This window comes from Emys orbicularis, chromosome 1 (genome assembly GCF_028017835.1).
Source record: "Emys orbicularis isolate rEmyOrb1 chromosome 1, rEmyOrb1.hap1, whole genome shotgun sequence".
Lineage (NCBI taxonomy): Eukaryota > Metazoa > Chordata > Testudines > Emydidae > Emys > Emys orbicularis.
The window spans coordinates 148,165,192-148,237,280 of NC_088683.1; the positions used below are offsets into that span (position 1 = coordinate 148,165,192).

The 72,089-nt window shown below is 42.5% G+C and overlaps 1 protein-coding gene across 1 annotated transcript; it reads right to left on the reverse strand.

Annotated features, from left to right (window-relative positions):
• Window positions 1–3,916: 3,916 nt before the first annotated feature.
• Window positions 3,917–21,326, reverse strand: LOC135895268 (natural killer cells antigen CD94-like). Its single transcript, XM_065423344.1, is given in 7 exon segments — window positions 3,917–4,034; window positions 4,650–4,753; window positions 5,540–5,691; window positions 6,693–6,899; window positions 10,084–10,176; window positions 10,573–10,692; window positions 21,233–21,326. Coding segments are annotated over 7 exon segments (888 nt in total).
• Between the last annotated feature and the right edge of the window lie 50,763 nt (window positions 21,327–72,089).

A 72,089-nucleotide genomic window follows, 5' to 3' on the forward strand; every position in this document is an offset into this window, starting at 1 on the left:
CTTAATTCAGTAAAGTTTAAATCGTATTGAATTAGGTTTAATACCTTTTGGGCACATTGTATTAAAAATGATGTTGTGTACATGCTATTTTGGAATTGTGTGTAACTGCACCAGGAGCATGTGGGTGCTAATATAATTCCGCAGGTCATGAGCCCTTTGTAGCCACGTGGAGAGGTTGCCACATACTAGTTCAAACTGCATTCTCTACAGACCAACAGACAAAGAAAGGATTTATGGATGAATAGCCTGGCTCAGGGCGTTCTTCCTGATCCAGCAAAAAGACAGGATCCCTGATCTATGGAGGGCCCAAGCTTTAGGGAAGCACTGGAAGGACTTGGTCTGCTGAGGCCCCAAAAGACTGGGTGCTGGTGGTGAGATGAAGCTGTAATGAAATTGAAACCACAAGGAAGCCCCTTGGGTGGGGTTTTGAAGGACTGCTCCTGCCAGAGCCCATGTTGGGGTTAGGGTGATCTCTGGTAAGCTGCTTAACAGGAGGTCAGATTCTTTTATTGTTTTAAGAGGTTTTTCTCTGTAGTGTTTTTACCTTAAGAATAAAATATGCTTTCATAGGATGTGTTAGTTCTGGTACCTTATAACTATGACAATTGCACTGTTATCAGTATCAGAAGAGAAAAGCAAGCAAGGTGTGTTTAGGCAGACTGGGAATAACACAGTGGAGCAGAGAACTGTTTGGCCTAGAAATATCCCTGTCAGGATTGAGAGAGAGAAGTGGGCCTCCACCCAAGGAAGGCGATAGCTAGACGTCTGGAAAGCTTAGAGTTGGTGCCCTTTCTGGACCAGAGAAGGTGGATACAGATGCAGTTGCCCTGAACTGCAACAAAGCACTCCCCAAAATCATACTTCTGCTCAATTCAGTATATGCCTGCCCTTCTGTACCAGGACCCCAGGTCTAAGTCCACATACAGGTATGTAAGGGGGAGTTTTGTAAGGTATTTCCCTAATTATTTCTGGTTTGTGCAGAGTCTAAGTCCAAAAGTTGCAAACATGCTTAGCCAGTGTTCTCTATGTTCAGAAACTGATGATAAGTCCTGCATTTTCCAGGAACTGAAGGCTTTTCAAATGTCATTAAACAAGGAAATGTTTAATTGTAACTGATACTGAATTAATGCCAAATGAATTGATGTGTAGAGTTTTCTTCAATAGAAGGATTTGCCATTAAGTCGCTAGGTCTTCAGTAAGCTGTATAGTATGTATTCATGTTGCAAAGAGTTTTCACAAGCATAAAGATAGTTATGAAATTAAAAGAATTAAAGTTAGCTTACATTTGGTTAAGAAAATAATGTATTTCCTTTCCAGTTTGTGGCTAGTAGGGAAAAAGCCCTAAGCAGCAAATAAAAGAAGGCCATGAAAATAAAGTTAAGACCAGAATGTAGTGTGGAAACAATGTATGGTTCAAAAAATAACTTATAAAATGAAGGGCTGTAGTAACAAGAAAAAGAAACAAGCGCAAACCTTCCCATGATTCCACTGGTAAGTAAGGAAGGGGGGAAGAGAGAGGAAAGGAAGACGTTGGCAGAAGGAAAGCAGTCAGAATAAACTGCTTCAGACAGGGTTTTTGTTAAGGGTAGCAAGTTAGCTGAAGGGTATAAAGAGAGCCATGAATCTGATGGTACTGTACCTTGTAAGACCCTACTTGAGCATGCTGAATCACGCCAGGATGACACTGAGTTCCTTAGGTCTGGCCTAGTTGTAAGAATACTGATCAGATGTTTATGAATGCTTTGATACTGTATTGGGTGCAGTGACAACTTATTTTTAGGCTGTTAGGCATGTTTGAAACAATTGTATAAAATAATGTTTGGCCTTTGGACTTAATATAGGAATTTAAGGTGAAATTAGTGTCTGATGGTCTCGCATATTAATTTCAAATATTATTAATAATTCCAACAAGAAGGTAATCAATGTATTAAGTTCTTCATCCTGCCAAACAGAAAAATTGCTCCTGTGAAACCACAACAGCAGCTCAGCTTCTCACAGATGCAGACGTCCACCTCAACATGGTAAATTCAGCACTTTGCAGGGATCATTTAAATATTACAAACATTAAACCACAGTTTCTACAAAACAAGTCCAGGCACTTTCACTAAATACCAGCTCTAAGCCTAATTCTCCCTGATCCTGGGTCTGGGAGGGGCTAACCTGGCCCTGTGCAACGAAGACCAACTTGGGCAAGATCTGCAGCTGGTATGATTTGGTGATGTTTCTTTGACTTCAGTGGCTCTATAGCAAGTTACACCAGTTATGAACCCAGCCCTTCATCTCTTATTGCCATTTCAATTCTTGTTAAAAAATTCTGAACAAATAGGTTGTTAAAGGAGACTGTGAACATTCCAGAGAATAGCTTCAAACACATTTAGACTGGGACTCTAAACGAGCATTCGTAAAGTGCGCAAACAGGAGGGGAGGAGGGACACCTCTGTTTTCCCAACACTCAGCACAAAGCTCCCAAAAGCCCTGATACAAAGCTCACTGCATTCTGGGAGAAGGAAATAAAAATAGCTGACAAGAAAATGTTTCCTCTTTTGCTTTTTGGATTCTCACAGGGTTGTACCTATGGAACAGAAGCAGAGATATCCAGGGTCAACCTGTGTTCGCTCTAAAAGACATTCAGAGCTGACAGATTACTACAACTCTATCACCTTTTGAAATCATAGACTGTAATTCATGTGTCTCATAAGTAACTCATAAGTCTGCCTGCTTTAACCTTGCAAACACTCATTTCTTTTTTTAGTTAATAAATCCTTACTTAGTTGACTATAGGATTGGCTACAGGCGTTGTCTTTGGTGTGAGATCTAAGGTACAAACCGACTTGGGGTATGTTATTGGTCCTTTGGTAGTGGGAGTAACCTGAATATTGTTGTGGTTTTGATAAAGAAACCAATTATCACATATTCTAGTTGCCTGGGTGCCAAGATAGACTGGAATGCCCCATGGGACTATCTGTGACTCCACAGTAAGCTGTTATAGTGCTTTAGGAGTTCACATTTGGGTTTGTGAAATCTAATTATAGAACACACAGCCAGTTTGGGGTCTCTGCCCTGCTTCCTGACAATCTGCCCTAAGGCTGACACTCACGGTCATGAGCCACTCCAGGCAGGGTGACAGTGCCAAATTTAAGCACTTAATTCGTTTATCTCAAGCTGTAGAGACTCATGATGTTAGCTCTGGAGGCCTCCAGTTCAATCCGTGGTCATAACCAAGAATGCAGTTGCTATAAAATGGAAGCTGATCTGGGATTCAAACTGCTGTGAGCCTGAGACACATGAGACCAGCTTTCTCTGTTCAGGGAAAGTATGTAACCCACTGTTCAGTGTGAGTGACACATACCCCTGTGTGCCCAACCCACAGAGCATGTGAGTGTGTTACAGCTGCCAGCTGGGGAGTTATTTCTCTGACTCAGGCTTTTAGCTCTAGACATCCCCAGCTCAATCCCCAGTCACCAAGATGGAGATTCTCACTTTTATGAATGCTTGTCTTCCTCTCCCATTCCTCTTTTGTCTCTGTATGAGCCTCATTGATTGTATTTTGTTTGAATTTACACTGTAAGCTCTTTGGGGCAAATTGTATTTTTCCGTAAAACACTCAGTGCACAAACAACACTCTATATGTTTTTACAAAGTATTTATTAATATTTGCACTAATGGCCTCTAAAATCAACTCTTATCAACCCAGATGGGAATGACAGTCATTCAGTATGGTGGGAGTGCTCTGGTTGGCTGGAGAAGATTCCAGTTTGGGGTCTCTGCCCTGCTTCTTGACAGTCTGCTGTGTGTTTTATCACCTGAAACTGCAGCCCTCAGTCTGAATGGTAACACAGCAAATTGAAGTGATTTCTCTTTGTCTTTGGAGCATCCCAGGAAATGTGTCTCGGATGCTGTGATCCTCAGGCTTCAGCTAAGCAGCTCTCTTCACACAAATACAGCGATATCGTTGTGTACAATTACAGGAGGTGGCTTCTCCTGCATTCAAAAGTACACAGGACGCTCCAGGCTCTTTCTTCTTTACTTGGAACCTGGGGTGGAAAGCTACATTTAACGCTCAGCCATGCCATTTTTTAAAAATCACAAACAGTGTCATTGCATTTGGCTGCCTAAATATTGGGGTTAACTTGTCTTACCTATTAATTTCACTTCTCAGAATAACATGTCCTCCAAGATGAGCTATGAAAAGCATTTCTTTGCGATTTGGAATTTTTTTAGTGTGAGATTGTTAATTTAGCTGAGATGGCCTCTTGTTCTATTTACTGCAGTTGTTGTACAATTTAATGTTCAGGGGTAGGAGGGTATTCTCTTCTTTTTCTCATTAAGTGTAATGGTGGCATCGCCCTAAGTCAGTGTTTCAGCTTTGAAATGTCCCATTTTAGAATATTTGTGAATGTCTATATTCATATGTAGCTCTGACAGAGTTACACCTACCACTGTTAATGTTATTCAATTGTTTAATTGTGTTTATTCGCTTAGATTTAAACAATCCAAATAGCACCACTCCTTCCTGTGAGAATTTGTAAAAGTAAAAAATGCACAATAATTCTATACGTTCAGTAGCAATGCCAGACTGCAAATTCTGTAAGAAATGCACAAGGATGTAAAACACAAGTGAACAACTTTTAGATTGGCCAGAGACTTACAGGTCAGTGGAATAAGCTGTGCCATCCTCCCACATCCAGCTTGTAGCAGCTCCCTTACGGAATAGTCCAATCCAGTGAAAACACGCCCGTCTTGTTATGAAATCCTGTTTGGGAACAAGACTAAATCATTTACATCAATCCCCTTTGGTAGGTGTACGGATATCAGGGATGAGAATGAGGTTGATGTGTCCCAAACAGGACCAGTGTTTCGTAATGCCCATACGTTGGCCAATCACACCCCATTTTTTCCAAAATAGTTAACCATAGATTTTATGAGATTTTTGCCCAATTTGATCTGCACCTGTCCCTCCAGGGAGGCATCACAGCTACTGTCCTGGCTGAGAAGAACTGCTAGGATACCCTGGAGAACAAGTCAACACAATTGTCCCATCAGCCAGGGGTATCACTAATGAGAGAGATGAGGAGTTCTCTTCCAAGCAGCACAGACACTAACCCAATAGCATTTCCAGCCTCTGTTAAAAAGAGACAAAGCTTGATTTTATTCTCAGATGGATTTCATTTCATTGACTTCAGTGGAGGAAATCCTGATTCACGATGGAGTGAGAGGAGACTCAGACCCTAGGAAAGGACTCTGTGCCTTCCTCGTGCTATGCAGAGCGCTAATCCCTAGGCTAGGACATCACACTCCCTTTAATCAGTCCTGAAGCCAGTGATAAAATTTGGATTCACTCCTTCTCTGGTGCCCAAAATCTGCCCAGTGTCTCTTGGGGACACAGCTCTGAATACAACACAAGCAGTTTAGAGGGTCATTTTACCCTGCCAGTGTTATTTTTCATTTAATACCCATATCCCACTTCCCCAGCAGATGAATATTGGGCAAGTTTAGTTTGGAAAATACAGGAAAATAAGGCAAAAGGTAAATTCCCTACCAGTTCTTCTTTGTTCTCTATCCTCAGCAGTCTGGAGCGATGAGACGAGCAGTATACTTTACTCTCCTGCCAGGAACTCCTTTCATATGTAAAATGGTAACACTTCTCTCTATGCTGTATCCAGCCCTCAGGGCAAGAGCTGCATTTATCGACTTGAAAAAGAGAGCAATATAGACCTGTCATATATCTGCATTGATGGGTTTGATACTGAATGTCACCGTGTACTAGCTAGTGTGTATATTTCTCACTGGGAATGTAGAGTTTGTCTTGCCAGCTAGGATGAAGCTGATGTTGGGGCCCCAAAAATAACCTGGGATATGGGATACTTGGGTCAAGGCCCTTTTCTGATTCAGGCAGAGCAGGGACTTAACCCTGGTTCTCCCTCATCCCACGTGAGTCCCCTCAACTCCAGGCTATTGGCTGCTCTGGGGTTTCTCTGTTTTTTCATGGAAAACTTTGAAAGGTCTCGGTTTTATCCCAACATGAAATGGGAAAATTTTGAATTCTCAAAAGTGCTCATGGGACAGGAAACCTGTTTCCCATCCAGCTCCATTCAGATCACAATGAACAAGAAAGGTAATGAGAGCACTAAAGGAGAGAGGGAGAAATCCTCACATAGGAACAACCAGCAGAGCACAGCATTGTCCTCCTCAAAAAAAGCAATTGTGCAGGACCTAGCAACAGTGAGATGCCTTTCTAAACAACTTGCTGCTGCTGCAGATGAGTCATCACCATCATGGCCTGGTTTTCAAAGTGACAGCAATGATGATGTTGACTAGGATGAAAACCTGATATCCAAGCTAACGCAGTGTCAGCGCTTTGGGAGGGAATGAGGGTCTCTCTGTGCAGCAGCCTATTTGTCTCTTGCATTTGTCAAAATCCCTCTGTTTATCAGTGTCTTTCCCTTGTACCATTGAGAGATGTAAGTTGGGAAGGAGCTACCCAGGTTTCTCTACTTTGAAGCTAGTGAGCCAGGGATCATCGATCATGTCCACTATTACGGACACCATATTTTTGCTAAGATTTGTTTGTGGCTTTCCATGTAATTAATACTTAGATGAGGCCCTTGTACATTTTGTGCAGAGGGACAGAAGTACCTTTTGTTGTTAATAAGGACAAGGAGAACTGGATTCTGATTAAGCAACAATATTACCATAAAGGATATAACAGAAGAGTGAGCTCTGATCGATACCTTCCCTATTCACAACATTTGAGAGTTCTATGTTATTGGCTTGGAGATCATCTCTTTGCTGCATGCAGTTTTTCAAGATTTCCTGCAGTTCGGTGAAGTTTTTCAGAATAGCATGTTTCTGGATAAGTTCCTCATTCTGTCTTCCCACTTGATGTGAAGCCTGGAGAACTTAAATCCGTAAAACAATAAAACAATTATAACAAAATTAAATACACTTTTATAAATTGGTTTCCTTTTGCAGTCTAAGGATGCTAACAGCAATTGTGACAGTTGTCATCATGGCTTACACATTGGGGATTGAACTGGAGACCTTCTGAGCTAAAAAGCACAAGCTCCTACAACTTGAGTTAAAGGCTTGGTCTACATTTGAAAGATAGATCAACATAGCTACAGTAGTCAGGGGTGTGAAAACAACATTCCACTAAATGATGTAGTTATGACAAGCTAACCCCCAGCACATATACAGCTATGTAAATCGAAGAAAGCTATGTAGCTACCATCATTTGGGGAGGTAGTGTTCCTATTCCAATGGAAAAACTCCTTCCTTCAGAGTAGATCACATCTATATTTTTGGGTTATGCCAGCATAGCTAAAGCAATGTAGCTGTTCTGGTATAGTCTCCATAGCATAGACATACCCAAAGACAGAAAGTTTTTCAGAGTATTCTCATTTTTCCTTCTCACTTGATGGGAAGCCTGGTGAACTCAAATCCTTAACGCAAGAAATGAGTTAAAACAAAATTAAATACACTTGTATAAATCATTTGCTTTTTGCATTCTCAGGATGCCAATAAGAATTGTGACAGTTGCCCTCATAGCTTACACACTGGAGATTGAACTGGAGACCTCCAGAGCTAAAAGCATGAGCTGATATAACTTCAGGTAAATGCTTGGTCTATACTAGAAAGATAGGTCAACAGAGCTACATCGGTTAGGAGTGTGAAAAAAAAACATGCCTAACTGACATAGCTATGCCGACCTAACCCGCAGCACAGACACAGCTATGTAAATGAAAGAATGCTATGTAGGTACCACCATTTGGAGAGATGGCGTTCCTATTCCAATGGTAAAACTCCTTCCATTGGAGTAGGTCATGTCTACACTTTGGGGTTATGCTGACATAGCTACAGGAGTGTAGCTATTCTGGTACAGTCTTCATAGCATAGACATACCCAAAGACAGAAATGTCAGTAGCCATGGGCTGTAACAACTCATATCCTCTGTGGATTAGCACACAGGGGGGACCAATAATCCCAACTATACATATACAATGATAGGATCTAAAATAGCTGTTACCACTCAAGAGAGAGATCTTAGAGTCATTGTGGATAGTTCTCTGAAAACACCCACTCAATGTGCAGCGGCAGTCAAAAAAGTGAACAGAATGTTGGGAATCATTAAGAAAGGAATAGATAATAAGACAGAAAATATCATGTTGCCTCTGTATAAATCCATGGTACGCCCACATCTTGAATACTGCGTGCAGATGTGATCGCCCCATCTCAAAAAAGATATATTGGAATTGGAAAAGGTATAGAAAAGGGCAACAAAAATGTTTAGGGGTATGGAAGAGCTTTTGTGCAAGGAGAGATTAATAAAATTGGGATTTTTCAGCTTGGAAAAGAAACGACTAAGGAGGGATATGATAGAGGTCTGTAAAATCATGACAGGTGTGGAGAAAGTAAATAAGGAAGTGTTATTTACTCCTTCTCATAACACAAGAACTAGGGGTCACCAAATGAAATTAATAGGCAGCAGGTTTAGAACAAATAAAAGGAAGTATTTCTTCACACAACACAGTCAACCTGCAGAACTCTGCCAGAGGATATTGTGAAGGCCAAGACTATAACAGGGTTCAAAAAAGAACTAGATAAATTCATGGAGGATAGGTCCATCAGTGGTTATTAGCCAAGATAGGTAGGGATGGTGTCCCTAATCTGTTTGCCAGAAGCTGGGAATGGGCGACAGGGGATGGATCACTTGATGATTACCTGTTCTGTTCATTCCCTCTGTGGCACGTGACATTGACCACTGTTGGAAGACAGGATACTGGGCTAAATGGACCTTTGGTCTGACCCAGTATGGCCGTTCTTATGTTCTTATGAGATTTATACAATGTGGAGTTTTCAGTTTTATTTTGATGTTAAAGTAATTAAGGAATTGGTAACACTGCTTTGCTATTTACAAAACAGTCTCTATGGTCTTAAAAGCTGATTAACAGAATATGTGCCAAAGATGTTTTTGTCAAAATGTCCTTTATTTTTTAATTTCCTGGTCTCATCATTTTCATGATTAACACTGATGTAAATAAGAACAAAATCAGGCCCCACTCCCTTTTGGACTGGTAAACTGAGCAAACTTGAAAGACCACAAAACCATTCAGAAGCAAGAAATGTGGAGCCAAACAGCTCTGTATCATGATTAGAGCTGAATGAATAATTAATGTTTTGGTTTGCAGATGAAAAATCTGGAACAAAAATTGGTTAATTTTGAACCTGAACTGATATTTTCCAGTTTTTCTCCTGGAACAAAACCCAAAAACAACAAAATTAATTTCAGATCTATAGGCAGCCAAAATGAAATGGAAAAAAAAATCAACAAAAAGGGAGAGGGGGTCTTTTCATTTCCTTTTAGGGTTGTTTTTCAATCCAAAGCATTTTTTTTCAGTTCTTCCTAGAGTTTTGTTTTGAAGTAGTTTTCAAGCTTTTTATTCTGAAATCACTGAAACAAACCATTTCTCTTTCTTAAATAAAAAATCAAATTTTTGGCCAAAAGTATTCATTGAATTCTACCTGAGTTCACGAATAGTTTCAGTGCCCTGAATAATGCATTTTTTGGCTAATAAAATATTCACTGACAAAAATTCACCCAGTCCTAGTCAAGATGCCATTTCTAACCACATTTAAACTGTAGATAGTTTAAGTCTCAAATCAACTCAAGTGTTCACTCAGAAGGACTCTTAGGACCACCCCTCTCCCTAGGCTTCAGAGCTGGAGCTGCACCACAAAACGTAACTTCAAAGTGCTGTCTGTACAGCGATTTGTAGAGCATTAGTGGAAGCCCCACTAGCCTGAGTCTGTTGACCTGGGCTTGAAGGCTTGCTCCTGCTTGCTCCAAAATGTTGTGTAGACAGAACCTTAAAAGTATCTCAGCTTCTCACGTGTTTTACAGGTAACATTCAGATCACAGCTCGGCGGGCAACAGGCTCTGAATACCAAATGAAAGTTGTTTTTCACAAAGTAATGCAAACTATGACAGTGTCTCACACATGCATTTACACACCGCATTCAAAGCCCTTCTAAAAGTTATAATGGTTCAGATCATGTTTTGTTGCCATCTTGGCAAATACTTACCCATGGCAACCCAAATCCTTGCCGTTACTAGCAAAGCCAGACAGAGGAGCCCCAGAATCACTGTAAGTAGCCATGGTGAAGATGGAGGAAATTCTAACAGAAATAAGAGAGAGAAAATGAAAGAAAACATGGCTAGAATGTGCCCCTGTCCTGAGACTCTGGGATCAGATCAGAGCTCTCAGCCACACCAGTCTACCAAAGCCAGAACCCACCACTGGAGCTAAACCAATCCAATAATAATAACTATTGAATGTGTGCTCAATAAATCTGGCATGAATTGAGACGACTTGGAGAAAACAGTTGCTCCTGGTGAAGGCCAGAGCTGTCACATCCCAATTTCTGCCCAGGCCCTGGCCCAATGTGGACCTAAGCAAGTTCCCAGTAATGTGCCATTTCCTGCCACAGTAGACAAAATTCTAATTTTATTGTTTCTGAAATATGAGGCCATGGACAGTAGCTACAGCAGGAGGAGGATGTTTTGCTATGAACACTTTGATAAAAGAAAGTAAGGAGCCAGCAGCTCATAATGCATAATATTTTGCTGCCTCTTCTGCTTTGAAAGAGTGTGAAACTCCAGATCAGAGTAGGCCATTTCCTGCTCACTGATTTCTGATAGGAAAGGAAAGACATCTGGAATGGATGGAAGGATGGAAAGGATGGAAAGACAGCTCTATGAAATTGTCATTACAGTAGGCGGGAATATAAGTTCATAGATGTTAAGGCTAGAAGGCAACGTTATGATCATCAGGTCTGAGTTCCTGCATAATAAAACACAGGCCATAGAACCACACACAGTAATGCATACGACGAAGTGGGTATTCACCCACAAAAGCTCATGCTGTAATACGTCTGTTAGTCTATAAGGTGCCACAGGACTCTTTGCTGCTTTTACAGATCCAGACTAACATGGCTACCCCTCTGATACTTGACAGTAATTCCTGTTTCTAAAACCAATAACTTATGGCTGAACTAGGTCATATCTTATAGAAAGAGAGTCAATCTTCATTTAAAGACTCCAAATGGTGGAGAATTATCACTCTTAAGAGGAAGGTGATATGGAAGCGATCAGCTGTTGTAACCTGCACAGGTTGTGCCATGTTTGTCTTTCTTCCACAGGACAGAAGCGACTTTGTCTGTACAAAGTGCAAGCTGGTCTTCATATTGGAAGAGAAGGTTCGAGGTCTGGAGAAACGAGTATCGACTCTGCATTGCATAAGGGAAAATGAAGATTTCCTGGACAGACGTCAGGAGATGCTTCTACGACCACAATGTTCTGAAGATTCAGAGCAGGCGCAGCAGGGACAGATGGATGATGAAGAAGTTTGGCAGCATGTGACCTCCAGAAGGAGTAAGAGGAGCGTCCATGTACCAGCAATGGAGATACAGGTGAGCAATCGTTTCCATGTTCTCTCTACAAGTACTAATGCGGAGAGTGGAGTAGATGACCCATCTGAGGTAAGGGAGCAGAAGGAGACTCCACCGATTGGAAGGCAAAAGATGCACTGTCCTAGGGATGGGGGTTCCACGACCACCACTCCCAAGAGGAGGAGGAGGGTGGTGGTGGTCGGGGACTCCCTCCTCAGGGGGACTGAGTCATCTATCTGCCGCCCCGACCGGGAAAACCGAGAGGTCTGCTGCTTGCCAGGAGCTAGGATACATGATGTGACGGAGAGACTGCCGAGACTCATCAAGCCCTCGGATCGCTACCCCTTCCTGCTTCTCCACGTGGGCACCAATGATACTGCCAAGAATGACCTTGAGCGGATCACTGCAGACTACATGGCTCTGGGAAGAAGGATAAAGGAGTTTGAGGCGCAAGTGGTGTTCTCGTCCATCCTCCCTGTGCAAGGAAAAGGCCTTGGTAGAGACCGTCGAATCGTGGAAGTCAACGAATGGCTACGCAGGTGGTGTTGGAGAGAAGGCTTTGGATTCTTCGACCATGGGATGGTGTTCCAAGAAGGAGGAGTGCTGGGCAGGGACGGGCTCCACCTAACGAAGAGAGGGAAGAGCATCTTCGCCAGCAGGCTGGCTAACCTAGTGAGGAGGGCTTTAAACTAGGTTCACCGGGGGAAGGAGACCAAAGCCCTGAGGTAAGTGGGGAAATGGGATCCTGGGAGGAAGCACAAGCAGGAGAGTGCAAGAGGGGAGGACTCGTGTCTCATACTGAGAAAGAGGGACGATCAGTGAGTTATCTTAAGTGCCTATACACAAATGCAAGAAGCCTCGGAAACAAGCAGGGAGAACTGGAAGTCCTGGCACAGTCAGGGAACTATGATGTAATTGGAATAACAGAGACTTGGTGGGATAACTCACATGACTGGAGTACTATCATGGATGGATATAAACTGTTCAGGAAGGACAGGCAGGGCAGAAAAGGTGGGGGAGTTGCGTTGTATGTAAGAGAGGAGTATGACTGCTCAGAGCTCCGGTATGAAACTGCAGAAAAACCTGAGTGTCTCTGGATAAAGTTGAGAAGTGTGAGCAACAAGGGTGATGTCGTGGTCGGAGTCTGCTATAGACCACCAGACCAGGGGGATGAAGTGAATGAGGCTTTCTTCTGGCAACTAGCAGAAGTTGCTAGATCGCAGCCCTGGTTCTCATGGGAGACTTTAATCACCCTGATATCTGCTGGGAGAGCAATACAGCGGTGCACAGACAATCCAGGAAGTTTTTGGAAAGTGTAGGGGACAATTTCCTGGTGCAAGTGCTGGAGGAACCAACTAGGGGCAGAGCTTTTCTTGACCTGCTGCTCACAAACAGGGAAGAATTAGTAGGGGAAGCAAAAGTGGATGGGAACCTGGGAGGCAGTGACCATGAGATGGTCGAGTTCAGGATCCTGACACAAGGAAGAAAGGAGAGCAGCAGAATATGGACCCTGGACTTCAGAAAAGTAGACTTTGACTCCCTCAGGGAACAGATGGGCAGGATCCCCTGGGAGAATAACATGAAGGGCAAAGGGGTCCTTTGCTGTATTTTAAAGAATCCTTATTGCGGTTGCAGGAACAAACCATCCCGATGTGTAGAAAGAATAGTAAATATGGCAGGCGACCTGCTTGGCTAAACAGTGAAATCCTTGCTGATCTTAAACGCAAAAAAGAAGCTTACAAGAAGTGGAAGATTGGACAAATGACCAGGGAGGAGTATAAAAATATTGCTCAGGCATGCAGGAGTGTAATCAGGAAGGCCAAATCACACTTGGAGTTGCAGCTAGCAAGGGATGTTAAGAGTAAAAAGAAGGGTTTCTTCAGGTATGTTAGCAACAAGAAGAAAGTCAAGGAAAGTGTGGGCCCCTTACTGAATGAGGGAGGCAACCTAGTGACAGAGGATGTGGAAAAAGCTAATGTACTCAATGATTTTTTTGCCTCTGTTTTCACAAACAAGGTCAGCTCCCAGACTGCTGCACTGGGCAGCACAATATGGGGAAAAGGTGACCAGCCCTCTGTGGAGAAAGAAGTGGTTCGGGACTATTTAGAAAAACTGGCTGAGCACAAATCCATGGGGCCGGATGCGCTGCATCCGAGGGTGCTAAAGGAGTTGGCGGATGAGATTGAGAGCCATTAGCCATTATTTTTGAAAACTCATGGCGATCGGGGGAGGTCCCAGATGACTGGAAAAAGGCTAATGTAGTGCCCATCTTTAAAAAAGGGAAGAAGGAGGATCCGGGGAACTACAGGCCAGTCAGCCTCACCTCAGTCCCTGGAAAAATCATGGAGCAGGTCCTCAAGGACTCAATTATGAAACACTTAGAGGAGAGGAAAGTGATCAGGAACAGTCAGCATGGATTCACCAAGGGGAAGTCGTGCCTGACTAACCTAATTGCCTTCTATGATGAGATAACTGGCTCTGTGGATGAGGGGAAAGCAGTGGATGTGTTATTCCTTGACTTTAGCAAAGCTTTTGATACGGTCTCCCACAGTATTCTTGCTGCCAATTTAAAGAAGTATGGGCTGGATAAATGGACTGTAAGGTGGATAGAAAGCTGGCTAGATCGTCGGGCTCAACGGGTAGTGATCAATGGCTCCATGTCTAGTTGGCAGCCAGTTTCAAGCGGAGTGCCCCAAGGGTCGGTCCTGGGGCCGGTTTTGTTTAATATCTTTATTAATGATCTGGAGGATGGTGTGGACTGCACTCTCAGCAAGTTTGCAGATGACACTAAACTAGGAGGCGTGGTAGATACACTAGAGGGTAGGGATCGGATACAGAGGGACCTAGACAAATTAGAGGATTGGGCCAAAAGAAACCTGATGAGGTTCAACAAGGACAAGTGCAGAGTCCTGCACTTAGGACGGAAGAATCCCATGCACAGCTACAGACTAGGGACCGAATGGCTAGGTAGCAGTTCTGCAGAAAGGGACCTAGGGGTCACAGTGGACGAGAAGCTGGATATGAGTCAACAGTGTGCTCTTGTTGCCAAGAAGGCTAACGGCATTTTGGGCTGTATAAGTAGGGGCATTGCCAGCAGATCAAGGGACGTGATCGTTCCCCTTTATTCGACATTGGTGAGGCCTCATCTGGAGTACTGTGTCCAGTTTTGGGCCCCACACTACAAGAAGGATGTGGAAAAATTGGAAAGAGTCCAGCGGAGGGCAACAAAAATGATTAGGGGTCTGGAGCGCATGACTTATGAGGAGAGGCTGAAGGAACTGGGATTGTTTAGTCTCCAGAAGAGAAGAATGAGGGGGGATTTGATAGCAGCCTTCAACTACCTGAAGGGGGGTTCCAAAGAGGATGGAGCTCGGCTGTTCTCAGTGGTGGCAGATGACAGAACAAGAAGCAATGGTCTCAAGTTGCAGTGGGGGAGGTCTAGGTTGGATATTAGGAAACACTATTTCACTAGGAGGGTGGTGAAGCACTGGAATGCGTTACCTAGGGAGGTGGTGGAGTCTCCTTCCTTGGAGGTTTTTAAGGCCCGGCTTGACAAAGCCCTGGCTGGGATGATTTAGTTGGGAATTGGTCCTGCTTTGAGCAGGGGGTTGGACTAGATGACCTCCTGAGGTCCCTTCCAACCCTGATATTCTATGATTCTATGATTCTATGATTCCTTTGTCATCTGTTCCACTAGTCAATTACACACACTGCTCAAAATTTGTGCCAGATTTCCAATTTGACCTTTATCAGAGTCATCCAATTAGGAAGCAAAAACAATACCATGTGACTTAGGTGACAACTCATATAGCTCAAATAGTGAAGTATGAACAGTGAATTCTTGAAGCAGTAGCCACTGCAAATTAAGTTAACAACCAACTCAAAGATTGGAACATAAACCACATACTGAATGATTTCAAATAGAAAACTTTTTTTTTAAAATTTAAGCCTGTTCTCAGATAAGTGATGAACAGGGAAAGGGGCTGAATTCTCTGAGGACCAGATTCTGCGATCCTTACTCATGTTGAGTCGTACCTTATTCTGTGGGGTAAGATATTACTCCCCATAAGGAAAGGAATTAGAATCTGGCCCTGTAAAAAATGTTCCCTGCAGTAGTGGCCTAGTAAGAACTGAGTGAAATTGTGTAAGGATATCAGGATTTGACCCAATGCGGGTTGTAACTGTTAGATTATGCAGATGAACAGAAAGCATATAGTGAGATGGTGAGTTCAATATTAGTTTCTTATTTTCTGCTATCTGTAAACTATATATAAACCATTGTAAAAATATTTCTGTTTCTTATGAGGCTTTCAAATAAGACAGTTATTACAAGAAACCTTGCAGGGCACCAGTAAACTGATGCCTTAGCTTGCAGCAACTAGAACTCTGGCCTATCTAGAAGCTGTTCTGGAGAATAGCCAAGAGATTCAGGTTGAATCATCTAAGAGAACTCAGCTTCCTTTTTTGTATCATCTTCCCCAAAGCCCCCTATATATAGTATGCAGAGCTTGTGCAGCATTATTGTTGTAGATGGGAGACCTGGCAAGTATAAGGAGTCCAAATGACTATAATGAAATGTGCCAGACAGGTATGGACTTTTGGAACAATAAGTGTTAAGTTTCAGAGTAGCAGCCGTGTTAGTCTGTATCCGCAAAAAGAACAGGAGTACTTGTGGCATCTTAGAGACTAACAAATTTATTAGAGCATAAGCTTTTGTGGGCTACAGCCCACTTCTTCGGATGCATATAGAGTGAAACATATATTGAGGAGATATATATACACACACATACAGAGAGCATGAACAGGTGGGAGTTGTCTTACCAACTCTGAGAGGCCAATTAAGTAAGAGAAAAAAAACTTTTGAAGTGATAATCAAGATGGCTCAGTACAGACAGTTTGATAAGAAGCAAGTGTGAAAATACTTACAAGGGGAGATAGATTCAATGTTTGTAATGGCTCAGCCATTCCCAGTTTTTATTTAATCCTGTGTTGATTGTGTCTAGTTTGCATATCAATTCCAGCTCAGCAGTCTCTCGTTGGAGTCTGTTTTTGAAGTTTTTCTGTTTTAAGATAGCCACCCGCAGGTCTGTCATAGAATGGCCAGACAGGTTAAAGTGTTCTCCCACTGGTTTTTGAGTATTATGATTCCTGATGTCCGATTTGTGTCCATTAATTCTTTTGCGTAGAGACTGTCCGGTTTGGCCAATGTACATGGCAGAGGGGCATTGCTGGCACATGATGGCATATATCACATTGGTAGATGTGCAGGTGAACGAGCCCCTGATGGTATGGCTGATGTGATTAGGCCCTATGATGATGTCACTTGAATAGATATGTGGACAGAGTTGGCATCGGGCTTTGTTACAAGGATAGGTTCCTGGGTCAGTGTTTTTGTTCAGTGATGTGTGGTTGCTGGTGAGTATTTGCTTTAGGTTGGGGGGTTGTCTGTAAGCGAGGACAGGTCTGTCTCCCAAGATCTGTGAGAGTAAAGGATCATCTTTCAGGATAGGTTGTAGATCTCTGATGATGCGCTGGAGAGGTTTTAGTTGGGGGCTGAAGGTGACAGCTAGTGGTGTTCTGTTATTTTCTTTGTTGGCCCTGTCTTGTAGGAGGTGACTTCTGGATACTCGTCTGGCTCTGTCAATCTGTTTTTTCACTTCAGCAGGTGGGTATTGTAGTTTTAAGAATGCTTGATAGAGATCTTGTAGGTGCTTGTCTCTATCTGAGGGATTGGAGCAAATGAAATATATCTTAGAGCTTGGCTGTAGACAATGGATCGTGTGGTGTGTCCTGGATGGAAGCTAGAGGCATGTAGGTAAGTGTAGCAGTCAGTAGGTTTCCGGTATAGGGTGGTATTTATGTGACCATCGCTTATTAGCACAGTAGTGTCCAGGAAATGGACCGCTTGTGTGGATTGATCTAGGCTGAGGTTGATGGTGGGATGGAAATTATTGAAATCATGGTGGAATTCCTCAAGGGCTTCTTTTCCATGGGTCCAGATGATGAAGATGTCATCAATGTAGCGCAAGTAGAGTAGGGGCGTTAGGGGACGAGAGCTAAGGAAGCGTTGTTCTAAGTCAGCCATAAAAATGTTGGCATACTGTGGGGCCATGCGGGTACCCATAGCAGTGCCGCTGACTTGAAGGTATATATTGTCCCCAAATGTGAAATAGTTGTGGGTGAGGACAAAGTCACAGAGTTCAGCCACCAGGTTAGCTGTGACATTATCGGGGATACTGTTCCTGATAGCTTGTAGTCCATCTTTGTGTGGAATATTGGTGTAGAGGGCTTCTACGTCCATAGTGGCCAGGATGGTGTTTTCTGGAAGATCACCGATGGATTGTAGTTTCCTCAGGAAGTCAGTGGTGTCTCGAAGATAGCTAGGAGTGCTGGTAGCGTAGGGTCTGAGGAGAGAGTCCACATAACCAGACAAGCCTGATGTTAGGGTGCCAATGCCTGAGATGATGGGGCGTCCAGGATTTCCAGGTTTATGGATCTTGGGTAGCAAATAGAATGTCCCTGGTCGGGGTTCTAGGCATGTGTCTGTACAGATTTGTTCCTGTGCTTTGTCAGGGAGTTTTTTTAGCAGATGGTGTAGTTTCTTTAGGTAATCCTCAGTGGGATCAGAGGATAATGGCCTGTAGAATGTGGTGTTAGAGAGCTGTCTAGCAGCCTCTTGGTCATATTCCAATTTATTCATGATGACGACAGCACCTCCTTTGTCAGCCTTTTTGATAATGATGTCAGGGTTGTTTCTGAGGCTGTAGATGGCGTTGTGTTCAGCATGGCTGAGGTTATGGGGTAAGTGATGTTGCTTTTCCACAATTTCAGCCTTTGCACGTTGACGGAAGCAATCTATGTAGAAATCCAGTCTGTTGTTTCGACCGTCCGGAGGAGTCCACGCAGAATCCTTTTTTTTGTAGTGCTGGTAGGGGGGATTCTGTGGGTTAGTATGCTGTTCAGAGGTATGTTGGAAATATTCTTTGAGTCGGAGACGTTGAAAGTAGGATTCTAGGTCACCGCAGAACTGTATCATGTTCGTGGGTCTGGAGGGACAAAAGGAGAGGCCCCGAGATAGGACAGACTCTTCTGCTGGGCTAAGAGTATAGCTGGAAAGATTAACAATATTGCTGGGTGGGTTAAGGGAACTACTGTTGTGGCTCCTTGTGGCATGTAGCAGTTTAGATAGTTTAGTGTCCTTTTTCCTTTGTAGAGAGACAAAGTTTGTCTTCAGAGTAGCAGCCGTGTTAGTCTGTATCCGCAAAAATAACAGGAGTACTTGTGGCACCTTAGAGACTAACAAATTTATTAGAGCATAAGCTTTCGTGGGCTACAACCCACTTCTTCGGATGCATATAGAGTGAACCATATATTGAGGAGATATATATACACACACATGTATATATATGTATATATATGTATATACATGTGTGTGTATATATATCTCCTCAATATATGGTTCACTCTATATGCATCCGAAGAAGTGGGTTGTAGCCCACGAAAGCTTATGCTCTAATAAATTTGTTAGTCTCTAAGGTGCCACAAGTACTCCTGTTAAAGTTTGTCTTGTAAATGGCTTGTCTAGTTTTTGTAAAGTCTATCCATGAGGAAGTTTGTGTGGAAGGTTGGTTTCTTATGAGAGTATCCAGTTTTGAGAGCTCATTCTTAATCTTTCCCTGTTTGCTGTATAGGATGCTGATCAGGTGGTTTCGCAGTTTCTTTGAGAGTGTGTGACACAGTCTCTCAGCATAGTCTGTGTGATATGTAGATTGTAATGGATTTTTTACCTTTAGTCCTTTTGGTATGATGTCCATCTGCTTGCATTTGGAAAGGAAGATGATGTCTGTCTGTATCTGTACGAGTTTTTTCATGAAGTGCCGATGCCAACTCTGTCCACATATCTATTCAAGTGACATCATCATAGGGCCTAATCACATCAGCCATACCATCAGGGGCTCGTTCACCTGCACATCTACCAATGTGATATATGCCATCATGTGCCAGCAATGCCCCTCTGCCATGTACATTGGCCAAACCGGACAGTCTCTACGCAAAAGAATTAATGGACACAAATCGGACATCAGGAATCATAATACTCAAAAACCAGTGGGAGAACACTTTAACCTGTCTGGCCATTCTATGACAGACCTGCGGGTGGCTATCTTAAAACAGAAAAACTTCAAAAACAGACTCCAACGAGAGACTGCTGAGCTGGAATTGATATGCAAACTAGACACAATCAACTCGGGATTAAATAAAGACTGGGAATGGCTGAGCCATTACAAACATTGAATCTATCTCCCCTTGTAAGTATTTTCACACTTGCTTCTTATCAAACTGTCTGTACAGAGCCATCTTGATTATCACTTCAAAAGTTTTTTTTCTCTTACTTAATTGGCCTCTCAGAGTTGGTAAGACAACTCCCACCTGTTCATGCTCTCTGTATGTGTGTGTATATATATCTCCTCAATATATGTTTCACTCTATATGCATCCGAAGAAGTGGGTTGTAGCCCACGAAAGCTTATGCTCTAATAAATTTGTTAGTCTCTAAGGTGCCAGAAGTACTCCTGTTCTTAATAAGTGTTAAGTAGATTTCCTGGGGAATCTCTGGGGAGGGGTTCATGCAAATTCCACAATGCTGGTTATGCCACAACAACAACAACAAAAACACCTTTTTGAAGCTACACCCGGGGGAGTGGGCCATTGACTGGGGTTTACCTGTTCTTGGAAACTGAAAATCAAAGGCCAGAGCAGTATAAAGAAACAGTTGTACTATACAATTGGGGTATGGTTTCTGATCTTAAATGCTGACATGAACTTGGGAGCAAATGGGCAAACCCAGTTGTGGGGGTCTGAAAATTGACATCTACCAGAGCCTGGTGTTGGAGCTCAGGGTGACCTCAGGTAAGCTTTTAGCATGCATACAGGTCATTTTATTGTTTTTTAATATGTTTTCTCTTTAATGCTTTTGTCCTAAGAATAAATGCAGTTTGCTTTGTGAAGATTGGTTGGTAACTGGAATACACTCTTATAGCCCTTGGAGAAAGAGTTAACTGCCGGCGGTGGTCCCTGATCAGATCTGCTGGGAAATTGCAGTCAGGTGCAGAGGGACTGCAAGCATAAACTCCCAGTCTGAGGGCGAGTGACAGCTGGAAAGTCTAAAATCTCAGGTAGGTGCCCACAAGGAAGAGCAGGAGGGAGGGTCATATATGTAGCTAAGTCTGGAACCGTGTCAGTGGTTATCCTCAGGTCCAAAAGACCTTTCTCATGAGTGATGGCTCCAAAGCTTTGTCGACTGGCAGAAAGATTCCATGGTGAGGCTTCAGGGCACCGGAAGTTCTGGAAAACCCGAACAGGGCACTCAAAACGGTAAATATTTGCTCACAGAGCAATCCACCCAGATGCCTTCTCTGATAGCCCACCTGGGGGTCAGCCAACCAATCACAGGTGCACTAGCCTCTTCCCTCTTAAAAGGCGAGTACCACCCAGTGACAGAAGGGTTTATTACTTCATAATCAAATTGCTGCATTCTGGGGCTTTGTAGGCACAAAGCCACCTCCTTCCCATATCTGGAAAACTATTCATTTCTGGGGGTACCTTCATATCACACAGACTGGCACAAAACTAACAACATAGTTTTACTGACATTTGAGAAAAATCTCTAACACAGATTCTTGCTATATAATGTTAGGGTTTGTAGGATAAAGTTCAAGAAGGAGATTTGAGTAGGGCTAAAAGAATAATGTTAGACATAGATTCAGGAGATTATAAATATACAGTACCTGTGACCCTGTCATGCTTTGGTCTTCGTTTTCTCTTCTGCTCTGCAGGAGTATGAAATCTGAGGTCCACAAAGCTCACTGACTGCTCACTCATTTCTGGTGGGTTATGGGATAGAAATTCCAGAGATGGGGTTAGTGAACTGAGATGAACATTGGGATTTGTACTGCAGTGAAATGGCTGTTAAAGCCAGTAATAGCATAAACATGAACAGGAGCAATGTAACAGGCCAGCCTGCTCAGTGGATCAGTACGAGTGCTCCTGCATTCCTCACAGACACTTAACTCCCACATAGCAAAGGCCACAAGAAACATTGTGATGGTTTGGGTCACAGAAACCCCTTTGGGACTGCCACCTGATGCGTCTAGACTACCTCTGAGCCCATTTTCCCTGCCAGCTTGGGACTTTAGTACCTTGTCTTGTTCAAGCCAGACACATTTGCCTGCTGCAAACACAGATCGAAGTCTGAACCACGTCCCCCAAAAGCTGCAGGCTTAACTGAAAACGGCTTAACAAGTGCTCCTGTCTCCAGCACTCAGATACCCAGCTCCAAATGAGGACCAAACCCCAAATAAATTCATTTTACCCTGTATAAAACTTATACAGGTTAAACTCAAATTGTTCACCCTCTATAACACTGATAGAGAGATCTGCACAGCTGTTTGCCCCTCCCCCCCGGGTATTAATACTTACTCTGGGTTAATTAAGAAGTAAAAAATTGATTTTATTAAATACAAAAAGTAGGATTTAATTGGTTCCAAGTAATAACAGACAGAACAAAGTAAATTACCAAACAAAATAAAATAAAACATGCAAGTCTAAGCCTAATACAGTAGGAAACTAAATGCAGGTAAATCTCATCCTTAGAGATGTTTCAATAAGCTTCTTTGACAGACTAGCCTCCTTCTAGTCTGGGTCCAGAAATCACTCATACCCCTTTAATTACTGTCCTTTATTCCAGTTTCTTTCAGGCATCCTCTTGAGCCAGCTGAAGACAAAATGGAGGGGTTTCCCAGGGGCTTATATAATCTCTCCCTAGTGGGTGGAAACCCCTCTCCCCCTATGTAGAATTACAGCTACAAGGTGGAGTTTTGGAGTCACATGGGCAAGTCACATGTCCATGCATGACTCAGTTCTTTACAGGCCAATGCCATTGTCCATATGCTAGTTTGAATGTTCCCAGGAAAGCTCAGATGTGGATTGGTGTTTATCAAGGTCCATTGTTAGCCAAGTACTCCCAATTACTTGAATAACCCCTTCAGACTATGTTGACCAGATTTGCCTTAGGTGCTTCCTACAGCAAACACTGTAAATACAAGCATAGAGCCAATGCTCATAACTTCAGATAGAATCATAGAATATCAGGGTTGGAAGGGACCTCAGCAGGTCATTTGGTCCAACCCCCTGCTCAAAGCAGGACCAATCCCCAACAAAATTATCCCAGCCAGGGCTTTGTCAAGCCTGACCTTAAAAACCTCTAAGGAAGGAGATTCCACCACCTCCCTAGGTAACCCATTCCAGTACTTCACCACCCTCCTAGTGAAAAAGATTTTCCTAATATCCAACCTAAACCTCCCCCACTGCAACTTGAGACCATTACTCCTTGTTCTGTCAAGATATAAAAATGATACATGCATACAAATAAGATGAATACATTCAATAGAACATAACCTTTGCAAAGATATGTTACATGGCATATGTAACATAAAACATATTCAATTTATGTCATATTTACATTCATAAGCATATTTCTATAAAGCATTATGGGGTGCAACATCACAAACATATTCTACTTTTTATGGCTGGCTAGGCCACTCCATCCCATCCCAGTGGATGATGATTTGGCCTCAGTTATACACACCTTTGTCACCTCCTGGCTGGGCTAGCAATGCTTTTTAGCTGGACATGAAGCCATCAGCCGCAGGACATTCCAACTACTACAGAAAGATGCAGCATGTCTCCTCAGCAACACAGGCTGCCACATGAATATAACTCCAGTCCTCTACTCACTGGACTAGCTCCCTATAGAATACCAGGTCAAATTAAAGATATTAGTTTCTAGCCTCATGGTGCTCAGATTCCTAAAAGATTGCTTAAAGCTCCAGGATCAGGCCATGGGACCAACAACTCCACTTCTTTGGCACAATGGTACTTTGTACCACAAGGACAAAGCTGGTCTATACAGGAGACAGAAATTTCTCAGGAGCAAACTTCCACAGGAACTAAACCATCACAGACATCACCTTCTGCTCCAAGCGCAAGGCGCACTTCTTAAACTTTGCCTTTGATAGCATAATCATATAACATAGAGTACATATAATTTATTTTAAAGGAAAACACACTCACACACCCTCCAAACTACACTGTTCACATAATTTCCTCTAGGCCAGAGGAGAAGAAAAGAACAAAGTGTATGTGACAGATGTTAGTCACCTCCCTTAGTGTACTACTGAAAGGTACTCAGATAGATAGTGATGAAGGTGGCATAAGAAAATGTGAAGAATAGAGCAGCCACACTTTATCTCCTTCTGATACTAGTAACTGCCTGTATTTATAAAAAATAATGTAAATATAATGGAATGATGCAGGCCCTACCTAGTTACAGCTGCAATTTAGTTTCTATTATAAACTCAATTTTGGGGCTCCACATAAATCACCAAAAGGGCAGATTTGTATTAAAATTAGTAGGTGAGAACTTGGCCCAAGGTAAAAATTTGCTGCAAAATTTAAAGTGAGTTGGGAGAAGATGTTTGCCAGATTGCTACCCTCAAAATACAGTTGGCCACTCCCAGTCCCTATTCAAGCCCAAATTAATGCTGTGTAAATTTGCAAATGAATTTTAGTTCTGCAGTGGCTGGCTCATTACAAAAGCAGCTTTGCCTCTCCTGGAATTGACACCTCCTCATCAGTTATTGGGAGTGGACTATATCCACCCTGATCGAATTGGCCCTGTCAACACTAGTTCTCCACTTGTGAGGTAACTCCCTTCTCTTTTACTTTAATGAAGTAAAAATCTTAAGCGAATCCACAGGTTCCATAGAGTCTCTATGGATAGAAATTTCATGCTCTAGTAAAAATATAACATTAGGGATCTATTATCGACCACCTGACCAGGACAGTAATAGTGATGATGAAATGCTAAGGGAAATTAGAGAGGCTATCAAAATTAAGAACCCAATAATAGTGGGGGATTTCAATTATCCCCATATTGACTGGGAACATTTCACTTCAGGACGAAATGCAGAGATAAAATTTCTCGATACTTTAAATGACTGCTTCATGGAGCAGCTGGTACGGGAACCCACAAGGGGAGAGGCGACTCTAGATTTAATCCTGAGTGGAGCGCAGGAGCTGGTCCAAGAGGTAACTATAGCGGGACCGCTTGGAAATAGTGACCATAATACAATAGCATTCAACATCCCTGTGGTGGGAAGAACACCTCAACTGCCCAACACTGTGGCCTTTAATTTCAAAAGGGGGAACTATACAAAAATGAGGGGGTTAGTTAGACAAAAGTTAAAAGGTTCAGTGACTAAAGTGAAATCCCTGCAAGTTGCGTGGGCCCTTTTTAAAGACACCATAATAGAGGCTCAACTTCAATGTATACCCCAAATTAAGAAAAACAGTAAAAGAACTAAAAAAGAGCCACCGTGGCTTAACAACCATGTAAAAGAAGCAGTGAGAGATAAAAAGACTTCCTTTAAAAAGTGGAAGTCAAATCCTAGTGAGGCAAATAGAAAGGAGCACAAACACTGCCAACTTAAGTGCAAGAGTGAAATAAGAAAAGCCAAAGAGGAGTTTGAAGAACGGCTAGCCAAAAACTCCAAAGGTAATAACAAAATGTTTTTTAAGTACATCAGAAGCAGGAAGCCTGCTAAACAACCAGTGGGGCCCCTTGACGATGAAAATACAAAAGGAGCGCTTAAAGATGATAAAGTCATTGCGGAGAAACTAAATGGATTCTTTGCTTCAGTCTTCACGGCTGAGGATGTTAGGGAGATTCCCAAACCTGAGCTGGCTTTTGTAGGTGACAAATCTGAGGAACTGTCACAGATTGAAGTATCACTAGAGGAGGTTTTGGAATTAATTGATAAACTCAACATTAACAAGTCACCGGGACCAGATGGCATTCACCCAAGAGTTCTGAAAGAACTCAAATGTGAAGTTGCGGAACTATTAACTAAGGTTTGTAACCTGTCCTTTAAATCGGCTTCGGTACCCAATGACTGGAAGTTAGCTAATGTAACGCCAATATTTAAAAAGGGCTCTAGGGGTGATCCCGGCAATTACAGACCGGTAAGTCTAACGTCGGTACCGGGCAAATTAGTTGAAACAATAGTAAAGAACAAAATTGTCAGACACATAGAAAAACATAAACTCTTGAGCAATAGTCAACATGGTTTCTGTAAAGGGAAATCGTGTCTTACTAATCTATTAGAGTTCTTTGAAGGGGTCAACAAACATGTGGACAAGGGGGATCCGGTGGACATAGTGTACTTAGATTTCCAGAAAGCCTTTGACAAGGTCCCTCACCAAAGGCTCTTACGTAAATTAAGCTGTCATGGGATAAAAGGGAAGGTCCTTTCATGGATTGAGAACTGGTTAAAGGACAGGGAACAAAGGGTAGGAATTAATGGTAAATTCTCAGAATGGAGAGGGGTAACTAGTGGTGTTCCCCAAGGGTCAGTCCTAGGACCTATCCTATTCAATTTATTCATAAATGATCTGGAGAAAAGGGTAAACAGTGAGGTGGCAAAGTTTGCAGATGATACTAAACTACTCAAGATAGTTAAGACCAAAGCAGATTGTGAAGAACTTCAAAAAGATCTCACAAAACTAAGTGATTGGGCAACAAAATGGCAAATGAAATTTAATGTGGATAAATGTAAAGTAATGCACATTGGAAAAAATAACCCCAACTATACATACAACATGATGGGGGCTAATTTAGCTACAACGAGTCAGGAAAAAGATCTTGGCGTCATCGTGGATAGTTCTCTAAAGATGTCCACGCAGTGTGCAGAGGCGGTCAAAAAAGCAAACAGGATGTTAGGAATCATTAAAAAGGGGATAGAGAATAAGACTGAGAATATATTATTGCCCTTATATAAATCCATGGTTCGCCCACATCTCGAATACTGTGTACAGATGTGGTCTCCTCACCTCAAAAAAGATATTCTAGCACTAGAAAAGGTTCAGAAAAGAGCAACTAAAATGATTAAGGGTTTAGAGAGGGTCCCATATGAGGAAAGATTAAAGAGGCTAGGACTCTTCAGTTTGGAAAAGAGAAGACTAAGGGGGGACATGATAGAGGTATATAAAATCATGAGTGATGTTGAGAAAGTGGATAAGGAAAAGTTATTTACTTATTCCCATAATACAAGAACTAGGGGTCACCAAAAGAAATTAATAGGCAGCAGGTTTAAAACAAATAAAAGGAAGTTCTTCTTCACGCAGCGCACAGTCAACTTGTGGAACTCCTTACCTGAGGAGGTTGTGAAGGCTAGGACTATAACAATGTTTAAAAGGGGACTGGATAAATTCATGGTGGCTAAGTCCATAAATGGCTATTAGCCAGGATGGGTAAGAATGGTGTCCCTAGCCTCTGTTCGTCAGAGGATGGAGATGGATGGCAGGAGAGAGATCACTTGATCATTGCCTGTTAGGTTCACTCCCTATGGGGCACCTGGCATTGGCCACTGTCGGTAGACAGATACTGGGCTAGATGGACCTTTGGTCTGACCCAGTACGGCCTTTCTTATGTTCTTATGTTCTTATGTTCGTATGTCAGTATATAATGCCTGCATCTGTAATTTTCACTCCATGCATCTGAAGAAGTGTTTTCTTACCCACAAAAGCTTATGCTCAAGTAAATCTGTTAGTCTTTAAGGTGCCACAGGACTCCTTGTTGTTTTTGTAGATACAGACTAACACGGCTACCTCCTGATACTTGTAGAATCAGAGACAGCCTTCTAGCACTCTAGAAGTGCTGTGTCTTCTCCTTAAAATACTTTGTGTAAATTTGAGGTCCTCTAAGAACCATAAATATATCCACTAATTAAAGGAAATTCAGAGAAAATACAACAAAAGACATCTGTAATCTAATGAAACCTTATCTGACATATCTACAGTATTTAACTTTCCTTCATCGTGGTATGGTTAAGGGGTGGAAGACTCGATAGATGAAGAAAAATTAAGAGCTTGATGTAAGAAGTGCAGAGAAGCCCTATGTTCCATGGAAGTCAATGAAAGTTGTGTGTGGTTTTAACAATCAATAAGGGGGTCTTGAAAAAACAAATGAAGTAAACTCCCTAGAGGTGGCATGGATGCTACTTAAACCATAATAAAATTTCAGAAAATTCATGTACCAATGAATGAAAAAAGAACCAGAAAGGCAAGGAATAAGCCAATATGGCTACATGGTGGGTTTTGAGAAACTATTCAAGCCAAAGAGAGTTCCTTCAAAATTTGGAAATCTGACCCCACTGAGGCCAATAAAAAGGATCATAAATTACAACCGGTAAGAGGGAAATTAGAAGAATCAAAATGAATTTTGTAGAGCAAATAGGTATAAAAACAAACAAAGAGATTGTTTAAGTTTAGCAGAAGCAGAAACCCTGAAAAAAAAATATCAGTGGGTCTTCTGAATCACCAGAGCTTATAAGGAGCAATTAAGGATGAGAAACTGCTGAGAAGCTAGATGATTTCTTTGCATCACACAGGATATTGGCAAGAGTCCTACCCTGACCTGCTATTTTCTGGTAACAGAGATTGGGTTGCAGAGATTGATCTGTCAGAAGAAGCAGTGCGTGAGCAACCAAATAATTTATAAATCAGTAAGTCACCAGGCCCAGATGGTACATCTCAGTATTTTGAAGGTTCTTAAGTACGAATTAGCTGAACAGCTCCTAACAAAAATATGTCATCTCTCATTAAAAACAGACATTGTTCCCGAGGACTGGAGGGTAACAAGTGTTGTACCTGTATTTGAAAAAGGCTTTATGGGTGATCTGGGGAAATATAGATCAGCAAGCCTTATAACTGTACTTGGTAAATTGGTTGTAAAGATAATTTAAAACAACAACAAAACACCTGGAAGATCATGATCTGATAGGGTCTAACCAGAACAGATTCTGCAAAGGAAAATCATGTCTCATGAATCCTTTAGAATTCTTTAAATATGGCAATAAGGTAGTAGATAAATTAGAGAAGGTTCCGCACAAAAGGCTACTGAAGAAGTTAAGTTGTCATGGGGTGTGACGCACAGTGTAGTCATGGATCAAAAACTGGCTCTAAGGCAGAAAGCAGAGTTGTAGTAAATGGTCAGTTTTCATCAAGGAAAAAGGTTAACATTGGAGGCCTCAAGGTTCTGTATGAGATCCCATGTTCTATAATGTGTTTATTAATAGCATGGAAAGGCGGGGCGTAAATAATGAGGCAGCAAAACGACACAATGCTATTTAGGTCAATCAGAACCAGCGAGGATTGTGAAGAACTTCAGAGAGACCTAAACAAGCTAGGAAAATGGGCAACATGATTGAAAATGAAACCCAATGTCAATAAATGCAATGTAATACACATTAGAAGGGAAAATTTAAACAACTTGTACACCTTACAGAGATCTAAATTAATGTATCAACTCAGGAAAGGGACCCAGACCTCACTGTAGATAGATTAATGAAAACCTCTGCTCTGTGTGTCAACAAAGCAAACAAAATGTTAGTATGCATAAGTAATAGAGAATTATACAAAAATATTATGCCTTTATATAAATCACTGGCCTGGCCTCATCTAGGTACTGCATGCGGCATTGGTCATCCCATCTCCAAAAAGGCTATTGTGAAACTCAGCAGAGTTCACAAAAAAACAAGAATGATCAAGGTAATGGGAAAACCCACATATGAAGACAGATTGAAAAGACTGGAATTATTTATTGTAGAAAGAAGATGAAGAAGAAGAATCATGATAACAGTATATAAAGTAATACATAATCTAGAGAAGGCAGAGCAGGAAATTCTGTTCTCTCAGTCTCTGAAAAGGGACATTCAATTAAATCAAAAGGTGGGAAATTCCAAACTGATAAAAGTAAATAGTTTTTCACATATTATGTAAATAAACTGTGGAACTCACTGCCACAGGAAGTCACTGAGGCCAAGAACTTATAAGGATTCATAAAGGGACATTTATATGGATATCAGAATATGCAGAATTGTAATTAATGGCAACAACAATTTTAGAGAGTCCTGACAGGGGACGTAATACCTTTTATTGAACCAACTTCTGCTGGTGAGAGAGACAAGCTTTCACATGGCTACAACAACACTGCATACAACAAAAGTTAGGGAAGGGATATTAAACCTCATGAATCAGTGTTTAAGCCAACCTCTGTTAGAACTCAGAATGAAGCCTAGTGTTGGGGGCAGATTATTCCACATATGACTAATGTGAGGGTTTAAAACTTCATTGGGAAGCATCTGATGCTAGCCATTGTCAGGGGCTGGATATTGGGCTAGAACTAGTCTGATCCAGTGTGAAAATTTCTATGTCCCTTCATATGACAAGTATTTGAAGGGTGAATGCAAGAAAGCTGAAGAGAAATTCTCTAGCATTTTCTTAGGTATTATTAACAATAATGAGAAGAAATTGCGTAAAGGGAAAATTAATGCTGAATATCATAAAGTGTTCCTCTGTAGCATGGCGAGCCCTGTTAAAACCTGAGTAATTTAAAACTGGACTGGACAAAGCCTTGTAAAGTAGACTGTAGAGTACAGTTCTTCATTGCTATGTCTTTTCCATCTCTCCTTTCTATATTTCATTAAAGAATAATAATTCAGAATGATTATTTACAGAGATCCTTTGGTCTTAGTCCCTAAGAGGCACAAGCTGGAGGGTATGAAACAAAAATCTGCATCCCCAGTTTTCCATTGCATATAATTGCAGCTTTAATAGCCAGTCCGATGAATTGCAGATCTCCTTCAACTCCTGCTGACTTCATAGGCATTTCAGAGTAGATTAAGGGGCATTCAGCACCTCACAGGATCCAATCACTAGTATTCACAGTTCTGTAATCTTTTAGAATTTGATTTAATGCACATTTCATGGCTATGCTAGAGTTCAGCAAATCATTGACTCAGACATTTGAGGTGTAACAGACTGCAATCTAATTGTAATTCATTTAGGGTAACATTTTAAAGAGTGAGTTTGGCATTGAAAATCAATGAGATTTAGGTTCCTAAGTGCCTAAGTCACTTTGAAAATGGGCACCTAATAGGATTTTGACAAGCACCTAATTCCCATGGGACTTAGGTACCTTCAAAATCTCACTGGGCAACTATCTGCATCTTTAGATGTCTAAACACTTTTGAAAATCTGGTCCTTAGGGACTTTTGAAAATATTACCCCTAGTCCAATCCTCTGGCCAAGATAAGATTGTTCTCTATGGTATGTGAGGTAGGATTAAAATAAAATTAATAGAAAGAAAGAAAGAAAGAAAGAAAGAAAGAAAGAAAGAAAGAAAGAAAGAAAGAAAGAAAGAAAGAAAGAAAGCTGCAAGGGCAAAAGAGCAATCTATTAAAAAGAAAGCAGGGTAAACGGAGACCAAAACCATGCAAATAGTTAAGGCTTACAAACCCATTGAAAATACAGAAATAAATAGGAAAATCTTAGAAATAAATAGTACACAGGAAAGGAATGAAGGCAAAGAAGAAACATCTCATATGAACACTTCCCTCTTTTTCTCCTGTGTGTTCTCTAATTAGACTGTATGGACTAAAGGGAAGCAAACTCTTTTTCTCTCTGTAAACTTTCCTACACATTTCCCCCTCTCCCATTTTCCAATCAACTATAAAGAAAGTTACAGTTTTACATTTTGAAGTTTTAATTATATTAAAAAATGTTCAAAACAAGAAAAAACAAAATCTTTTCACAAAAATATTTTACACCCCCTCCCCGTCCCATTTTGGGGACCAGCTCTAGTAGCTATATCTATATGGCCTTATCCTACAATGTACAGCGCACAGGTGAACCACTATGCTCGCATGGCGCACCATTAAATTCAGCTTCGCTGTGTGAGTGTTCTGCAGTCCACCCAGGCATTGTACGTCGCTGTATCAGAACCACAGAGTCCAATTCTGCAATGTGCTGAGTACTGTCAACTCCCATTCACCTCATCACCTCACAATACTTGGTTTTCTTTCCAAGTGCTTTGTCCAGTGCTGTTTGATACTAGCTAGCCTCCATCCATAAGGGAGGGAAAATGTCACCTCAGACATTAAATAAATATTAGACTACAATTGCAAGACTTCCCAAAATGCAGTTTGTATTAAACTTTATCCAAGCAAATAAAAAATGTACAAACACACACAAGGGATGTAATCTATAGCAATTACCTTAGTAAAAAGGAAAGTCCCTGGAGAAAAACTGGTATTAGCTTTGTTTGTGTCCGAGGGTCCACAGCCTCGGCCTCAAGTCCTGGACTACAACTTTAAATCCTGTACTTCCCTTGTCTTTGCCCACAGGGAGAGAGATGGGCAGTATGATATCACCGTTCGAGTGTCCTGTTATAAGTGGAACAGCACAAGCCAAGAGAGGGATGATTATTTATTCTGCAATGTTCCGGCTGAAACCGCAGAGGAAGCGCTCATATTGCTGATTAGAGAGGCACGGCCCTTGTCCAAAAGAGAACAAAGAGACTTTCCTCTTCAGAGGACTGAACCAGCACTGACAACACCTGTTGTTTTAACTTCAAAAGCTACTTGGTGTTACTTAAATTCTGAAGCTAAGTAACTGTCAGAAACAAATACTCAACTGAAGTCCAAGCACATACCCTCCTTGCTTTAGTTCTTGGATGGGACTTTTCATGTTTACTCTCCAATGGCCATAGAAGTCAACAAAAAGATTCCCACTGATTTCAATGGTATTTGGGCTGGGGCCCAAACAGGACTCCCCACTACCAGCAGCACTGGCGGAATGAGCATCATCATCAACATCAGCACTTGTGGCTTCAGCATCTTCAACCCCATAAGCACCTTCATTCCTATTTGGCAGTCAAGTGTGGAAAGTGAGAAGATGGAGAAAGCATTTAGCTTGGCTGAATGGGTAGATTCTGGGATGTGCTGTCTATGAGTGACATTGCATCAAAGTCAGGAATCCAGCCTTCTCCGTATACAACCCTTAGAATGGGAAAGACACAAGAAGAACTTTGGATGAAGCCTTTCATTGATGACATTTCTGGATCTCTAGCGGTATGGATTGTGGTCTCTGCTACATCTCTCAGCTCTGAGAATGTGCAAGAAAATGCAAAACAGCTGTTCACATCTGGAATAGGGGCAGTGATAGATGATGATTTATTAAGTGCTGACAGTGTGCACAGCTGAGTACAAGACCTGCCCCAAGGTGCTCACAATCTAAAGAGAGCGAGAACTCAAATCAGACATAGCATGCACAGGGAGGCCTAGAGGAAAGTTTTATCTTGGAGATTTAGAGAATCTTTCTGGAGGGAAAAACACTGGGCCAAATTCTGCCCTCATTTACACTGGTGCAAATCAGTAGTATCTCCACCTGTCTCCGTGAAGTTACTCCTTATTTACATTATGACTGAGAGCAGAATTTGGCCCTGCATTTTTCCTGATATTGGTTAGAGTCTGTAGAATCCATGGAGGAGTGAATTTCCAGATCCCAGGGACAAAGCATCATGAAAACAACATCACTGAAACTGGGCCCAGGACAAACCAGTTTGGGTACAATACATACATGAACTTTCACCCAGATTTGATCCAAAACACAAATGTTTTACTGAGGTTCATAAAAATCGGTGTGACTTTGTGTTTAATTTTTGCATTTCTTAGTTTCAGCTGGGACAAGAAATGGAAATGCCTGAGCAGCAAACTTTCATAGATTCATAGATTCTAGGACTGGAAGGTACCTCGAGAGGTCATCGAGTCCAGTCCCCTGCCCGCATGGCAGGACCAAATACTGTCTAGACCATCCCTGATAGACATTTATCTAACCTACTATTAAATATCTCCAGAGATGGAGATTCCACAACCTCCCTAGGCAACTTATTCCAGTGTTTAACCACCCTGACAGTTAGGAACTTTTTTCTAATGTCCAACCTAAACCTCCCTTGCTGCAGTTTAAGCCCATTGCTTCTTGTTTTATCCTTAGAGGCTAAGGTGAACAAGTTTTCTCCCTCCTCCTTCTGACACCCTTTTAGATACCTGAAAACTGCTATCATTTCCCCTCTCAGTCTTCTCTTTTCCAAACTAAACAAACCCAATTCTTTCAGCCTTCCTTCATAGGTCATGTTCTCAAGACCTTTAATCGTTCTTGTTGCTCTTCTCTGGACCCTTTCCAATTTCTCCACATCTTTCTTGAAATGTGGTGCCCAGAACTGGACACAATACTTCAGTTGAGGCCTAACCAGCACAGAGTAGAGCGGAAGAATGACTTCTCGTGTCTTGCTCACAACACACCTGTTAATACATCCCAGAATCATGTTTGCTTTTTTTGCAACAGCATCACACTGTTGACTCATATTTAGCTTGTGGTCCACTATAACCCCTAGATCCCTTTCTGCCGTACTCCTTCCTAGACAGTCTCTTCCCATTCTGTATGTGTGAAACTGATTTTTTCTTCCTAAGTGGAGCACTTTGCATTTGTCTTTGTTAAACTTCATCCTGTTTAACTCAGACCATTTCTCCAAATTGTCCAGATCATTTTGAATTATGACCCTGTCCTCCAAAGCAGTTGCAATCCCGCCCAGTTTGGTATCATCCGCAAACGTAATAAGCGTACTTTCTATGCCAATATCTAAGTCGTTAATAAAGATATTGAACAGAGCCGGTCCCAAAACAGACCCCTGCGGAATCCCACTCGTTATGCCTTTCCAGCAGGATTGGGAACCATTAATAACAACTCTCTGAGTACGGTTATCCAGCCAGTTATGCACCCACCTTATAGTAGCCCCATCTAAATTGTATTTGCCTAGTTTATCGATAACTTTGAGCTAGCAATCTCTACACCTCCTGATGTGGTTCCTGTTGGCTGAAGTGCCAGTCTCCTCCTCTCCTTGCAAGCTTTCCCCAGCACAGTTTTCCTTCCTGCCTCTGCTCAGGCTTAATTTCTGGATCCACCTTTCTTTTCCTCTCCTTGCTGAGACTCCTAGTCCTCCCCTCTCCTACAACCTCCTAGCAGCTTCCTCTGGCTTCTGCAGACCACACTCTTCATCTCCTGACAGCATGTTTCCTGGGATATTCGCTATTGCTTCCTGCAAGCAGCATTCTCCTGCCCTTTCCTGCCTCTATCTCTTCCAGGGCCTTAGGGACTTGTGGGCCTACTATAAGCTTTCAGGTAAGGTAAAGGAGGGTCCTTTCCCAGAGTAGCTGCTAGGCTCTAAAATGACTGAATGTTCTCTGGGATCAATCCTCTGAAGGCCCTCGGGGTAACCAGATTCCCTATTAGCTATGCAACTCACTTAGCTCATTGTGATGGCCTTTGGGTCATTCCTGGATCTTTGGCTCAGTCCTGCAGGGAAGATGTCTTATGAGAGCTGGTTGGATCATTACACTATATACACTTCATAGTCCCAGCTGCAAAAAGAGTAGAAGACACAAAAACAATAGCACCTGAAATTTTAGGCTCTTCTCACAATTTCTTCTGTTTTGCACAGAATCTAAACATTTGTTTACTATAACAGAACTCTGAAAATGGTAACTTGAATCTTGAAATGTATAGGCCATTGCAAATAGCTTTAACAGTGAAACGGAAGTTGCTAATCTCTACCCTATGCCTGGAAGAAAGCCAGCAGCTGTAAAAAACAGTGACCACAGCTCAGCTCAGCTCAGCTACCTCGAGGTGTTAACTTCAACATTTAACCAGACTATTTGAAGGCTGAAAGATATTAGGAAATGAAATCTACAATGTGAACATTTCAGTCAGATCCAGGCACATTTAAAACAACTAAATCTGGATTCAATCAAACCCAATGAGCCAAATCCATCCCTAGTGGAGGAGTCAAAAAAGGATTCGATTTATACATGGATAATGAGAACATCCACAGAGACATTACATAGGGAAACAAATTGGGAATATATTTTGGAAGGATTAAAAATCATCATGCTTCAGGGCATAAATCCTGCATTACCTGGTGGGGTTAGGAAGCAATTCTCCCTGTAGGCAGATTTATCTAGTAAAAGGCTTCTTGCACCTATCTCTGAAACATCTGGACCTGGTCGCTGCCAAGGACAAGATACTGAATTAGCCGAACAACTGCTCTGACAACAGGTTTTGAACTAAGCCACAAGATAAGAAATACTTGTGAAACTAATTTGCATATACTTATGAACAACAAATAGATCAACAGAAATCAGAATCGATTTGTGAACAGGTCACTAAACAAGAGAATAAATATTGTCAAGGGTATAAACAAATGGGTATAAAGTGGCTAGAAATAAATTTAGCCTGGAAATTAGGTTTCTAGCCATCAGAGGAGTGAGGTTCTAGAACAGCCTCCCTGTAGAAGCAGTGGGGGGCAAACAACTTAACTGGTTTTAAGATGGAGCTTGATACACTGATGAACAGGATTATATGAATGTGGGGAGTGGGGGGTTGCCTGTGGTAGGAAGGAACTGGATTTGATAACCCAAGAGGTCCCTTCCAGTCCTATGTTTATAATCACTTAACAGAGTTTGTTTCTATTAGAGCTGGTTGACGATTGATTTGTTAACGGCTGCTATAATGGGAAAACTTTAAGAAAATATTCAGTCAAACTCAGATTTAGAAACATAATAATACAATTGGTTTTAAAAGTCCACTTCTGTTCCTGTGGTGTTACTAAAGATTGTCTCAATGCTGTCAGTTACTGCTTCATCTCGCAGCAGCTGAGAAGGGCTGCCACTTCCTCTGCCTATAGCTCACTAGACAACAGGAACAGGGTGATACCTTGTAAAAAGGCCAGGCAATCTTCTGATAGTAGGAAGAGAAAGGGGAGATGAGAATGGGAGTGCACATATTGCTGGCAACTACCTTCATCTTCAACAGAGCTCATATTGCCAATGAACACTGTGCAAGCTACAGTGGTTTAATTATAGTCATTCATGCCTAACACACATTCTAGACCTGAATTGCATAAAGCTGTTCAAAACAGTTCTTTTCTGAACTCAGAACAGACCAAAAGGCTTTAGTGGACCAAGTTAGATGTGAGTTAACAATAGGGCTTATAGGCTAGGGTTTTCAAAGGAACTAAGGATTTGTCTAGACATAAAAGTCACACCAGTATAAGCTTTGTCAGCACAATTCTACCAAAAAAAATATTTTGGAGTGCATTCACACTGTGCTGCACGTGTCAGTGTTTGTGCCCACACAGAAGCATATTTATGTCACTAAAAGCAAGTTGCACTGTGGGTTCATATCCCAGTGTCCTCTGAAACCTCCTGCACATTCATTGTCTTATGGCAATTTTTTTCTGTGCATTTTGGAATACTTGCTGATGTCATTGGGAAATGTGGATGTGTGGGAGGCAAATGCCCAGAATTCCCTCTGACCTATCGCATAGTTCCCCTCAGTCATGCCATTTCTGAACTTCACACTGCAAACATATTGGAGGCACAAAGGAATGCTTCACTCCTGTCAACCAGGATGGAACATATAATCCTGTCCTACTGGACTAGACACAGCAGGCAGGTAAACTTAACATAGGACTTAAAGGCAGAAGATGTGCTCTGATTCCTTGAGCAACTGCACTCAGTGTAGTAGTGTTCTTAAGTCCAGCCAACAATATTCCCCGTTTTCATCAGCTGAGTTACGCTTGTTTGTTTTGGTTCCCGTAAGGACTTTCTAACTTTGCAAACACTTCCTTCTTTTTGGATTGGACTATCCTGTAATGGAGCAAACAGGGCCTGGGTTGGGGAGGATGGTGCAGTGCCTTCCAATGAACTGTAAGTGTCTGTTACATCATGAAACTCTTCAGTTCTGTGTGAATTTCTGGAATGCTCTGTATCATAGATGAGGCAAATACAAAGAGACACCTAGGCCTGAACTCAGAAATGCACGTGCTTGTATTTGTCAGAGCCTTCATTTGAGCCAATATTCCCCACATCACTGTTGTCACCAGGTGGGAAAGGGTGGAAGATAGTAAAATATACCTTAAATAATTAAGACAAAATTAGAGCTACTGTCACTACATTGAAACTTTTAAAATCCTAGTCAGATGAACTTGCACTGCTGTTGTACACTGTCCTGTACCTTCTTTCACCTCCTTCATAATTAATATGTGGCATTTGTATGTGAAATGGATCTCTTTCATCAGAGTTCATCTACTTCTCAGACTTTTCTCTCCTTTCACACAGAAGAGAATAACATGCTGTCTTCCTATCCTCCTCTTCTCTACCTCATACCAACAAAACACAAGATGGCACAATTGCTGTCTACTTGGCGCATCATACCTTAGGACTGGAATTGGGGAGAGGGGGCTGCAGGGCAGGACTCAGGGGCATTGGCAGAGCTGTGTGCAATAGTGTCACTGAGAGAAGCCCTTAGGACTTCAGGGAGGTCCCAGTGAGGGCAGTCTTGGGGGTGAGGAAGGGTTTGTGGGTTAATCAGACAGATTCGCAACAGCACAGTTTTATGAGATTAAAATTAGTGCTCAACCCCTGCTCCCTGACCAGGGGCGGCTCTAGCTTTTTTGCTGCCCCAAGCAAAAGGCAGCCTGCCTGCAGGCGGTCCCCGGTCCCGTGGATTCGGCGGCATGCCTGCAGGAAGTCCGCTGGTCCCGCGGCTTTGGCGTACCCGCCACTGAATTGCTGCCGAATCCGTGGGACCTCCCGCAGGCATGCCGCCGAAGGCTGCCTGACTGCCGCCCTCGCAGGGACCGGCAGGGCGCCCCCCGCGGCTTGCCGCCCCAAACACGCGCTTGGAGCGCTGGTGCCTGGAGCCAATGCTGTCCCTGACCACACCACTATCTTGCTACCCTCAAATCCCTCCCTAAAATGGAAACTAGAAGGCAGAGACACTCCTTTTGGCTGATTCCCCTCTCACACTGATAGTTTCCATTTTAAAATGAAACTAACAAGTTTATTTGGGCATATTTTGAGACTTCTCAAAGCTGCTACAAGGACCTCGTTTTTGCTGATACAGACTAACATGGCTACCACTCTGAAACATTTTAAAATGAGGTGCTCCAGATTCTTAGTTCCCTTCAGTGGGATGTACAGATGTAAACGAGGACCTAATTTGGCCTGGAGGAACTCTATTACTCGTGATGGGTGAGATGGTAAGAACCCAGCTTGATAAGTGTCACATCACTATGAGGTTTGGAAATTAGAAAAATATCTTATTTGCAAAAATTCACTATGGAAAGTGGTAAGACAATGGACATGGGACCCCATGTTGTCAGTTGTCTGGATAGAACTGCACTTAGATGCCAAAATTAGAAATTGGGAAAATGTTACCCCCTGTTGTGGGCTTAGTCTTGCAAATTAACCAGACACAAAATTCACAGCAAAATGCCGACATGAATCATTTTCATACTTTCTAAGGCCTGGTCTGCATTTACAAGTTTTGCTGGTATAGTTATAATGGTTAGGAGTGTGGGGGGGGGGGAAATCACACTCCTAACTGACACAGCTTGATAGCTATGCTGGCGAAAACAAAATCATGTAGACCCAACTTATATCAGCAAAAGAGTTCGTTTGATGGAATAGTTTACACTTGGGTGCTGAAAAAATCTTTTTCTGGTATAAGCTGAGTCTCCACTAGGAGATCCTCCACTTGGCAAACTCTTTCTAGTGTAGACAAGGCTTATGACTGTCCCAAATTGTAAAGTTTCTGGTCTGATGTTAGAAAATGTAAGGGTTATTTCAGAGATCTATGGCCCCCAAATTCCTATTTTTATCATGTTAGGAAAGTGTCCAGATCTGCTGAAATTAAACAAAGATGAATACCTGTTTTGACTGTGGGCAGGCTATAAATGACTTTTGTGACTGCAGGCTATAAATGTATTTCATCATCATACTTACAAAAACAAATACTTGTGTAGAAATGGGATTGACCCAGATAAAAGAATTGAACTACTTTGTACCTGTTTCAGAACAACTTCTCAGCGCCTCTACAGGGCTGGATTTCATTCATTTTATACACAGTTTGCTCTGGGGCTCAGAACCAGTGCTCCAGGGTGGCCACTCCCTCCATACTGCCAGGGTTTGGGGGGCATTATTCTAACTTAGGGGATGTTGACTTTTTGCAAAGTGTTATCAGAGTTTCAGAGCCTTGCAGGTCAGTTTCCTGTTTGGAGCAGAACTCAGCAGCACAGGTACTTTCTTGGTGTAATTTTTTTAATTTACAAAATGTACGTGACTCTTGTTTTCTGAAGCCGCGGTGGTAACAGATGGTATACAAGGCATTGCTTTCCAGCAGACATGGGCAGCCAGCACGTCCCTCGGCCTGTGCCGCTTCCTGCAGCCCCCATTGGCCTGGAGCGGCGAACTGCAGCCAGTGGGAGCTGCGATCGGCCGAACCTGCATACGCGGCAGGTAAACAAACCGACCTGGCCCACCAGGGGCTTTCCCTGAACAAGCGGCGGCCCAAGTTTGAGAACCACTGCTCTACAGGGATTTTCAGCTTGGGTGGAGCCTGATCTGGAGCCTGAGAGAAGCTCACCTCACATGGTGCGGGTTCCAGTGGGCATTGTCACAGGCTGGGAAGAACTTCCAGGAGGAGACATTAAACACCCACAGAGTCTCCTCCCAAGCCCCAGCCTGTAACTGCAGACCTCCTCACTGCCTCCTCCCCAACCCCAGCCCCATCCTAATAATGGCTTCCTTAGTGTCTCCTTCCCCACCACCAGTCCCTCTCAGCAGACCCACTTAGTGACTCCTGCCTGTAATGATCTTGGGGTTCACTAAACAGCAAACCAGTGAATGAAAAAGGAATAAAACTTTTAATAAAACAAACTAGAGAACTTCTGTGGTGAACTGCTGTGCACAGCTACACTGTTTTCCACCTCTGCTTCCAGGGCACATCTCAAAATTCCTATATTCATAATACCGTCCCTTCTGAGAGAGTGTCTCTAAATTATAATATTCCACAAACATATCTCTACATCTTCCCTCCTAAAAACACCAATTAGCTCCTATATATATTTATATAAACAGCTAACAGCTATCTAATAACACATACATTATATTCTCAACCCATCTGGTACATTTACATAAACCCAACGTGTCAACTATCTAGAGAGGAGAGGTTACCAACACATCACTGTGGAGTGAGTCTTTAGCACTCACTTTCGTCAAATGCATCTGAAGAAGTGGGTTTTTACCCATGAAAGCTTATGCTCAAATAAATCTGTTAGTCTTTAAGGTGCCACCAGACTCCTTGTTGTTTTTGTCAAATACTCCTTCTCCAGGAAGGTTACCAAGTCTGTATGAGTAATCTCCCTCTCTGAATTTCTCAGTATCAGCCTTTCATTAGAGTCTGAGTTGATCTCTTGTCCTTTCCAGTTTCTCCTTTGTCTGTTGATGATAAATGATCACTCTGTTGGGAAATGCCAGAGTCTACATCGACTGTCAATGTGTTGGAACTTTCTGGGATTACTGTTAGATCCCTTCAATTATGCTGAAATATGTCCCTTTGGTCTGTCTGCACTACATAATATCTTGGATGCAGCTGTTCTTTAATGGTACCTGTTGGCCCCAAGTATCAGAGGTGTGATTCCTCAGGCACACTCTATCACCGGGGTTAAGAGAGGGGAGGTGTGACAGTCTGTATCTTGGGGGAGTGCTCTGTAACCCCCATATTCTTCATTTATATATGATTGTGATCTTACATATTAAACATGCCTTGTAAGGTATCAGGGGAAAGGTTATGATCTGCTGAAAGTCATTTCTCTATCCATATATGTATATCATTAATGCATATGAAGTTATGAGAATTGTGTTATATGGTTGTCACTAAAACATGCTGTAAATTGGGGAATCAGCCAAACATTAGCTCCCTAGAGGAAACAGCAAAGAAAGTAACCAACACCTGGGCAAGGTTTCAAACAACCCATCAACAACCATTGTCCAGCAAGGAAGCTATAATTCAATGATTCTCCTGCATGAGGCCACACCAGGGGAATTGCTTAACGTTGCCTAGGGTTACCATATCTATTAAATAAAAAAAGAGGACCCTCCACGGGTCCTGGCCCCGCCCATTTCCCCCCCCCACCCCCCACCCCAACTCCGCCCCTTCCCCGCCCTAACTCCGCCCCCTCCTCCCTCCCACTCCCAGCCAGGGGGAAAGGGCTGCCCGAGCGCTACCGGCTTCACGGTTTGCCGGGCAGCCCCCAGACCCTGCGCCCCTGGCCGACGCTTGCCCAGCGCAGCTGGAGCCCGGGAGGGGAAGCACCCAGCCGGGGGCGCAGGGTCTGGAGGCTACCCGGCAAACCGTGAAGCCGGTAGCGCTTGGGCTTCGGGCAGCCCCCTTGCCTCCGGACCCTGCACCCTCGGCTGGGCACTTCCTCTCCCGGGCTCCGGCGGCGCAGGGTCTGGAGGCATGGGGGCTGCCCGAAGCCGGTAGCGCTCGGGCAGCCCGGCTCTTAAACAGAGCCGAAGAGTCAGGGGAGGAGTAGAGCCGCGGAGGCTCTGCTCCTCCGCTGACTCTTCGGCTCTGTTTAAGAGCCGGGCTGCCCCAGCGCTACCGGCTTCGGGCAGCCCCCGTGCCTCCGGACCCTGCGCCCCCGGCCGGGCACTTCCCCTCCCGGGCTCCGGCGGTGCAGGGTCCGGAGGTATGGGGGCTGCCCAAAGCCCGTAGCGCTTGGCTCTTAAACAGAGCCGAAGAGTCGGGGAGGAGCAGAGCCGCTGCGGCCGGAGGCTCTGCTCCTCCCCTGATTCTTCGGCTCTGTTTAAGAGCCGAGCTGCCCCAGTGCTACCGGCTTCGGGCAGCCCCCGTGCCTCCGGACCCTGCGCCGCCGGAGCCCGGGAGGGGAAGTGCCCGGCCGGCGGCTGGGGTCCGGAGGCAAGGGAGCTGCCCGAAGCCCATAGCGCTCGGGCAGCTCGGCTCTTAAACAGAGCCGAAGAGTCAGGGGAGGAGCAGAGCCGCCATTTTCCCGGACATGTTCGGCTTTTTGGCAATTCCCCCCGGACGGGGGTTTGAGTGCCGAAAAGCCGGACATGTCCGGGAAAAAGAGGACGTATGGTAACCCTAACGTTGCCTGGAGACTGAGCAATGCCCCCAGACATGCCTGGACTTGTGTTTTCCAAGCACATGGACTGAGGGTATAAAACAGACAGAGTGGACACATACTGGGACTTTTCTTCTGCCCCCACCTATGCTGCAAGCAACAAAGACACTGAGAAGAAGACTGAAGACTCCAACAGAGGAGACTAGCCCAGGTTTAAGGAACAAACCTATATATTAAGGCAGTCCTTAATCCAGTGGGGTGAGAAAAACTGCTTAATCTAGATGTTGCCCAGTCTCATAGGGTTGAGAGTTTAGACTGCATGCTTATATTTTATTTCTTTTGGCAATTAACTCTGACTTTTTGCATATCACTTAATATCACTTAAAATGTATCTTTTGTAGTCCATAAATTTGCTTAATTGTTTATCTTTACCAGCGAGTTTGTATGAAGTGTGTGGCAAATCTGCTCAGGTTTGACAAAGGCTGGTGTATGTCCACTTTCCATTGTTGAAGTGGTGAACCAATTAATAAATTTGCACTGCCCATCTTGAACAGTGAAAGACGGTATATTCCTGAGGTACAGTGCTGGGAGCTGGGGGAATTTGGCTCTGGTGCAATTCTCTGTGTGATTCATGAGTGTCTCTAGGAGCATTCATGCAATCTAGCTGGGTGTGCTGTTGTGCTGAGTGATCACAGTGCCTAGAGGTGTTTGCTGCTGGTCACTTGCAAGGCATTGTGAGAGAGATCCCAGGCTAGAAAGAGTTAAGGGGGCACAGCGGTCCCACAGTCCCAGGCTGCATCCTGGGGATCCCTTCATAAGAAGATCACGGGTCCTTTTATCAAAACAATATTTCTTCTTCCACATCTGATTTTCTTTCATCTTCCATATGGTTTTTGTCATGAGTTTTCAGCAATTTATCACTGATTGGTAAATTAGATCTGATCCTTCTACCCATTAACAGCTGAGCTGGAGAAGAGCCATTCTCCAGAGATGTACTTTGATGAACCAATAAAGTTTGATACAAATCATCCCCACTGTTGAAAGTCTTTTTCATAAGGTTCTTTCATAAGGCGCATAAAACCTGCCTCCATGTTGCACCCCCTGTAACTTCAGCCAATGTACATCAGAGATCCTGACTCCAGATCCAACTCCAGCCCCGCCACTAACACCATCACCAAGCTGCTGTAGAGCTCCACATGGGGATACGCTCTGCTGCTGGGAACACCTGAGGTCTGGCTTCTTTCCCCCAACTTAAAATCATTGTCAGGCTTCTCTACAGCCCTGAAGGGAGGGATGCTCTGCTGCTACTCTTTATGGTGTTGTTCCCTCTCCTGCCAAGACACTGAGGCCTGGCTCCACTCTCAAAATTAAGACAACTACTGGGTTATGCTGTAGTCCTTCAGACAGGGGGCTGGGAGTTCCACTGTTGCTGGAGCCATGACACAGCTCCAAAGTCAGAATTATGGCATCTCAGGGCTGCTGCTGCTGTGAAAAGCTGAGGCCAGGCTCCGCCCCAGAAATGACAAAGCTGCTGGGCTGCTCCATAGTCCTTCAGGGTGAGACCCGCTGCTTCTGGGAAGACACCACAGCCTGGCTTTACACCTAGACCTGAGCTCCTAGCCCTGCTGCTCTATAGCTCTGAAAGGAGCTCCTAGCTCTGCTGCTGCCCTCAGGCCTGGTTTCACTCCTGGAACTGACATAGAATCATAGAAGATTAGGGTTGGAAGAGACCTTGGGAGGTCATCTAGTCCAACCCCCTGCTCAAAGCAGGACCAACCCCAACTAAATCATCTGCTGGGCTGCTCTAGAATCCTACAGGGAAGGACACTCTCTGCTTCTGCCCCATCTCTGGAAGTGACACACTGTAGCCATTTGGTTGCTGTATTGGCTGCTGCTGAAGCTGTGCTCTCGTAGCAGCTACTAATTCTCTCATCCGCTCTTTGTGGACACCGATGAGCTTCTGCTGGAGCTGCCCATCTGCTTCTTCTACCTGCCCCAGTTGAGTGGGGGATTCTCCATCTTGCGATGTCTTCAAATCAGCCCCGATGCCTTGCTGGAAGATAAACTTTAACCAAACACAAGTAAATGGGCTCAATATAGGGGTAACTAGGTGAAATCCTATGGCCTGTATGTATTACACAGCAGATTAGATGGTCTGATCTGTGAATGTATGAATCCTGTGGTGATGTGAGGAAAAGTGATCCAGACTCGTGTGCCTGGAATAGGTCAGAGTAGCCTTGCACTAGTGACATTAGTGGAGTATCCGCACAGGCAAACCCATCAGTAAGGCTGTGAGTCTGTCACGTAGGTCAGGGGCGTCATGGATTCTGTGACTTTCCAGAGCGTCTGTGCCTTCTGCAGCTAGCAGGTGCGACTGACCCCAGGGCCACCGGAGCAGCCAGCAGTGGCAGCGGTCCTGGCTGTCCCCCGTCAGCAGTGGCGGCAGCAGTCCTGGGCAATCCCCCCAGCAGTGGCAGTGGTCCCCCCCAGAGCACCAGCGGGCACCCTGGAGCACCAGTGAGTGCCCCCAAAGGCCCCCCAGTACCAATGGGTGCCCCAAAGCACACCCCCAGCACCAGCAGGTGTGTGTGTGTGTGTGTGCGTGTGTGTGTGTGTGTGTGTGCGTGTGTGTGTGTGTGTGACTTCAGGGTGAGAATGGCTAATCTGCATGCAATCGTGTGTGTGTGTGTGTGTGTGTTTGTATTGTGCATGTCATTTCCTTTTGCTGTTTAAGGGAAGTTGCTCCTTTTAGCTGACAACTGCAGGGTCTGTATAAAGAAAAGTATCATGTGTGTTTGTCTCCTTTAGAGCTCTACAGAGATATCCCACCAGATATGTCCCTGAAAAGGGGCTGGTCTATGTCCTTTCATTCATTTTTGGCCTAACCTCCCATCACTCCCACCATTCTAGATTGAAATTCCCAGCACATCACAGCAGAATGATGGACAGGGCCTACCTGTTCTACAGCTCTATTGCTAATACACCAACTCAAGGAATGGATGGGGTCACAGTAAAAAGATTTTACAGTTACTCATCACAAGGGAACTCACATTGTCAGGAACAATTTGTTTGCTATCCTCTTTATAATATATATAGAAATGAGCAAATTAATAAAGTTCTGAGCCCTGCATCAGGTACTGTCTGCCTCATTTTTATCCCTAAAGGCCAGAACATAACAAAACTGTAACAAAACAAAACAAAGACTGTCACTCAACTCTTCAAGAGTAGTAAGTGCTAGAGCTGTTTAAAAAAATTTCATCAGAATGATTTTCCAGCAAAAAAATTCCCTTTTTGCAAAACTGAAATATTCCATGAAAAAAATTCAGTTTTGCTTAAAAAAAAATATTGTTCTCTTCAGAAAATTGAAATGACGGCTCTCTGTCTGCCCACTTGGAAGGAGTGTTACTTTTTGCAAAGTAAAGTTTCTCTTTAATACATTTGTGGGATGGGGGGAACATTTCTCTTTGCAGTACATTTCAAATAATTTGGATTTGGAATTAAAACAAATTTTGAAACCACAAAATTTCCCATGAACCAGAAATCCCATGTTTCTACCAGCTCTAGTAATTACCCTCCTTGCTAAACTTTCAGAGGGTATCAGACTTCGCAATGCTACCTGGACTTTTCAGGATGATTTGAGGATCGGAGCACTCTAGTCTCTAAATGAATCACACTTAGCTACACAGAAATCTGATCAATCTAGATGTGTATTTTCTCATGCAGGAAACAAATTCACCATTGGCCCAAAGAACCGGGCACAGCTTGAAAAGGACCAATTATTATCTGAAATAAAAACTTGGCCTTTGCGTGAAGAGATTTGCTGTTCCCTGGGCTCCAGACAACATGGAAGAGCTAGTAAAGTCTGTTTTTTCTTTTTCCTTTGTATTCCTATATTTTCCAAATTATAAATGGCAGATTTGGTGCAGATGAGAGAAGAAACAGTGACTTAATTATTTGTTTTCTTTTTGGGGTACATCTAAAAGCAAAGTTGTAATTTAAAAAACAATCAAATCAAAATCAGAAATTCAATTTTGTCTGACATCAGCCGTAAAATTCCCCTAGTCCCTCAAGACCATTAACTCACCACCCAGCAGAAATCGGGGAAGGTAGATAAGATTAACATTGGCAGGATAAAGTGACACCCTAAACCCCATGTAGGGCTAAAGGATCCCTGGTAGCCCTGAAGCACTAGAATCATGGAGAAATTTAGAATAAACACTGATTAAAGGAGGTGATACTGGGTGTGGGCCATTAGCATAGGACTAAGTCAGTTTTGCCATGGTTGGGACCTACTCTCCTGCTCCCTGGGACCAACAAGGTTACATTTTTTCCACAGCATCCCAGCTCATAAATTCTGGAGTGTCTGTCTGTCTGACTGTCTCTATGTACTGTTTTTTGTAAATAAGTATTACATGTGCTTTATCAGGAAATAATAAATTTAGACAACACAAGAAAAAGTAAAAAAAAATACTTTGCAAGCAGGTATGAGAGGAATAGCAGATCAGATTTGGGAACTCATGGAAATGGCTGTGTTAGATTAATGCTAAAGATGCAAGTCCCTTTATTTGGAGCATATGGTTTGTGGCAGCCAAACACAAAGTAGTAGAGCGGGTCAAAAATTTTAGTCAAACTTTTTTTGCACTGAAAATGTTGTGAAATGGAAATTTGTAGGAAAAACCTCTGTTCTTGTTTAAAGTTTTTTGGGATCTTTTTTCAATGAAAACACAAAAACTTCCACAAAAATGTTTTGACCTAGAATGAAAAATGTTCCAGAATTCAAAACATTTTTGGAAAAGTCAACTTTTTTCATGAGAATAAATATATATTCTGCAAATTGGTTGATTGTATTTTGGAAAGATTCAAAATCTGGGCCTGAGGACAGATCCATGTTTCAGTAGTTGCCCTACTCTATAATTTGGTTTGAACTAAAAATCTTAAATTTGAAGGAATTTGAAATCCATATCCAAATATAATTGTATTTGTTTTTGTGCAATAATGATGGGATGTGAGAGTTAGGTAAGTGTGAAATCGTATGGTTTTGTATTTTGTATTCTATTAGTTTTAGTATGTTTTCTTAAATGAATTGTTCATGTTATTTTTCAGCAGCTCAAGAGGACTGAGGCTGATAGATTAATCAATTTAGATTAGCTATATAGAAATCCAGAAGAATTATGCAGGTTTGTTATATAGGGAAGAAAATAGTTATATGCAGTATCTACATTGACTCTTATTTGATAGGTCTACTCACATTCCAGTACAATCACTGTCGACATTCTGAAAGGACATTTTTGTGAGCAAGGACATTTTTAAAGGAAAATAGGGATTTGCCTTTAACACCAATGAAATATGTCTGAGTAAGAAACCAAGAAACCTTTTCAGACGGGTGGAGTAGGTAAATGTGTAACCTTTCTGCCAGGTGGAGGTGGCAGCAACAAGGACCAGCTTCAATATCCAGAGGTTCCTCTTAACAATACAATACAGAACCACCTCAAGCCCCCACCCAGTAATCTGGGAAAATTAAACACCACCTCTGGGCACCTCTAAGAGGCAATACTTCCCCTCTCACAAGCTCTGAGTCTGTGTATAGCAAAGAAAACTTTTAATAAAATGGGAAAAGGAACACAGCATTAATTTGGGAAAACACCACAACCATGATTCGAGAGCATATGACCATGAGCAAACACCAACCCCAGAGTATGTTGGGCAGTGTCTTTTGCCTCAATTTCTCACCTTGTGGTGTGAAAGTCTGATAAACAAATGTTCCTGTCACATACCACTCACCTCTCCCTCTGCTGCACCCCACTCACAGCTGCTGTTTGGTCAGCGAAGACAAGAGTTCAGAGGTGCGTTCATATGAGTTCACCTCCCACTCCAGGGTGGGGGAGAACAAGCGAAAGGCTTCAAACAATGCCTCAGCTTCTGTGGCCACCATTACAACTGGCTCGCAGTTGCAATCATTCACTCTGCCATCACTGCCCATTGCCATCACCATTCACTCTGTCACCGCCATTCCACAGCTGCCATCCTCCACTAACTCTGTCTCTCTCTGCTGTGACTTCACAGTCTGAGGTTCCACCACTTAATCCAGCTCTCAGTGATTTCAGCAAGTAGTGGGGAACCTCATTGCTAGTGCAGGCTGTTCAGTCTATTTCACTGCAACGCTGCCCTATACCAGGTCTAAGACCTGGTCTACACTACACAGTTAGATCAACATAAGACAGCTTATAATGTCTGTGTCTACAATACCAGGTCCATTCCGCCAATGTAACTCACCTGCTGCATCAGTTTAATTACCCCACCTCTACTTAAATTGATGTTAGGTCAACGAAGAGGCAGTGTAGACAGTGCATTGCTTATGTCAACTTTACTGGCCTCCAGGATCTCTCCCACAGTGCTCCACTGTGACCGCTCTGATGAATGTTTTCAACTCCGCTGCTCAGCAGGCAGGTACACAGGAAGCACCCCCTCCCCTGTTAAATCCCTGGGAACTTTTTAATTCCCGTTTCCTGTTTTTTCAGCATGGAGAGCTCACCAGCCCAGCTGATCATGGCGACTCAACACCCCAAACGTGTTCCAGCCTAGAGTACACAGGAGGTGGTAGATCTTATTGGTCTGTGGGGAGAAGAGTCTGTGCAGACAGAGCTCCAAGCCAGCCGAAGAAACGTAGACATCTACAAAAAGTCAGGTTTCAGAGTAGCAGCCGTGTTAGTCTGTATCCGCAAAAAGAACAGGAGTACTTGTGGCGCCTTAGAGACTAACAAATTTATTTGAGCATAAGCTTTTGTGGGCTACAGCCCACTTCATCACATGCATCCATTCCATGCATCTGATGAAGTGGGCTGTAGCCCACGAAAGCTTATGCTCAAATAAATTTGTTAGTCTCTAAGGTGCCACAAGTACTCCTGTTCTATCTACAAAAAGATCACAGAGAGTATGGGGGAGTAGGGATACACAGCAGTAGTGCGTGAAAATGAAAGAACTTCAGCAGGTGAACCAGAAGACAAGGGAGGTGAACAGTTTTTCTGGTTCTGCAACACAGACATGCCACTTCTGCAATAAGCTGCATGCGATTCTCAGCGGTGACCCCACAACAACTTCCAAGAACAGCATGGATACCTCTAAGGAGGTGGAGTCCTGGGGCACCACACGCAACAGTGAGGAGAAGGACTTGGATGAGGAGGAGGAAGAGGAGAATGGGAGACAGGCGAATGGGGGATCCATTCTCCCGGAGAGTCAGGAGCTGTTTGAAACCCCGGAGCAGTCCAGCCAGTTGCAGAACAGCATCGTGGCTGACCATGATGCTGGAGAAGGCACCTCTGGTGAGTATGCAATTCCAATTAATATTTGGGGTCACATGTTCTTATACTCTATGTTTAATTTTATAAAAAATGATGAGGTGCCATGGGTATCTGCTTCCCAGTGGCCACATCAACTAAGCAGAGGATGCCCCATGGAAAAGACTGTTTATGTGCACAGGGATGGCCCAGGAATCCTCCATAGAGATCTCCAGGAAAGTTTCATGGCGGTACTCTGCAATCCATTGCAGAACGTTTCTGCGAAGGGCTGTCTTATTTCTTCCACCTCAGTAGGGCACTTTCTCTCGCCACTCCAGTATCAGTTCTGCTGGCATCATCGCAGTATACAGCATAGCAGCATAAGGACCCGATCTGTACCCAGAGATTTGCAGCAGCTGGTCCCTTGCTGCCTCTGTTACCCTCAGGACAGTGATATCAGCTAGGGTCACCAGGGCTTTAACCAAGGAGGGGCTGTTTCCTGTGTACCTGGCTACTGTGCAGTGGAGTTTAAAACGATCTCCAGAGCAGTCACAGCAGAGCACTGTGGGACACCTAGATGCCAATTCAGACAACTTACACAACACTGCGTCTAAACTGATTCTTGTTGACCCATCAACATTTAACCAAGTGCGATGCCTCTCACGGAGCTGGAGTAATTAGTGTGATGTTACAGGTGAGTTAGGTCGGTGGAAGGGACCTGGCAGTGTAGATGCATACATTATTAGGTCAACCTAAGGCAGTTTCCGTCAACCTAAGTTTATAGTGTAGACCAGGCTTCAGTCTGTTCCTGAAATCACTCCCCCAGCCACCCACCCACCCACCACACCACCCCCAACTCATCACTAGATATCAGGGGAGAGCTCATTCAGACCTGCCTTACAAATGCAAGGATTTTGAACAATCTATGAGATTGCAAATGCTACTTCAAATGAATTCAGCACCCACCTTGTGTTATCAGTAGAGCTGGCTGGAAAATGTAATTTCCATCCCTTGGGATATTCCAATATTTAGACTTTTTTTTTCCTGAATTGGGAGAAAAAATTGAAATTTTGATAATTTTCAGAAAATGAAAAGTTACAAAAAAATTTGATTCAGAAATATTGAAATGAAAATTGTTGACATTTTGGATAAAAATGAAATATTCTGACATCCCCAAACTGTGGAAACAAAATGTCAATTAGAAATAAAACCTTGTGTTTAGAACTGACACTTCCACTGACACTGTAATTCAAAATGATAATTTTGAACTATCACTTCAGAAAACTGAAACAAAAAATGTTTAAATCAATATTTTCCCATGAAAAAATCACCATTTTGATAAAACCACATTTTTGTCAGAAAATGTTTAATGAGCTCCAGTAACCAGATTGACTGATATAAGATTGTAATTTTTTCCCTCAAAAAACCATCCTTTCCCAAAGTCACATCCACATAATGTCTCAAGAGTCCACCAGACGCCATCATTTTAGATGGCTTCCCCCATTTTTAGAGCTGTATGGGGATATATTTGGGGTCCTGCTTTGATTTCAGTGTCACACATGATCAGCATTTCCCAGAATCTGCCAATTGACCCAAATTAGAATCTTTGTCATGTGACTGTTTCCATTCTTGACTCAAATATTGCAGTGTCTAGTCAAAAATGCATACAGGAGCTTCTAGGGCTGCTGAAGTGGAAGCTGATAGATCCAGTGTCTCTTGCGACGTTGGTGCTCGTGATGCAGTGTCATGCATGCACACATTGCTCATGCCAATGCTACTTGCACCCAGTCGTTTTGTATCCTCTCCTCTTTCTGGTGATGATACTGGTGGCACTGATGGTAAAGTAAACCAATGAAAATAAAAGAACATTTCAAGTTCAATGGAGCAGAGAGACCCCCAATCTCCCTCCAGTCCAGGCAATGAGACAGGAAGCTCCTGCTCTGGAGAACTGGTTGGCAAAGAGCCCATCCTGGAGGTAAAGCAGGGAAGGGGAGTAAGACCAGGTTTTTTAAGTGCTTGCACACAAGCTGAGCATTTTTTTCTTAGTCACAGTTGTTTAATGCAGTAATTCAAGTATGTGTCCAAACCAAGCTCTATAGTTAATGCCTGAGGCCTACTCAGTAATGCTTTAACCAATAAGATGAAAGATCCTTTTCTCTGAGCACATTGTGTAGGTGCAACATCCGTCGAACTAGCAGAGCGAGAACTTCCTTTGCGGTTTAAGATGGAACATCGCAGAGCAAATAATTTTCCTCTCTCAGTTCATGCTGACCCACTGCCGCTCTCTGGCTCCACTGAGGATTTTGAGACAGGATTAGACAAGTACACATCCTAAAGTTCTGTTCCAGGACTCCTGCTCACTGACCAGAAGACACCTCCACAGGTATCATCTCCGAGTGCTTGTGGGGTCTTTCATTGTTAGGGAATGTAACTGCTGTAGGATTTTTCTCTTCAGACTAACTCAGGAAGTGAGTGTTAATGGGCTATGTTTTCAAAAGTGCCTGAGAACCAGATTGAAATCAGTGGGATTTAGGAGCCTAAATAACTTTTTAAAATCTGGCCCTAAGTGACTTATGAACATAATTCTTGTTGGAAGTCAATGGGACTCTAGCAGGGACGGTCTGCCCCCTTTAAGGGCAGTAGGGACTAGAGGTCAGCCAACCCTTGTTCTTTGGTATGGCCCTTCAAGGTTTGGGGAGTTTGGATATACACAAGGGCCTAGGAAGTGTCAGAGGGAGATACGGGGAGGAAGGAAGCACTCCTGGGGAAATAGTTAGTGTTTGGGGAAATCCATAGTTCCTCTGTTCCTTTAAGGGCCCAGGAGCAGAAGCTTTGTAATGCAGTGTGGGGCAAAACTCCCCTCTCTCACAGCCAACCGGGATCAGCCTTGGGAGGGAGGGCATCATATATACTGCCTGCTCCCTCATGAAAGGCAGACTCTAGCAGGAGGAGGACTGCTGCCTGCTGACCTCTCCAAGCCAGCAGGAGAAAGGACTCAGTAAAAAGGGGCCAGCTGGGGAGAAACTGACTAAGAACTGCAGCTGGCCTGTATCAGAACCCAGCTCCAGGACAATAGCTGTGGAATCCTCATCTAAGGAGAGTGCGATTGTTTGAATTTTCACCAGGCTCCAGGAAGAAGGGCTGGGGTCTCCTGAACCTGGGGAGAGGACACTTCTCTGAATTAGTACCCAGGGCCAGAAGAAAGGTTAGACTCAAGGGGCTAAAGAAGAGGTTTTGTATTCTGTAGAAAAGGTTAATAAAGGAGACCCCACACAGGGGGTATCTGCTTGGATTACTTGAGTCTGAGAAAATGATTGCAGGCACCAAGAGAAAGCTGAGTAGCTCATCTGCAGAGCCATGCAGGACCAGAAGAGGACATGCTCAAGGGCAGTACACTGTTACAGGGACTTATGCTCCTAAATCTCTTGGTCTCTCTTGAAAATCTGAACCGTTATTTTTATTTAAAAGGATTCTCTTTATTTCTAACTTTTGTATTCCCCCCCCCCCCACCCCCTTAATCTAAGCAGCACAAAAGTGGGTTTTGGATGTATGATGTATTGGATGTATTGGTAGCTAATGGTTCTGGGGTTTTTTGTTTTGTTTTTTTTGCCATATCCACCATATCTACAAGACCACCAAAAATCAGGATATCAAGTTATTAGTAAAGTGTTTGGTACACAGTCTGAAGAAATCTTGTTTTTAAAAAAATCATTCAAGTTAATTTAGAAATGATCATAAATCCATTGATCTAGAATTTGCTGAGGGGGCCATAAAAATAAGGCTAATGGTAAACATCAGCTTATTGAATCAGGGGTGGGTTTCTAGTGAAGTGCCGCTGAGAATCAATGATAGTTCCTCACTTATTCAAGGTCTGATGAAATCACCTGGAAGAAAATGCAAGCAATATATTAATAAAATTTCCATCTCATATTGAATTGGAAGGCATTTGGAGCCCTAGAGATGTCAGAGAAATAATGCAACAGAAGTAAGAGGGTAGAAATATGGACAGGATCCAACAAAATGAAACTGAGACAAATAAAACTGAGACAACATACATCTGAGAAGCTTATGTTAATAGCCCTAGATATGGACTCATTGGGAGTCGGGGGGGGGGGGGGGGGGGGGGAGGGTTTCAGTGGAAGATCTTAAATTCTAACTTCCCTTGCTGTTCTGCTATTCTGTGAGGTTTTTGGTCTTCAAGGCATGATGCAAGGCTCATCATTTTATTACTGCAATTTCTTAAGGAGAGTCTTATCCAGGAATGGGGTTAGATTAGATGTTTTCAGCTTTTCTCCCTTTAATAGTACTATGATTCTTTAAATTAATTAGGGTCCCTGGGTAAAATGTTCAAAACACTGAAATTGATTTTTCAATGGGCCATAAGTTTCTAAGTCATTAAAGAGCTTCCGAAAAGGGATTCGGGAAAGCACATAAGCACGTGACATTCAGGCATTAAACCCACTGAGGTTCAGGAGTAAAAAGTAGACAGCATTATTTTAGTTACTAAAGTCAGCAGATATGACTCAGCCTGTACATGCAAAATTCTCTCTTTAGGGAGAAAGTGTCATTTTTACACTGCAATTTGTCAGAATAAAGCTACACTCAAAGTTCTTCAGAATATAGTACCTTAACTTTGCATTTATATATTTTTCAGCATTTTTAAAACAAAGTTTTGCCTTCGTTTACAATTTCTTCTTGTCCTAATGTTTTTGTAAAATTTCCATCTTTTGATTTGTAATTTTGTAAGTTGTGTTGTTTTTACTTAAGTTATTGAAATTCAGGGACAACTTTAATTTCAGTTCAGTTAATTATTTTCTCTTGGAACATTAAACAGAGGTCAGACATTTTAAAAGGTGATAAGAAATGCATCTCTCTGATGCCTGGCTTCTCTCAACCAACCTATTGTGGTATGAAATAGGTCTTGATATTATTTGTCTGCTCTGATGATCAATAAGTAGAGTCTGATTCTTGATGTAACTGGAGCTACACCAACATGAAACAGGTGTAACAAAGGGGAGAATCAGGCCCACAGATATGTTGTCAGCCACTTCCATCCACTAAATCAGAGTGTAAACATTATATCCTGTAGTCCACCAGAAATGAGTGAGCAGGAAACAAACTACACTGAACTGAAATTTCACACTCCTACTCAACAGAAAATGGGGCAAAGAGCTGAGAAGACCAAGAACAAAGGTACTGTACATAACAAGCTGCTAACTCTGTACATGCTGTTATTTTACTGTCCAGAGTCAAACCTCTTGGTCCAATAACTTTCCTTAACTTAACCCTGACATTACAATAAAAAACTCAATAATAATTAGGGATTTCAACTATCTCCATATTGACTGGGTACATAAGAATGGCCGTACTGGGTCAGACCAAAGGTCCATCTAGCCCAGTATCCTGTCTACCAACAGTGGCCAATACCAGGTGCCCCAGAGGGAGTGAACCTAACAGGTAATGATCAAGTGATCTCTCTCCTGCCATCCATCTCCACCCTCTGACAAACAGAGGCTAGGGATACCATTCCTTACCCATCCTGGCTAATAGCCATTAATGGACTCAATCTTTATGAATTTATCCAGTTCTCTTTTTAAACCCTGTTATAGTCCTGGCCTTCATAACCTCCTCAGGCAAGGAGTTCCATAAGTTGACTGTGCACTGTGTGAAGAAGAACTTCCTTTTATTTGTTTTAAACCTGCTGCCCATTAATTTCATTTGGTGGCCCCTAGTTCTTGTATTAAGGCAACAAATAAATAACTTTTCCTTATTTACTTTCTCCACATCACTCATGATTTTATATACCTCTATCATATCCTCCTCTTTTCCAAGCTGAAAAGTCCTAGCCTCTTTAATCTCTCCTCATATGGGACCCGTTCCAAACCCCTAATCATTTTAGTTGCCCTTTTCTGAACCTTTGCTAGTGCCAGTATATCTTTTTTGAGATGAGGAGACCACAACTGTACGCAGTATTCAAGATGTGGGCATACCATGGATTTATATAAGGGCAATAATATATTCTCCATCTTATTCTCTATCCCCTTTTTAATGATTCCTAACATCCTGTTTGCTTTTTTGACCGCCGCTGCACACTGGGGTTATTTTTTCCAGTGTCCATTACTTTACATTTATCCACATTAAATTTCATTTGCCATTTTATTGCCCAATCACTTAGTTTTGTGAGATCTTTTTGAAGTTCTTCACAGTCTGCTTTGGTCTTAACTATCTTGACCAGTTTAGTATCATCTACAAACTCACTTTTTACCCCTTTCTCCAGATCATTTATAAATAAGTTGAATCGGATTGATCCTAGGACTGACCCTTGGGGAACACCACTAGTTACCCTTCTCCATTCTGAGAATTTACCATTTATTCCTACCCTTTGTTCCCTATCTTTTAACCAGTTCTCAATCCATGAAAGGACCTTCCCTCTTATCCCATGACAACTTAATTTACGTACTTTGGTGAGGGACCTTGTCAAAGGCTTTCTGGAAATCTAAGTACACTATGTCCCCTGGATCCCCCTTGTCCACATGTTTGTTGACCCCTTCAAAGAACTCTAATAGATTAGTAAGACATGATTTCCCTTTACAGAAACCATGTTGACTTTTGCCCAACAATTTATGTTCCTCTATGTGTCTGACAATTTTATTCTTTATTATTGTTTCAACTAATTTGCCCGGTATTGACATTAGAATTTCCGGTCTGTAATTGCTGGGATCACCTCTAGAACCCTTTTTAAATATTGGCGTTACATTAGGTATCGTCCAGTCATTGGGTACAGAAGCTGATTTAAAGGACAGGTTACAAACCATAGTTAATAGTTCTGCAACTTCACATTTGAGTTCTTTCAGAACTCTTGGGTGAATGCCATCTGGTCCCAGTGACTTGTTACTGTTAAGTTTATCTATTAATTCCAAAACCTCCTCTAGTGACACCTCAATCTGTGACAATTCCTCAGATTTGTCACCTACAAAAGCCGGCTCAGGTCTGGGAATCTCCCTAACATCCTCAGCCGTGAAGACTGAAGCAAAGAATTTGTTTAGTTTCTCCACAATGACTTTATCGTCTTTAAGTGCTCCTTCTGTATCTCGATCGTCCAGGGGCCCCACTGGTTGTTTAGCAGGCTTCCTGCTTCTGATGTACTTAAAAAACATTTTATTACCTTTCGAGTTTTTGGCTAGCCATTCTTCAAACTCCTCTTTGGCTTTTCTTATTACATTTTTACACTTAATTTGGCAGTGTTTATGCTCCTTTCTATTTACCTCACTAGGATTTGACTTCCACTTTTTAAAAGATGCCTTTTTATCTCTCACTGCTTCTTTTACATGGTTGTTAAGCCACAGTGGCTCTTTTTTAGTTCTTTTACTGTGTTTTTTAATTTGGGGTATACATTTAAGTTGGGCCTCTATTATGGTATCTTTGAAAAGCATCCATGCAGCTTGCAGGGATTTCACTCTAGTCACTGTACCTTTTAATTTCTGTTTAACTAACACCCTAATTTTTGCATAGTTCCCCTTTCTGAAATTAAATGCCACAGTGTTGGGCTGTTGAGGTGTTCTTATATTATGGTCACTATTTCCAAGCGGTCCTGTTATAGTTACCTCTTGGACCAGCTCCTGCGCTCCACTCAGGACTAAATTGAGAGTTGCCTCTCCCCTTGTGGGTTCCCGTACCAGCTGCTCCAAGAAGCAGTCTTTTAAAGTATCGAGAAATTTTGTTTCTGCATTTCATCCTGAGGTGACATGTTCCCAGTCAATATGGGGATAATTGAAATCCCCCACTATTATTGAGTTCTTAATTTTGATAGCCTCTCTAATCTCCCTTAGCATTTCATCGTCACTATCACTGTCCTGGTCAGGTGGTCAATAATAGATCCCTAATGTTATATTCTTATTAGAGCATGAAATTACTATCCATAGCGATTCTATGGAACATGTGGATTCACTTAAGATTTTTACTTCATTAGATTCTACATTTTCTTTCACATATAGTGCCACCCTCCTCCACCCCCCACACGACCTGTTCTGTCCTTCCGATATATTTTGTACCCCAGAATGATTGTGTCCCATTGATTGTTCTCAGTCCATCAGATTTCTGTGATGCCTATTATATCAATATCCTCCTTTAACACGAGGCATTCTAGTTCACCCATCTTATTATTTAGACTTCTAGCACATACATATCACCACAGGACGGGTTGCAGAGATAAAGTTTCTTGACACCTTAAATGACTGCTTCTTGGAGCAGCTAGTCCTGGAGCCCACAAGAGGAGAGATAATTCTTGATTTAGTCCTAAGTGGAGCACAGTATCTGGTCCAAGAGGTGAATATAGCTGGACCACTTGGTATTAGTGACCATAATATAATTAAATTTAACATCCCTGTGGTGGGGAAAACACCACAGTGGCCCAACACTGTGGCATTTCATTTCAGAACGGGGAACTACACAAAAATGATGAAGTTAGTTAAACAGAAATTAAAAGGTACAGTGCAAAAAGTGAAATCCCTGCAAGCTGCATGGAAGCCTTTTAGACACCATAATAGAGGCTCAACTAAAGTATATACCCCAAATAAAAAAAATAATAGAGAACCAAAAAAGAGCCACCGTGGCTAAATAACAAAGTAGGAGAAGCAGTGAGAGGCAAAAAGGCATCCTTTAAAAAGTGGAAGTTAAATACTAGTGAGGAAAATAGGAAGGAGCATAACCTCTGCAAATGAAGTGTAAAAATATAATTAGGAAGGCCAAAAAAGAATTTGAAGAACAGCTAGCCAAAGACTCAAAAAGTTATAGCAAAAAAAAATTTAAGTACATCAGAAGCAGGAAGCCTGCTAAACAATCAGTGGGGCCACTGAACAATCAAGATGCTAAAGGAGCACTCAAGGACGATAAGGTGATTGCGGAGAAATGAATTCTTTGCATCAGTCTTCATGGTTGAGGATTTGAGGGAGATTCCCAAACCTGAGCCATTCTTTTTAGGTAACAAATCTGAGGAACTGTCCCAGATTGAGGTGTCATTAGAGGAGGTTTTGGAACAAATTGATAAACTAAACAGCAGTAAGTGACCAGGACCAGATGGCATTCACCCAAGAGTTCTGAAGGAACTCAACTGTGAAATTGCACGACTACTAACTGTAGTCTGTAACCTATCATTTAAATCAGCTTCTGTACCAAATGACTGGAGGATAGCTAATGTGATGCCAATTTTTAAAAAGGGCTCCAGAGGTGACCCCGGCAATTAAAGGCCAGTAAGCCTGACTTCAGTACCGGGCAAACTGGTTGAAACTATAATAAAGAATAGAATTGTCAGACACATAAATGAATATCATTTGTTGGGGAAGAGTCAACATGGTTTTTGTAAAGGGAAATCATGCCTCACCAATCTACTAGAATTCTTTGAGGGGGTCAACAAGCATGTGGACAAGGGGGATCCAGTGGATATAGTGTACTTAGATTTTCAGAAAGTCTTTGACAAGGTCCCTTACCAATGGCTCTTAAGCAAAGTCAGCAGTCATGGGATAGAGTGCAGACTGCAAAGAGCTACAAAAGGATCTCACAGAACTGGATGAGTGGACAACAAAATGGCAGGTGAAATTCAATGTTGATAAATGCAAAGTAATGCACATTGGAAAACGTAATCCCAACTATACATATAAAATGATGGGGTCTACATTAGCTTTTATCACTCAAGAAAGAGATCTTGGAGTCATTGTGGATAGTCCTCTGAAAACATCCACTCAATGTGCAGTGGCAGTCAAAAAAGCAAACAGAATGTTGGGAATCATTAAGAAAGGGATAGATAATAAGACAGAAAATATCCCATATTGCCTCCAAAGAAATCCATGGTACACTCACATCTTGAATACTGCGTGCAGATGTGGTCACCACATCTCAAAAAATGATATACTGGAATTGGAAAAGGTTCAGAAAAGGGCAACAAAAATGATTAGTAGTATGGAATGGCTGCCATATTAGGAGAGATTAATGAGACTGGGACTTTTCAGCTTGGAAAAAAAGACGACTAAGGGGATATGACAGAGGTCTATAAAGTCAGGACTGGTGTGGAGAAAATAAATAAGGAAGTGTTATTTACTCCTTCTCATAACACAAGAACTAGTGTCACCAAATGAAATTAATAGGCAGCAGGTTTAAAACAAACAAAAGGAAGTATTTTTTCACACAACACACAGTCAACCTGTGGAACTCCTTTTCAGAGGATGTTGTGAAGGCCAAGACTATAACAGGGTTCAAAAAAGAACTAGATAAATTCATTGAGTATAGGTCCATCAATGGCTATTAGCCAGGATGGACAGGGATGGTGTCCCTAGCCTCTGTTTGCCAGAAGCTGGGAATGAGCGACAGGGGTTGGATCACTTGATGATTCCCTGTTCTGTTCATTCCTTCTGGGGCACATGGCATTGGCCACTGTCAGAAGACAGGATACTGGGCTAGATGGACCTTTGGCCTGACCCAGTATGGTCGTTCTTATGTTCTTGATATTACATGTCAGCATTCAGAAAGTTTGATGTATTTTCCTCTGATGTACCTGCCAATGGCATGTTACTGGAAGCTGATCATAGCCCAGCATGCAAAATGCATGAACTAGTCATGCATAGGAGGGAGAGGTCACAGACTCGGAAGCTAACAAAGATGTCTGTCTGCTCTAGTCATGCTCATTGGCTGCCTGGCTAAGTATCCCACCAGTCAGCTATTACTGGTCTGGATTAACTTGTTTTCTTTCTTTTCTCTGTAAAAGCCCTCATGTTACCGGTCCAACCACCAACTGTCTGTGGTCAGGAAAAAGCTTCCACAGTGGGCAGGCTATTCTATAACTATCCATTATGTTAAATTCTCCTCTGAAGTAATCTGTTATTGATCACCATCGGAGACAGTGTTCAATTTGCCTGTCTTGATTCCTTCTCCTTTCTCTTAGATTCTCCCTCTTCATAATCACAGTGGAGGCTCATTGCACTGCCTCTTGGGATCTTGTGCCTGCCTTTGCTGGTAACTCTGGGGATATTGAGTGCTCGGGTGCGATACAGTAAATTGCAGCAGTGTACACAAGGGGTTCCACAGTTGTGCATACTTTTATCTGTGTAACTTTGGAAATATACAGTAAAAATTGTGAGAGAAATTAGGATCTTCATCTTTTTTCCCCAACCAGTTTTTTTCACTCTTTTCTACCCTCTTTTTTACTTCTGCCTCCCCACCACCCAATCAGGGAAATTAAATATAAAAATTATGTTAATATAATGTTAAAGTTAAAAGTTTAATTACTGAAAAGTTACGGCAGGGAAAAGTTCACTCATTGCACATACTGTATAGGGCACAACACTATGGTGAGTTTGGGTTACTTTGCATCAAACAAGTGCAAATCAACCCCAAACCCAATAGATACAGATCCTGGCAGATTCCCTTGCATAATTGGATTCCCAGGTGGTGGTGTAGAAATTCTAGTGGCTCCTATTCCATCCACATCCTGGCTCCAGTAGTGTGGGCATAGCTGGGACATCTCTATAACCCAATGGCAGATGGCAAAAATTAGAGGCAGCCTGCTCTTATTTATGTTGGGGACCAGCCCTGTGCCCTGACAGCCCCATGACCAGAGAAGTAAAAAAAGTTTTTAAACCATCTTTACAGAATCTGTGCTGAGAGGTCTTCAGGTACAGTTCAGGAATTTGGTCATTGAATATTTGGATTACGAGTCATGCAGGTAGATTTTTATCTTATTAAAAAGTAGTTGCAACGTCAGTGAATCAGCAGAAGTAGGTGAATCTTAACTTCCTTGTTTCCAAAATGTTGAGGGGCAGATCTTCAGGTGGTGTAAAATGTAATAGCTCCAAGGTATTTAAATTTCTAACTTTAACCATTAACATTAAATTAATATAAGCCTTTGCATTTCATAAAAGCTTTTATTTTTCCCAAGCAAATTTAATATAAGCAGGTATCATTGAAATATATAGGAAGGCTGTAATAGAGGAATAAATGTGCTTCTCCTGTTCTTTATTAACTAAAATTATGCATATTTCTATCTTCCTACCCGTGCAGAAATCTGTAGCAGCTGGGGCCTCTCTTGCTCTGGATTTTTTTGTTCACCTTTGATTCATTTCACTACAATCTCAGCATAACCGGAGAAATTGCATGGTTACTACCTATTCGAGTAATGTCACTGGGATTTCTATTTTACCAAAAGAACAAAAAATAATGGAAGAATTTCAGACCTTGTCTGAAGACACATCTAAATTCCAGTTGTGTATTCCAAACAGCTGTGAAACTTGAACTGTCCTTTCTGAATAACCACCCTCCCCAGAAATATTGGTGTACAATATCTGTTTGACCTATTCAGATGATCATTGAAATGTCAGCAAACTCACTCCTGCTGTAGAATTGAGGGGGGAATGTTATGGCCCTCATAGCTCTGGCAATAACTGACAATTCATTCACCCAAATGAGGTGTAGTGAATGGAGAAGGTAAAAAGGATCAACTCGATATCTCCAGTGAAAGAAAAATAATTGCATACTGTCAATGCCTGTTATTTTGGGGCTGTTAGTTAAGCCTGGTGGAGCCTAGATACAATGAATTCCACTGTGACACTGGATTCCTTGAATGTCTTTTTGTTTATTGCCTGCCTTTCCTTTCTGTTAGATTTTCCTTCTCCATCTTCCCCATGGCGATATGTTGCAGTGATTCTGGGGATCCTCTGTGTAGTATTGTTGGGAGCTGTGGGGTTCCAGAGTGTCAAACGTAAGTATTTTCAGGAAAGGCAAAGAAAAGATTCCAGAGTCTCAGGAATTTCAGCAAAGAGGTCAGTGTTACTGACAAATTTCAGGTGACTTGAGTGATCTCAGATCAGCTCAATTTCTTTTTCTACCAATACCACTTTTATGAAAGTCTTCCCCATGCAAATATCTTGCAGGTTTCAGGGTGGCTTGGATGTGGTCTAAAACCACTATCAAATGGCATGATCATGAGCAATACATTAATAAAATCAATCTATAAAATGTATTTCCTGTTGAAGGAGACAACTGCAGCCTTTGCCCAGAAAACTGGATACAGCATGAGGAGGACTGTTACCATTTTTCTACTGAATGGAGAACTTGGCAAGAGAGTAAAGTTTATTGCTCTTCTCAGGGCTCCAGACTTTTGAAGATACACAGCAAGAAAAAACAGGTAGAATTCAATTGTGGGGACTTTTCAGACTACAAACAGCAGATTAGTCAGAGACCAGGAGAACAATATTTGATTTCCTGTCTGTAGTGTTGCCTGGAAGAACCTGGTTTGACTCCATTCTAACATCTCAATTTCCAGGTTGCGCAGGTCTGGGAACACTGCAATTACAGTTCAGCTGGTGCTTAGAAAAGCAGGTCCTCACATATCTCTGTCTGCAATGACTCTCATCAAGTATAAAGAGGCACTGTTCACACACACCCCCTCAGAGAGGCCCACTTACTCAGAAAGAGCAGGCGATAAAAGGATAGAGTAAAAGGTCCAAATACTGATGTGAGACTAAGACAATTTTTGATTGTACCCATACAGGATTTCATAAAGCCTCTAGCATTTTCTTATCACTGGATCGGATTATTCCGTAAAGGGATCAACGAATCCTGGGTTTGGGAGGATGGCACAGCTCTAACCCTTAACCTGTAAGTCACTGGCATGCACAGTTAGGGGCATTAATAACAACTTCTGACTTTGCCATATGACTTACATAGTCAACAGTACATGTATGTTTCATTTTCAGGTTTGCAGAACATCCAGATTTTAATAGCGGTGACTGTGCTGCTTTCAGAATTGGAGAAGCCCACTCCTATGGCTGTGAACAATCAAAACCCTATATCTGTGAGCAGAGGGCTGCTTAGATGAAGCCTGTTATAGCAGCATAAGAAAGACTGGAGAAAGACACTGAGGCTTCTTCAGTGGCCTTCAGTGCCTCACTGAGGCACAAAAATTCATGGAGCTCCTGGTAACTGGAGCTTTTATGCTGCCCTTTAACAAGGTGCGGCATGTGCTCCCCTCCTTGGCTGACCATGGACCTGTTTCCTCCCCACCCCTTTTGAGGTGATTAGTGCAGCTAGCTGCTTGCAAGGAAGAGCAAGAACTACAATGGCCATTCCTTGCATGCACCCTTCCCTGCCTTCACGCTCATGCAGAAACTGATAAAAAATCTTGTCCATAATAAATCATCTCCATTTTCTGACAGATTTTCTTCCCAGCTGAAAATTCCCAGCTGAAAATTACTAATTGTATATATATGGTTCTTGTTACCTAGAGATGTGCATAGAAGTCACCATTTTGTGGGCCGGTCTTACTAGTCCTGATTAAACTGGTCATATTTTTGTTGTTTAAAAAAGTGTCCTAGTTTTCTATTATAATGCTGTCATAAAGTGGGACACGCCGTGGGGAGGAGCATATATAAGACAGTCTGAGGGGGAAAAAAAAAAAAGAGGATGAAATTAGCTATCTTCCTCCAGCAAACTAAATCCAACTAGTTGCAAGATTCCATAACTTCCTCTGGAGATAAGCAGAGATAAGCTTGACATGAACTTTGAACTACTTTTTATTTTTATATTTAAGGAAAAACTTCAGTGATTGGTTATAACAACTTAGGGCCACATAATCTCTTCTGTGCTAGAGAAGTGCAAAAAGAGTCTAAAATTTACTACAAAATTGAGCTTTGTAAGTTAATAAATATACATAGCAGAATCTACAGTAAAGGGTCACGATGTACAGAAATACATAGCAATTTCTTCAAGATCTTTGTGTCACTGTTCAGAGCAACTGGACCTGTATACCTCCTCTATGGTTCAGCAAGGGCACCCACTCTAAGCTCCTGGCTCCTCAGCCATCACCTCTCTTGGATGGAGATGTGCATCTTTCTCCCTCCTGACTGGAATATTTCTGGATTGCACAGTTCTGTGCATATACTGCGACCTCCCCAGCAAAGTCAGACTGCCTAAGCCAGCCTGCTTTACTTTTATCCTCAGAGACAGTAAACAGTCTAATTGCCCACAGTTAAGTTACCACACAGCTCTTTCTAAGCAAACACATTCTTAAGGTGAAAGCATTTCAGAGAAAACATTAAAAACAATAAAAGAACCTATATGCTTGCTAATAAGCTTACCAGCTATTACCCCCAACTCCAACAAGGGCTCTGGCCAGTGAACAGTTCTTTAAACACTACACAGAGGTTTCTCCTGTGGTCACAAGGTCATCACAATTTTTGCTCAGAACTAGCCCACCCAGTCTTATGGGGCCTCAGTAGGCCAAAGTCCTTCCAGCCTTTCCCTAAGGATTGGGGCATCCCTTGAACTGAATTCCCTGTCTGCTTGCTAGAGTGAAAGAAAACTTTAAGTCAGTTTAAAGTGAGACTATTTATTTAAAAGTCCTTTCTTTGTCGATTGGTCCCCGGAAATAGTTTGAATCAGTATTTGCTAGACTATCCAGGTGGTGGTATCTCTCTGGAGGTGCTACAACCTCGGTAAATCTGTTTAATTATCTCCCACTGTTCTTAGTTCCCGGAAGCTGTGGTCCCACTCCTCCATGGAATTACATACAATCCCTCATCCACAATGGCAAACTTAGTTCAATAAGGTTTGTCCAGGATATTGTTATCTCTCTCACACTTTGCATTCAAAGATGCATTTGAAAATGTCTGCTGAATCCTTATCTACCCACAGAAACATTCTTATTTTCCTAGACTAAGGTGCAGTTTTTTGCCTATAACAAATTACTACTATCACATAAAACTCTTAATTGGAAGGTCCTGATATGTTCCATCTTCTGCAATGACTCTTTCAGAGCCTGATCCAAACCCCATTGAAGTCAATGGGAGTCTTGGATCAGACCCTCAAACAGCACAATCATTAAAAATAGAGGTGGATGACATTTTTAAAGATTCACAACTTTCTTTTTTTCCCCTTGTCCTTGCAAATGTCAATGAAAAAACAAGTTAGATTTTTTGACATTCTCAAGAAAAATTTATCCTATTTTTTCAACCAGCTCTATAGCTGATTGAAACATTTTGAAATTGAAAATGTTGATGTTTTTGTAAAAATTTCATATTTTAATTAAAAATTTGGATAATTTTTTGTGAAAATGTTGACCTATGTTATAATTATCTCTAACTTAATTTTGTCATTCACTTCAGTCCATTAATGTAGCTTGGCTGTCAGATCCCAAGGTGAAATTCCAGGACTGGTAGTTAAAAAAAAGGCATATTTGTACTTGTAGATAGAGCAAATTTGCTCTGAAATCACACAGACACAATAAATATGGGACTCCACAATGACATTGGTGCTATCATTTCTAAGAGCAAAACAGCATTTGAATTAAGTGTATTTATCATTTGCACCAGCAGTCTCTGTGTTTTTTCATCCTAGCCTGAAATGCCAAAATAATACAAGAGACAGATAGTTCCTGGAGTGTTTCCAGCCCAACCAGAAGCAGAAAGCACTGGAAATCTAATGTTGAAAGCCCGCTTTCTCACAAGATTTGCAGACATGAAAAGTTCAACTTTTGCCTGCTTATCCAAACTAAGCCTTCAATCCTTTTCTCATAAGATTTGTATATCACTAACTATAAGCAGTAACATAAACATCAGCCAAAATAATCTATATATATTGTAATGGATTCAGTTCTCTCCCAAGCTGGTAATAAGCAGATACATTTTACTCAGAGCTGGTTGGAGAAACTTTCACAGAACCATATTCTGTTAGAATAGAGACATAAACTAAATGCATATCCCCAATATTTGTTTTTAAGGGAAAAAAAACAGAAGACCCAAAACATGTCACCATGGCTAAATAGAGTAAAAGAAGCTGTTGGAGACAAAAAGACATTCTTTAAAAACTAGAAATCAAATCCTACTGAGGAAAATTGAAAGGAACATAAACTCTGGCAAGCCAAGTATAAATGTATAATTAGGCAGGCCAAAAAAGAATACTAAACTAGAAGCCTAATTTCAGTACCAGGCAAATTGGTTCAAACTATAGTAAAGAACAGAATTATCAGACACATAGATGAACAAGATTTGTTGGGGAAGAGTCAACACGGCCTTTGTAGTAAGGGGAAATCATGCCTCACCCATCTATTAGAATTCTTTGAGGGGGTCAACAAACATGTGGACAAGGGTGATCCAGTGAATACAGTGTACTTGGACTTTCAGAAAGCCTTTCACCAAAGGCTCTTAAACAAAGTAAGGAGTCATGGGATAAGAGGGAAGGTCCTTTCATAGATCAGTAACTGGTTAAAAGATAGGAAACAAAGGGTAGGGATAAATGGTCAGTTTTCACAGTGGAGAGAGATGAACAGCAGGATTTGTACTGTGACCAGTGCTGTTCACCATATTCATAAATGATCTGGTAAAGGGGGTAAACAGTGAGGTGGCAAAGTTTGCAGATGATACAAAATTACTCAAGATAGTTAAGTCCAGCTGACTGTGAAGAGTCACAAAGGGATCGCATAATACTGGGTCACTGGGCAACAAAATGGCAGAAGAAATTGAAGGTTGATAAATGCAAAGTAATGCAAATTGGAAAGCATAATCCCAACTATCCATGCAAAATGATGGGGTATAAATTAGCTGTTACCGCTCCAAAAAGAGATCTTAGAGTCACCATGGCTAGTTCTCTGAAAAAAGTCTGCCCAGTGTTCAACAGCAGTCAAAAAAAGCTAACAGGACATTGGGAAAGGAATAGATAATAAAAAGAACCTATCATAATGCCACTATGTAAATCCATGGTATGCCACTCCTGATGTGGTGTATCAACCCCACACTGGTGAGGTGAGTGTTAAGGAGCTGCTCTGGATGCAGGAAGGCAAGAGTGACCACAAACCCCGCCAAACATCACCTGGGATAAAGAGAGGTAATGTACCTTGGGTACACTGTGGGGTAGGGACAGTTACGTTCCCTTGTTAACAAGGTTCAAGCCTTAAGCAACTGCCCAGTCCCCCCAACAAGAAACAAGTACAGCAGTTTCCCAGACTGGTGGTCTATTTTAGGCTTTTTGTGCCATTTTTTGCCACAATAACTGCCCCTCTCTCAGGCCTTGTAAAAAAGTACCAGGCTGAGGAAAATGCAATGGTCGGAGGACTGTGAAAGAGCTTTCCAGGCCTTGAAGGACTGACTAAATCAGGGGCCCATTCTCTTCCATCCTGTAGCCTTTTATTCTATTTAATGTTAATCATACTTCAGTGGGTTCGGCTCTGGCGGCTACAGTCTCAAGTTCAACAGAGTTATCTCTGTTCGTTCTCCATCTGGAGTTCATAGGAACACATGAAACCATAGGCAAATAACACATACAATTACAAGAGCATCTATCTTTTAGTAGTTTTATTAAAATTACCTACAAAGCTATAAATGTCACAGCATATACAATTCCTAAAGATAAGTATAATGTACCAGTTATACCTAGAGACATTCTCATATCCTCCTAGATGGTGTTAGAGTCTGTTGGCCCTCTTATGGATTGATCATCAATATGGGAGTGGTTCCTGCTGGAGTTTCCCATAGGAAGCTCAATTTTCCTGCTCTGGGCACCCTTTCTTATACCGTGAGTTTGTCTATACCTACATTCTGCACATGTACATGAAAGTGTCAACCCTCCCTTTCTTGTTGTTCTGTGTCCCCCAGAAACACAAGGGACCCCGAATTCTATAGGTTGGGTAGATTCTTGTTAATATTGACATACTACCTTTATCTTGCGGTTAAGGCATGTGTTAGAGACAATATTTCTGGTTACAGCATTTTATAATTTAAATTTAATCTTCCCAACTATACTTTTGCAATATTACCGATTAGTACCTCTTTCCCATAATCTTTCAGGTTATTTCTCAGTCATTGACTTGCACCATTATTTCTTGTCTCCAAGGCCTAAAATAGCTAAGCTAAAGTCTTGCAGGCCTCAGCCCACAGGTTCTTGCATTTCAGCTTGTCTTACTAATGTCTACTACATAGTTCCTCTAAATGCTGATCAACCTTATACTTTGATAATCCTACAAATCAACTCTGATTAATATACAGTGAATATATGTAATATAACATATAGATTAATCATAACATCACATGAAAGTGGATACTAAACTAAAATCATTGGCTACAATCCCAATTTTGCAAGGCAGTTCATCCTCCTGATGGATACCTCCAAGGTGGGCCTTGGGGCTGTAGTGCCCCAGGCTGTGGATGGCAAGGAACATCCAGTGCTGTACTTGAGCAGGAAGCTGTTCTGCCAGGAAAACGAATACTCTACCATTGAGAATGAGGCATTGGCTGTGAAGTGGGCAGTCGAGGCCTTGCATTACTATCTGAAACCTCTTTCAGGTTATCATGAACCACACACACACCCTTCTCTGGTTCAATTCAATAAAAAACACCAATGCCCGGATCATGCGATGGTACCTCTCCCTGCAACCGTATGACTTTCAGGTACTTCACCGGCCAGGGTAGGCACATATCAATGCCAATTTCTTCTCACAAGCATTAGGGGGAGTCTAGAGGATGGACCACTACCAGATCAGAGCCTGAGCGGGAGGGAGTGTGATGGGATGTGCCAACCCCACACTGGTGAGGCGACGGTTAAGTAGCTGCTGGGGATGCAGGAAGCCATGCCCCTTTGCTTCTGCTCCCAGTGATGGGAGCATTCAAAAGGCTGAGTTCAGTCAGGGCTGGCCAAGCAGGAGAGCAGTTGGGTGCAGCAGCCTTCTGCCAAGGGATGTACAAGACAGAAAATGAAGATAGTCCATGCACCAAACAGTACACAATTTAATAAACAGAAGCAGAGAAGTAGGCATTCACTCAGAAGCCCCAAAGAAGGAAGAATTTAAAATATTTTTTAAAGTTTAGTTTGGTTCACTTTTGGAGCTGTGTCAGAAGTCAGAGGAGGCGCTTAAATGCAAGAAGGATGGTAGCTTGTTGGACCAGGATGGAGGTGTTCCTTTCATACAACACAGCATGGGGAAAAAAGTCACAGAAACAGAAGTGGGACAATGAAATGAACATGGCATTGAGATTGGAATTGGTGGCTGCATGGGGTGGGAAAGCGATGTAGTAAGAGATGAAAGGAAGGAAGTAGGCTGGAGTGAGATTGTGAAAGATCTTGAAGGTGACGAAATGAGGTTTAAACTTCTAGAAGGATGTTTCTGGACCTAAATGTGTAACTAAGGGCTTGGTTACACTCGCAAGTTAGAGTGCATTAAAGCAGCCCAGGGCGCCCTAACTCCTGAGGTGTCCACAGTGGCAAGGCATGTAGAGCGCCTGGACTCTGCAGCTGGAACGCCTCCTGGAAATCCACCTCCATAAAGCTTGCTGCGCTGGCATCAGTGTGGATGAGGTGTTGCATTACTGCGCTGTGACTGGCCTCCGGAAACATCCCATAATTCCCTGAAGTCAAGTGGCCACTCTTCTCATTGTTTTGAAATCGGCTGCAGGCATGTGGATATCCCCTTTCAAAGCTCTGTTTCTGACAGATGGCATGCTTAGCTGCTCCGGGACAAAACAAACCATTAGTGTGGAATGCTGCTGTTGTGAGTGTGTGTGAGAGAGGGCTGGAGGAGAGGGGGGCCTGCTGCTGTCTGAACTTACAAGACAGCATGCTAACAGACTCTTAGCCCCCCAAAACACACTGTCTCTCCCCCCACATACACACAACACTGTCACACTCCACCACCACCCATTTGAAAAGCACGTTGCAGCCACTTGCATACTAGGATAGCTACCACAATGCACTACTCTTTGTGGCATTGCAAGAGCTGCTAATATGACCATGCCAGTGCGCTTGCAGTTGACAGTGTAAACACAGGGCAGCGTTTTCCCTGCTGCGGTCTCTGAAGGCTGGTTTAACTCCCAGTGCTCTACATCTGCAAGTGTAGCCAAGCCCTAAGACCTGATGGAATCATCCTCCAGCACTGGAAATCCACAGCAACATACCCAGGAACTCCCGAAAGAATAGCACATGCTTACTCCTAAGACCATGCTGGTATGACAAAGTGCACTGACACAGCTGTGTACATGTGTGTGTGATGAGGGGAGCTTCAAGATGTGACACTCTGCACCCCAGGGGAGCACCCTGTAACCCCCATACTCATCATTTGTATATAATTGTGATATTGCATATAAAGCATTCCATGTAATGTATCAGGGGAAAGGTTATTCATAGATTCCTAGATTCATAGATTCTAGGACTGGAAGGGACCTCGAGAGGTCATCGAGTCCAGTCCCCTGCCCGCATGGCAGGACCAAATACTGTCTAGACCATCCCGGATAGACATTTATCTAACCTACTCTTAAATATCTCCAGAGATGGAGATTCCACAACCTCCCTAGGCAATTTATTCCAGTGTTTAACCACCCTGACAGTTAGGAACTTTTTCCTAATGTCCAACCTAGACCTCCCTTGCTGCAATTTAAGCCCATTGCTTCTTGTTCTATCCTTAGAGGCTAAGGTGAACAAGTTTTCTCCCTCCTCCTTAAGACACCCTTTTAGATACCTGAAAACTGCTATCATGTCCCCTCTCAGTCTTCTCTTTTCCAAACTAAACAAACCCAATTCTTTCAGCCTTCCTTCATAGGTCATGTTCTCAAGACCTTTAATCATTCTTGTTGCTCTTCTCTGGACCCTTTCCAATTTCTCCACATCTTTCTTGAAATGCGGTGCCCAGAACTGGACACAATACTCCAGCTGAGGCCTAACCAGAGCAGAGTAGAGCGGAAGAATGACTTCTCGTGTCTTGCTCACAACACACCTGTTAATACATCCCAGAATCATGTTTGCTTTTTTTGCAACAGCATCACACTGTTGACTCATATTTAGCTTGTGGTCCACTATAACCACTAGATCCCTTTCTGCCGTACTCCTTCCTAGACAGTCTCTTCCCATTCTGTATGTGTGAAACTGATTTTTTCTTCCTAAGTGGAGCACTTTGCTTTTGTCTTTGTTAAACTTCATCCTGTTTAACTCAGACCATTTCTCCAATTTGTCCAGATCATTTTGAATTATGACCCTGTCCTCCAAAGCAGTTGCAATCCCTCCCAGTTTGGTATCATCCGCAAACTTAATAAGCGTACTTTCTATGCCAATATCTAAGTCGTTAATGAAGATATTGAACAGAGCTGGTCCCAAAACAGACCCCTGTGGAACCCCACTCGTTATGCCTTTCCAGCAGGATTGGGAACCATTAATAACAACTCTCTGAGTACGGTTATCCAGCCAGTTATGCACCCACCTTATAGTAGCCCCATCTAAATTGTATTTGCCTAGTTTATCGATAAGAATATCATGCGAGACCGTATCAAATGCCTTACTAAAGTCTAGGTATACCACATCCACAGCTTCTCCCTTATCCACAAGACTTGTTATCCTATCGAAGAAAGCTATCAGATTGGTTTGACACGATTTGTTCTTTACAAATCCATGCTGGCTGTCCCCTAT